General features: G+C 45.1%; 1 protein-coding gene and 1 long non-coding RNA gene across 3 annotated transcripts; one reads left to right on the top strand and one right to left on the bottom strand.

Moving 5' to 3' along the window:
* Nucleotides 1–15,784: 15,784 nt before the first annotated feature.
* Nucleotides 15,785–21,103, bottom strand: LOC307021845 (uncharacterized protein). 2 transcript variants are annotated; one of them, XM_079654330.1, is made up of 6 exons: nucleotides 20,616–21,103; nucleotides 17,179–17,263; nucleotides 16,904–17,013; nucleotides 16,740–16,818; nucleotides 16,533–16,607; nucleotides 15,785–16,237 (listed from the first exon to the last, which is right to left on the bottom strand). In XM_079654330.1, the coding sequence occupies exons 1-3, from the start codon at nucleotides 20,832–20,834 to the stop codon at nucleotides 17,009–17,011; spliced, it is 309 nt and encodes a 102-aa protein (XP_079510456.1). In that variant the 5' UTR covers nucleotides 20,835–21,103; the 3' UTR covers nucleotides 15,785–16,237; nucleotides 16,533–16,607; nucleotides 16,740–16,818; nucleotides 16,904–17,008. The 2 variants fall into 2 exon arrangements, with proteins under 2 accessions (XP_079510456.1, XP_079510457.1); XM_079654331.1 differs by having other exon boundaries at nucleotides 16,909–17,013.
* Nucleotides 21,104–21,473: 370 nt separating this feature from the next.
* LOC307022979 lies at nucleotides 21,474–46,818 on the top strand. The gene is made up of 4 exons (XR_013803538.1): nucleotides 21,474–21,646; nucleotides 22,300–22,379; nucleotides 22,928–26,176; nucleotides 43,901–46,818. It is a non-coding gene; the product is annotated as an uncharacterized lncRNA (long non-coding RNA).
* The last annotated feature ends 25,271 nt before the right edge of the window (nucleotides 46,819–72,089 follow it).

Genomic DNA, 72,089 nt, shown 5'->3' with positions numbered 1-72,089 from the left:
ACTGCAAATTGATGTAGGTTAGGTTTATCAGAATTGAAAAATGTCTTCAGATTTGTGTTCGACACGCCAAAATACATTTGAACACTCCTCTCGATCGATCTCCAAAAAAGAAATAGTATGGCCCGCCCTAATACACCAACGCAGTTTTTAAAGATATGCATTTTTCAACACAGAATCATTTACGAAATTACATCATATCCAATAATTTAACGAGTCAGAAAATGCTATCTGTTCATTGTAGTTATTGTTTATTGAATTAGATTACCATGAGCTCAACATAATTATGTAGAGTACAAGTCCACAGCCAAGAAAATGTTATTTGCATATCATTTTATTTATGAATATGGAATTATGGAATTCTAACACTGGAGTTTGTTATTATTTACAATAACTTGATCATTCTGCTTCAGTTTGTGGGCAACAGCCAGTTTATGGTAGCAGCACGTTAACAGCTTCATCCTCTGAACGTGTGTACTGTCTGTTCAAAAAACTGCAGGAACCCAGAACACAGACAAAAAACACAACCCCCTTCACATCTCTACTATTGCAACGGGTCCCCGATATGACCACAGTAGCAGTGATGATACCTGTATTAAGCGCCTTGCAGATCGCTTCTCTGATTGTTTTATTGCACAACAAAATCATCTATATTAACTTTCTGTTCTATGCATTTCAGTTCATTAACATTCCTTAATTAACACTTCACTTTCCTGACATAGTCAGTTACCGATTTCTGTGATAAACACATATTTCAATTGAATTTCACATTCAGTAGACATTTCTTGTACCTTAAATACATTTTTCCACAGTATTAAATACTACTCTTCTAAAAACTTAAAAGTAGCATAGTAGCCCTTTTAAACTTTCATGTCAAGCATTAACGGCAAGTCACTAAAATGCATAAACTGGAGAATAATTATGTTACAAGTATCAAAGAAAACATATCTAAGTGTAACAAACATTGACTTCTCCTCCTGCCTGTCTGTGAAGTTCCACTACGAACTTCTCAACTACATCGACCTACCTGTCATGGCCATCCATGGCAAGCAGAAGCAGACCAAACGTACAACCACCTTCTTCTCTTTCATCATGCCAATGTCCACACAGCGTTTGAGCCGGCACCTGGTGCGTGTGGCGCAGCGGGCTAGAGCGTTGGTGTTGGGATCAGGGGAGCACAGGTTCAAACCCCACTGCAGTCAGCATGTCGTTGTGTCCCTGAGACACTTCACCCCAAATTGCTCCTGTGGGGATTGCCCACAGTATTGAGTATGTAAGTCGCTTTGGAGAAAAGCATCTAACAAGTCATGTAATGTAACCTGGCTTGGTTGAAAGCCCACTCACTTTGTGTGTGTGTGTGTGTGTGTGTGTGTGTGTGTGTGTGTGTGTGTGTGTGTGTGTGTGTGTGTGTGTGTGTGTGTGTGTGTGTGTGTGTGTGTGTGTGTGTGTGTGTGTGTGTGTGTGTGTGTGTGGCCACAAGGGAGTGTGGGAGTTCATACAGACAATCCTGCTGATCTGGAGGGGAAAACCTCCATGTCCCTGAAAACAAACATCAAAGGCTCCTTAGCGTCAAGGTCTTCTCTCTCCAGTGCCACCATAAAGGCCTCCTTCTTCATTAATTGCAGTGACAATTTAGTTTATTCTGACATTTGTGTGTATGAGTTAATCTTTACCTATGATATCTGGTTGCAGAAGGGACTGCAATAGCCTGGATGTTGGTCATCAGAGTAGATGCCTTGTAATTCTCCTCTTTTACCTGTCCCAACATATCCTATGAAGAGAGAAAGAACATATTGTAATTGAATCACACTAAATATATAATGACACATAAACAATATTATCCAGAATAAGAAGTCTACTTGGTTTGCAGTTTTTGTAAGGCTCCAAGCATCCACGGCAGGTGTCAATGGTGTACATGACGTTGAAATCCTGCTTGTATGACGCAGAGAACCAACTCCATGTAGCAACACCTGTGTAAAACAAGCCACATTTCAACAGAGCCAGTACAAATATGCAGAGACACCACAGCTGTTGTATACTGCTGCACCTTCACTGAATCACTTACTCTCAAGCCAGCGCCCCTCTTCTGAAAGATGTTGTGGACATTGTGTCTCTGAAGGTGGTACACACTAGAGTGAGTGATGAGTACGCTTTGTCACCTTCCTGGAGAACCGCTTCCATCAGAATGTCCGAAAGAAGACAGTTTGGCAGCTGTGAAGTATTGGTCAGACTAGTGTGATATATTTATTTTAATGTCACCTTATATATTCGTGTGTGTTAAATTTGAAGGGACAAAGTACATTTTTCCTCTCAAATATAGAGAGGCCTTTTCATATATTCCTGAAACAAATGTCCCATTTTTAGTATAACCGGACTTCTGCCTTGAGTGAAAAGATTACCCTTAAGTATTCTTCAGAAAGTCCTGTTGCAATTTCCAGATATAAAAAGAGGCTCCTTGAGTCTTTTTGTTAATTATCAATAGATTGTGCAATTAACAGGGGAATTCCCAGATACATTTTCAGATAATGCAGTTAAAATCTTGTTAAAATTAATGATTAATTTCCTGTAGGCCAGGGGTGGGGAACCTGCGGCCCCCGGGCCGTATACGGCCCGCGAGACAATTTGGTACGGCCCTCGAGGTAATTTATAAACACACGCAAAAAAGAAAAAATTAAAGAAATCTAGACTGCAAAAGAATTAAACAAGTGAGTGCCTGTTTTTCCTGGCCAAGGTCAGGGTCCTTGAACACAACTCGAGCCTAAGGTGTCATCACGTGGTATATGTCTCGTCTGACAGGGTTGTAGTGCTGACGGAGAGCACCAGAACGTCGCTCCAGCACTTCCAGAAATTGCAGTACCCATAAGGAGCCGTACACATGCCGCAGTTTTTTCGTGGCTGTGTCTTTAGTTGTAAGCCCAGTGGCGATCTGTTCATCTGTCATGCTGATCATACAGTCAATAACTTTGTTGTTATTAGCATCTGGTTAGCTAGCTATGCTAACGAATATAAGAAGCTTTTTATCCAACCAGTGAGGTAAAGGCACATCTTTATATGATCATTATAGTTATAAAAAAACAAGAGAATAAAGTAAACAGGTATAAAATACTATATGACAGTACAACAAAGTTGTTATTAATAAACAAGAATACAGTTTGAAAGGCTAGTGATTTGTAAAATATCCATAAAGACAAAGAAATCTGCTTACAGTTCTGTTTCATAATGGATGTTGAGAGATGTATCCATAGATCTCCTAATGTTGCTCTCTAAGTGCACCAGATTGATGCTTTTAACTTCAACATTTAAAAAATAATCTTCCCGGGGGAGCATGCCCCCAGACCCCCCTAGAAGAGGCTAGGTCCCCCCCCCCAGGTAAATCATTTCCACCTGAATAGGAAACTAAATACATTTGCACACATTTTGTGTCCAAATCTTTCTGTTTTGGTGGTCATGCCACACCGTGCACAGCATGAAAGAAAGGCGAAATGAATGGGCTGTGATTTTAGTATTTTTAAGCAGAGGTCAATCATCTGTACGGCCCTCGGAGGATGTTGAAAAAATTGAAATGGCCCTTGAGAGGAAAAAGGTTCCCCACCCCTGTTGTAGACCCATAAAGGGGCTTTGAGAATTAGGTCACACAGTTAACGAGACCATAGTCCTTTTGTTCTCATTTTTATTATGTATTCATTTCAGTAAAACGGACTTGGAGGTGAAAGGAAGTTCACAGAAGCCCTTAGGCTACAAGAACGATTAACTTCTGTTAAGGGTGAAAATGCGTGTGCGTGAAAGACGTTTAGGGAAGAAGTCTGTCTATTGCAGTACATATATGTGATTATTGCTGAACCATATCTGTGTTGGTGTTTTATTAGATTTCTCTTTTTATTCTTTCATGTGTGGGTACTAAATGGCTACAAACATTGTGGAGAAATTAGCTTAAACATGTTTTATTACTCTGTATGAAAAAGGAGCAGTTGTGGATGACAGGAGACAATCTCCCTCAGATACAGCATGTCAAATATCAGGGAAATCTACAGATCTTAAAAATATATGTGTGTGGTTAATTACTTTGTATCAATAATAAGCAGTCTGTGTAAAATAAGCTGGAAATATGCAATGTGAAACCTTTGATTTGAAGTAAATATGTGAACAATAGCTCAAGTGGCTGGAAAGGCTGCAGGACAAATTGGTCTGTGTTCTCTATACTGGGCCTGTGTAAAGTTTGACTATTTGAAAAGCATCTCTGGGACTGCTTGAGAGCAAAGGTCATGTTTTCCTCGTTATTATTTGATATGAAGGTAATTTACATGTATTACGTATATTTAGCCAACTATAACAACTATATCTTAAAACATATTTTTAACTTGTGTGTGGTAACCTTAGGGGGAAAGGTGGCCAAAGACAGGGAACCATATAGAAGAATGTGTGTGTGCTGGCTGCAAGATGTGAGATAAGATAAACAAACTTGTTATTTGGAGCAGGTTCGTGCTGGACACAGAAGGTATCCTTTCTTCATCAAACTGAAGAGACACTTTTGTTTTCCGGGTCTCCGAGCTGGCTCGCGCTGATTGGGTACGACAGGCCATGTGTTGGTCTCTCCCAATGGGAGACCCCTCTGGGGGAAGCATGCACACAGCTCCTCCTATGTTTTTAGTATGATAGCCTGTGTTTTCTCTAAGTTCGGCCTCTTCTTCCTCATGTTGTCCAAGGGGTAAGACCTCTCCCAGCGAGATGAACTAGAGCCGGAGTAATCCGGATTACTTCGTGATTGAGGTTCTATTTGTATTGTATATTTTACCATTAAAGCAGATTATCTTTTAACCCTTATCCTGGTGCTTTGACTTTTCCTTCTTTTAAAACAAACTCATAGAGGAACGCGCGGAGCAGAGGTTCTGCTCCAGCACTAGATCAAACATATTTAACAACACATTGACTAGACTGTTGCCAGCACAATCGAAATACCAAGATTCTTTGGGCTTCAGGTAGCGAAAATACACATTTTTAATATTAATGGTGAATATATCACACACATTTTTCTTATGTTTTGTTATTCTTCCCCTTGAGGTAAAAAACAGCTATCAAAAATGTAAAAAAAAGCAGTGAGACATAATAGTTGGAATTTCTGCCGTGATCACAGGTCGTTTTTTAAACAAAAAACACTTACTGCTTCACTGAAAATATATTACCTCCAATATGAAGCACATGTCTGACTTTTGAAACTGGACGTTTGAAGGAAAATATAAGGTGTGGGTCAAGTAATTGTTTAATTACATGTGTATACAATTATCAATATTGATATGTATGCATGTGTTGAATAATCTGGATTTTTACATTTGTTTATCACAAACAGGAGTGTGCCTAGGGGTGCTATTGGCCTCATGCTCACCTCATGTTCTGTCTTTCCTTTCTTTGGGACCCTGTACACTGGCTCCAGTGCCCCTTTGAGCAGCTCTCTGGCTTCATTGGTCCAGTAAGAAAACCTCTGTCCGTGGCTATAAAAATCACATAATATCAGGATGAAAATGTAAATCAGTGTCAAAGAAACTGTTGTCTATAAAGTAACATTTAAAGGTATGATTTACCCTTCAATCTGGTACTGTTCCATCAGCATAATGCACCACCATTTCCGGATCTGTGCTATGTCCCGCTAAAAGAAAATGTAACAATAATAAAGTTGAAAATGAATGGAACCTCATAATTTGTCTACTCAATGTTAGCCCCCTTATTCCCCCTGAAATACTAACTCAGAGGAGAAATACTGACCTCGTTAAACCAAAGTGGAGCATCTGTGCTGAAGTTGAGTGCATACTGTGAAAGGAAAATATCTGTGAAGTTATGAGTTTCAAAAATTAACAAAACCCCTTAAAAAGAGAGGAATTTACCATCAGTATGAAGACACCACAGTCATTGCCCGTGGTTTGGTGAGGCAAACCCTGTAAGAATTCGGAATATAACAGTGATGTGCATGGTCAAAGGGAAAATAAAGACATGTGAAAGCAGGTGTATGAGATGGTGGAGAAATGTACCTTGACGTCTCTGCCAAACTTTACTGTCCATTGACCTGGAGTAATGCGGTCACTGTCAAAAGAAATTATAAGACATGGGAATTGATTTGGTGAAGGAACGCTATACTCAATATAATTCATGTTTTTGGATTTCCTTACATTTAACTATTGCATGCCTTAAAAGAGGAAAGTTATGGAAGCCACTGAACGGGGCTAAAATAAAACAAACTAAAATACGTTTACCAGCCTCTGAACAAAGCTGAACTTGAAAACAACCTTTGAACAAGGCGCCTTTTATAACAAAATGAACATTATAATTCATAGCATCCTGTTGCAGACTTTTTTTTTTGGTTCCACTAAGGACACACAAGACTTTGTGGAAATGGAGATATATTATAAATGAATTTGGTCAGATGCAGACCCCTGATCTACAAGATGGTTACTGCAGTATTAGAATACTATAAACTATTTAGAATCTCCATACAAGCCACAGAACGGGGCTGGGTAATCATGTTACAAAAACCTAAAGATGTCCTTGTAGGAACTGTCACCGAAGCCATCTGGCTTAAGAGGGTCGAGCAAATATAACTCTCTCTTTGCTGGCTTGATCACCTGTCAACCATTGACAAAACAGCTGAAATTAGACATAATCCAACACCAGAAGAAAACCACACAGCACAACTTGTGTTCATTTTGTACCAGCTGGTGAGATCATTTGGAAGAGACTCACGCAAAGCAAATAGTGATCTGCCTCTCCTTGCTGCCGACTCCAGCCAGCGTTGAAAACCATGTCCTTGGTGGCCAATTGGTCAGCCTAGCATCTTAAACAAGGGATTTTAAGTTGCTGTATATCAATGTCAAGCAACATAGAAGGTCTCAAGCAAAAGGAACTTACTGGAAAACTGGCCAACGCGTCAGCTGTTTTGGACTTCCAGGTAGGAACCACATACATGTCCATAATGTATATATTTTTGCCCTATATTGATAGTTTTCCAAAAAAAATGAAATCTTCATAGAAGTATGTTCAACAACAAGAGAAGACCACACTTCACGAGATTGGAGTTTCAACACAAAACAGCTATTTAGAAAATATGTGTTATTCAAAAGAAAAAAGCTGGCCAATGATGTCTGTTGAAAACCGTACATGTCTTTGGTTGGCTTCTTGTACCGTCTTCAGGCATGTGTTTCCAATCTGAAACAGTAACAACAGTAAATTACTTGTGCCAATTATTTGAGACAAGATAAAGCTGGCAGGAAAGCTCTAGTATACCTACATTTGACTCCATGCACTGAGGAAGACCCAGGCTCCAAAAGTCCTCTCTGGTCAGGCACACATCCCCTTCCTTCACAATGACCTCTGCTCCAGGCCTATCGTGGTCTAGCACATAGCTGAGCTGCAAATAACAGATTGCAAAACATACTTCAAGCCAATAGAAAAATAAACAGTATTATTTAAGGACCACACATGAAGTATACCTAAAATGTGTCCTTGTATCGATCATCAAAATACCTCTCAACGTAGGCCTGATAAAGGGCTTCAGCTGAGACACATTCACACCCTGTCTCAGCTGAGCTCCTGTTGAGCCCAACAGGGTTGCCACACCCTTGTTGGTGATTGAGGAAGCCACACAAGGCCCAAACCAGTTGCACTCCAGTTTTCCACCTTTTCGGCCCTCCTTCCTCTTAGCTCTTAGGGACCTTATCTCCAACGTTAATCAGGAAAGATTTCACATTTTTTCCCTTGCGTTTTTCATAAGAGATTTGTTGTCTCTGTTGTGCTATTTGGATGTTCTGGTAAATCTGAGAAAGACATGTAACAGTTATCATTTACAGTCCTTAACATACGCTTGCATTTTTTAGGAGTTATTATGTTTTAAATGTTGCCATTTTATTCTCACCTTCGAGTGCAAATCTGCAATGGTTGCAGCCTTTGCCTCAAGCTGCTGTTCTGCCTCATCAACAGGCACCAAAACAGAGGTATCATCCCCGTCATTGAGTGTAGCATTTATAACACCCGGGACGCGAGGGTGCCTCCCAAACTCGGCAAAATAGAGCGTGCACTTGGTTGACCTCTGAAAACATAAAAAATCCTTTTAGTATCTCTGTTGAGTATTGTTTCCATCTGCATTTGTTACAACATTGTACCTGCTTTGAGGTGTTAATGCTCACAACAATGCCCCTCAGGTGTAAATCCCAGTCATTCTGGTCCTCTCCGCAGTACTTTGCAAGTGCTTTTTTGATGGTTTGGTTTGTGCGCTCATCTTGGCCATTGCACTGGGGATGGTACGCTGAAGTGATGCAGTGTTTTACACCCAGTGCATCGAAAACACCACGGTTGACCTGCAGATGGTTTATTGTACACCAATTTCCCTGAATAATCGTATTACATTGTTACACATAACACATACACTGTATTAGATAGATTATTGTACCTCATTGACAAATTCCGTCCTTGGTCAGTAATGATCTTCTCGACAACCCCGAAATCGAGAAGAATATTTACGATATTTTTTGAGACCTCAGCAGCTGTTTTGTGGTAGAGCGTTTTTGCTATCACCCACTTCGTGAATAGATCGGTCGCTGTTAGAATGTATCTGCAGTATAAAATGCAGAATGTTGTAAATACATATAGAATCACTGTCAATTATTTCCTTTCTTTTTAAACCAGATTCTTCACGTTTAGAACCTTTAAAAGGAAGTTACACATGCTTCAGCCCAACATGATAGTACCTTTTGCCCTTAACATTGGTGGGAAGTGGGCCAATGAGATCCACACCAAGGACAGTCCATGCCTCGGGAACATGAATCGGATGCTGTACGGGTGCAACCGTTTTAATGGCCTCTTGTTGCTGGTAGCGGGGACACTCATTAACCTTAGCAAATATCATACATTTTCAATCAGCAAAACAAAAAACTTTAGGTATAAAAATGATAGGACAGAGAAAACTTTCAGAGGAGAGAGAATTAAACTGTTCAAGTTCTGAAATATTTTTTTAGACAGCTCTGATGAAGGTCAAACTGTCTCACTCTGTTTCAATGTACACATACAACACATATCTGTAGATCAATAATCAGTCAGTCAAAAACTCCCACCCATTTATTCACGGCCTCCCGCATAGTGTACCAGTGGTAAGTTGCCAAAACCTTCTCGGTGGTCCGCCTTCTCCCTGCATGACCTCCGGGACCCAGGTTATCGTGGCACTCCTTCAGGACATCGATAACCTGGACTCCCGGTATACCCTAGTCAGCGCCCCTAGTTACACCAATAAGCGTGCGATTACCGTACAGCCGATCACAACGTGTGACGTCATTGGTAAGTGACGGACCCCGAACACATATGGTAGCCCGAGCACATATAGAACTGACAGCGGCATGAGATTCCTAAAAAAAAATATTTACGATATTTTTTGAGACCTCAGCAGCTGTTTTGTGGTAGAGCGTTTTTGCTATCACCCACTTTGTGAATAGATCAGTCGCTGTTAGAATGTATCTGCAATATAAAATGCAGAATGTTGTAAATACATACAGAATCACTGTCAATTATTTCCTTTCTTTTTAAACCAGATTCTTCACGTTTAGAACCTTTAAAAGGAAGTTACACATGCTTCAGCCCAACATGATAGTACCTTTTGCCCTTAACATTGGTGGGAAGTGGGCCAATGAGATCCACACCAAGGACAGTCCATGCCTCGGGAACATGAATCGGATGCTGTACGGGTGCAACCGTTTTAATGGCCTCTTGTTGCTGGTAGCGGGGACACTCATTAACCTTAGCAAATATCATACATTTTCAATCAGCAAAACAAAAAACTTTAGGTATAAAAATGATAGGACAGAGAAAACTTTCAGAGGAGACAGAATTAAACTGTTCAAGTTCTGAAATATTTTTTTAGACAGCTCTGATGAAGGTCAAACTGTCTCACTCTGTTTCAATGTACACATACAACACATATCTGTAGATCAATAATCAGTCAGTCAAAAACTCCCAGCCATTTATTCACGGCCTCCCGCATAGTGTACCAGTGGTAAGTTGCCAAAACCTTCTCGGTGGTCCGCCTTCTCCCTGCATGACCTCCGGGACCCAGGTTATCGTGGCACTCCTTCAGGACATCGATAACTTGGACTCCCGGTATACCCTAGTCAGCGCCCCTAGTTACACCAATCAGCGTGCGATTACCGTACAGCCAATCACAACGTGTGACGTCATTGGTAAGCGATGGACCCCGAACACATATGGTAGCCCGAGCACATATAGAACTGACAGCGGCACGAGATTCCTAAAAAAAAAGGTCACATTCACTGCCATGGACGCTGCCTGTGATATACGGCCTGTTTCACTGCAGCCTAAAGAATGCGAGGGGTGATCCAGGAAGACTACCGTTGAACTGTTGGTGCCTCCTTCTGTAGCGCGTTAAATTGAAGTTAAAGGTGGGATAGGTAAGTTTGAGAAACCGGCTCGAGATACACTTTTTGTTACATTCCATGTAATGCTCTTAACATCACGATTGAAATGAATATCTTAAGTGCTTTGACAAAAAATCCATAAAAAAATATCATCTGTGGAAGCCGTAGTACTGTAAAAAGCACGACCAATCCTATTAGCCGGCCCGGCTAAAATAACTGGATGGCCGACCTGCCTGTTAAAGTCAACAGATATTGTTCTAAACTGTATTCTGAACTTGTGGACTATTATAAAAGTACCCTCTCCTTCTGTCTCAATGAACTGGCCCCCACAAAACTAAAAATGTCTCTTTTATACACTCCGCCCCCTGGTATACCCCCGAACTCCGCCAAATGAAATCAAGGAAACGTCAACTTGAACTCCAACACAAGAAAACCACACTAACAGTCCATCTTCAAATCTACAAAGACTATCTCCAGCAGTACAGTAATGCACTCAAAGCAGCCCGGTCTAATTACTACTCACAACTCATTCAGTCTGGCTCCAGCAACCCCAAGCGTCTGTTCTCCACCATCAGCAAACTTCTCAAACCCTGTGACAACGCCACCTCGTCCTTCACCACCGAACAGTGCGACTCCTTCCTTTCGTTTTTCCAAACCAAAATCAGCAACATTTACAGCAATCTGACACCCTCATCAGCACCCCCCACCTCCTGTCCTGGCACCCCCCCCTTCACCTCACAGCCCCTATCCCACTTCTCCCATGTGACCCCCATGCAACTGTCCCACTTCATGACTGGAATTAACTCCACCTGCACACTTGACCCAATGCCCTCCAAATTTGTTAAAGAGAGCCTCCCTGCCATCTCCCAGCTCATCGCCACCATCATTAACTCCTCCCTCAGATCTGGATCAGTTCCCCCCTCTCTCAAACTGGCTGCTGTCACACCCATTCTCAAAAGACCTGGACTCACACCTGACATCATGTCCAACTTCCGGCCCATCTCAAATCTCCCCTTTCTGTCAAAAATACTTGAACGTGTCATTGCCTCACAACTAAAATCCCACCTCAGCTCCAATGACCTCTTTGAGCCATTTCAATCCGGTTTCCGATCAAAACACAGCACAAAAACAGCTCTTCTGAAAATCACAAACGACCTCCTCCTCTCCTCTGACTCCGGCAACCTGAACATCCTCATCCTCCTCGACCTCACCGCAGCATTCGACACCATCAACCACACCATCCTGCTGTCCCTCCTCGAATCATCACTCAACATCACTGACACAGCACTCTCCTGGCTGAAATCCTACCTCACCGACAGACATCAGTTTATCAACATCAACAACTGCACCTCCTCCCACTCCCAAGGCGTCCCCCAGGGTTCGGTGCTTGGCCCCCTCCTCTTCATCCTTTACATGCTCCCCCTTGGCAAAATAATTCGTCGCCACAACCTTCAATTTCACTGCTACGCCGATGACATCCAACTTTATATCTCAACAAAAAACATCACCCCCACAACACACTCCACTCTCACCAACTGTCTCTCAGAAATAAAAGCATGGATGCAAACAAACTATCTCCAACTGAAGAGTGCCAAATCAGACATAATCATAATCGGCCCCCCATCCCGTATCAAAGACATCCAGAATGTCAACTTCACCATTGACAGCCACACTCTATCTCCCCCCCCCTCACATCCGCAACCTCGGAGTCATTTTCGACAGTCAGCTCAAATTCAACCACCACATAAATCACATCAACAGGACCGCCTTTTTCCACCTCAAAAACATTGCCTGTCTCCGCCCATCACTCTTCTCCTCTGCTGCTGAAACCCTGATTCATGCATTCATCACTTCACAAATCGACTACTGCAATAACATCCTCTATGGCATACCATCCAACCTCCTCAATAAACTCCAACATATCCAGAACTCTGCTGCCCGCCTCCTCACCCACACCCGCTCCCGAGACCACATCACTCCCATCCTCCAGAACCTCCACTGGCTCCCCGTCCGTCAAAGAATCCACTTCAAAGTCCTCCTCATTACTTACAAAGCCCTCAACAACCAGGCCCCCCCCCTACCTCACAGACCTGCTGCACCACCACCACACCCCTTCCCGCTGCCTCCGCTCATCAGAAGCCAACCTCCTATCCATCCCCACCTGCACCAATCACCGGACCTGGGGGGACAGAGCCTTCTCCGTCGCTGCCCCTTCCCTCTGGAACTCACTCCCACAACCCATCAGAGACTGCACCGACCTCACCACCTTCAAAAAACTCACAAAAACTCACCTCTTCAATCTGGCTTTTCATGTGTGATTGTTTTTGTATTATTTGACTTTAACTTTAACTATATATTTATTTGTTGTTCCTTTCTTCTCTTTTCTTTTTTCTTCACTATTATCTGTAAAGCGTCTTTGAGCACCTGTAAAAGCGCCAACAAATTACATCTATTATTATTATTTTTATTATTATTATATTATTAAAGTGAACATATATTATTTGGGACTGTTTTCAAGTAATCCTATGTAGGCCTATATAACCTTCTCACTTACACTCACTGACCCAGATACCAGCACACACACATATTCTTTTCAAGGTTCTTTCTGGGGCCAATATAATCTCAGACACCAATGTATCTGTGTACAATGTTTGATTGTCTGGGAAAGAATAGTTTGTGTGAAATATTCCTTGGGAAAGTAAAGGAGACAATTCAGGTGCAAGATAAAGATTGACTCTGTCCTTGTTTACTTCCGAAGCTCTCACGCTCTGTTCAGAAGTAAAATACGTTTTCCCAGAACTCTGATTCGCTGTATTGGGCCCGACCAGAAGTGAATCCAACCAGTAAGAACACCTAGGGGAGTGAGCAACCAACACAACTCCTCCCCACGGACTCTCTGATTCGCTTAGGAGTGAAATTGACCAATTAGAGATTTGGGGGGGGGGGGGCGGAGCAACCGACACAACTCTGCCCCCAAATATGTCTATGTGTACTGATGTTTATTCATGCACGATGCCCCCTGTTTCTGACTGGCTGGTCCCGATATCTGTATCGCACGGCAGTAGAGCTGGGAGTCCAGAGTACTCCGTAACTTGTATTGTTGTTTTTTACAATTAAAACAGATTATTGTTTAACCCTTATCCTGGTGCTTTGAGTTCCTTCTTTTGTGAACCAGCTCATCAAGGGACAGCGTGAAGCAGAGGTGGTGCTCTAACACTGTCAGTCTTCCATCTGTGCACAAACTTATCTCGTGCCCGCATTGTTCATGTGCGCGTTCGTGTGTATTGGAGGAGGGGCTCTGTAAGTGGCACATTTTTTCCGGTTGTGTATTTTCAAATTCTAGCGCACTCAAGGTGGTTTCTCCAAAATTACTTACCCCACCTTTAAGGCATAATCTTTGTTTCCAATTTCTTTCTGTACTTACAGTTATGTGTGTTCGCTAACATAATTGACATGTCTGTTAAACAGCACCACGTTGAAGTTAGACGGAAGCCGTCCTCCCGCCTGATGGAGCTTCTGGAAGAGTCTGCAGAAGAGCTGATTAAAGAGAACCAGGTAAATGTTCTGCTTGATTTGTGTCATAATGTGTCTTCTGTTCTGTTTGTACATGAAAAGCCCTATTCTCTAAAGGTAAGTACATCTTGCCATTATGTGAAAAACCTCTTCAGTCTCCAGTTTTTAAGTTAACATTTAGATACAAGTATATTGGAATCTAATTTTACTGTATAATATTTATATATATTTTCAAACTTATATATAATATAATATATATAATATTCTGATTCAAAATGGGTTTTTCAGGAGAATTCATAGTTTGAGCTTGTAGAAGCCAATTATTTAATCAGGTTTACTTCCTGTTGGGAACAAAGCAAACATTTAATAAACTGAGCTTCCTTACTTGTAGTCATAGTTTGACTGTAACAAATAAGAGTTCATATCAATTCCCATATCCACACTGTAGCTACTGCATATGATAATAAAGCCCTTTGAACCTTTTGAAGCTTACCCCATCCCCTCTGCTTAAAAAGAACATGTAAAATCAATGGCTACTTAAATACTAAATTAAATAGCTAACTCAAACCGATCAGTCTTAGTAAATTCACAGAAAACTGAGTACAGTATGTTAAAACTGATTTACATGTTTTGACAGAATGGAGGCAAAGATATCGTGGTAAAAGGACTATGCTGAGTGTCGTGAAGCTCCATGTCCCCCATGAAGTGCAGCAAAAGAAGATGCCACACCTCCCAACGTGTCCATCTCCATCGAGGGTTCGACGGTGCTTGATGAGGGTGAACGCCTGCCTTCTGCTCACGGACATCATCCATGCAATGAACTTAAGTAACACGCCAAAGTTCTGTCGTTTGCAAACATCTTTCTTAAACTTAATTTCCTCAAGATTTCTCTTGAAAGTCCACATGTTTGCAGAAGCAGTGGTGGAATGTTGAGGTACTTGAGAATGTTCTTTTCGTTGCACTTTATACTCCACCACAAATCAAAGGGAAATATTGTACATTGTGCTTCACTGTCTTATATAGAGTTTATAAAGTATAAGGTTCTTTTTTTTAATTTCCAAAAAATGTAAATATTGTCAGAAATCCTTGAGCTATTACGTTCTCAAGGGTTACTACAATTACTACAGGGTACTTTTTACATGTAATACTCAAACAGCTAATTATACTTTAACTTAAGTAACATTTTCATTACCAGACTTTCAAATAAAGAGACATGTAATCATTTACAAAACATCACCATGTTTTTATTTAACAAAATAATGTTGTTTAATTCACGTAGGTGTAAGTACAAAACCATCGCTATGTTTTTTCATCAGGAAATGCAGCCCGGCTCAAACAAACGATTTTCAATCATCATCCTCACGATCATTTCATGTATCATATTTTTGCGAATTGAAATGAATGCACTAATACATGTAGTTTTATCCACGTGAGTTTACAACAACAAAAATAATCGCTTTGTTTTTATATCACATCCGACTGGAGGAAAATGCAGCACGGCTCTCACTACCTAATCCTAATCCCACGGGCAAACAATAATATGTACAGTGTTAATAGTTTATTGTATTATTAGTGTCTAATATTACTGCTATAACAATCACACATTGAGTTGTTAAAATTAGACCGTTTTTTTTTTTTAAACAGTCTGAATGAAACGGCAGCTCTCAGGCAGGGGTGGACTGGGACAAAAATTCAGCCCTGGCATTTTCTGTCCAGACCAGCCCACTACATTTTCAGCGGACACTACATAGAAGTCCACTAAACTTGCGGCATCTTCTCTCATGCATACTACAAAGGAGAGTCATATTCCTTGATAGCAGTTAACAAATAAAGCACTTAACTATGAACTCAAGGACTAAAATTGACAGCTATATCAATCAACCTTTATTCATTATAGTGTCAAATCACAACAGAAGTTATGTCATGACTAGGGGTGGGACGAGACTAACGGGAAGAACCCTTATGCTACCCTTTCAGTTTTTAGTCTGTGACTGTGAAAATCTTTTGGTGTAAGCCCAGTATTAGTTAAAACCAGACTCGGACAATAATACTCTGACAAATACTCTGACAAATAATCTAAATAGAAACATATTACAGACAGTAGCAGCATTAGAGCTGAAACTCACTCACTCATTATGAAACCATAAATAGAGAATTGGAAAAATATATATATATATATACTGTAGCTGTGTGAAAAGTCTAAGACATGGGTTACAGGTCTGAATAGATATGCATTCTCATATACGTGTATGTGCACAAGTATGTATTGCTCTATACTTCCTCGTCCGCAGCCAGCCAGCTCCACTCCTCACCAAATTCGTGACCTGCAAGAAACAGCAAACAGAACTTGTACTCAGTATCTGTGCACTGACAAATATATGTAGCCATGTAGCCTTTTTGTGACGTAGTGACACTTAGTGAACAAATGTATCCGTCATGAAGGATGACTTAAGTCTCAAAAGAGCCCTAAGGCCTACCTGCATAACTGTTAATTGAACTTAAAAGATATGCAGATGTTTGAAATTAAAACCATCAATATGAAAATCTTCAGCCAGGAAATAATCATAATCAAACCTTTTGTTTCAATCTGAGACAAAACAAGTTGCATAATAAACTCACAAAGTCAAGACGAAGCTCTCAGATATGATGGATGACTAAAGCATCATAGAAGAACTTCTAGCAGGTCAGGAAAACCTGTTTGACAGGAGATAATGGTAGCAGAGAATATAAAGAGACATTTATGAATTACCAATTGTCATTTTATCACACATATAGTATGTTTCTTCACATAAACCTTTAAACATACACATATTGCATTCCTCTCACCACATGAAATAAGCTCAGGAACCTAAAAGTGGCCCATTTAATGATGGAGCCTTAGGCTCTCATATATAGGGTGGTCCACCTAAAAGAGAGATGGAAACATTATTAAGTCTCATCATCACAAATCAAGTATGAATTAATATAACATTATAAGACACATGACATACTCAACAAATCATAGACTTCTCAAAAAGTGGTGAAGTGGTAAGGGAGCGAATCCTCGAACATGGACGGAGGGGGAACAACTCCTCAAGCTCTCACATGTCAAGTGGTCAACCTGAGAGGGAATCGGATACATTATTAAGTCTGAAAAATAAATAAAATGTTTTCCTCTGTCCTGCACCTAGAGTTGAAAACTTTTGGGATGTGCGTTTCTTTCAAAACTTTTTTAAATGATGAAGTATGAATTTATACAACATTAAAAAATACATGATAAACTTACCAAATTCTAACAATGGTCCCAAATGAGAGAACAAGTCCACATATAGAACAGAGGGAGAACGACTCCTCAAATATATCAGAACAACCTGTAATGGAGAATAATTGATAATTTAGTGTACATGATCACACCATTAAGGATCAATACATAAGCACAATACAACTTCTGAAAAGCATCATTAAAATGACAAATAATTAATTACTACATCCATAATGTGTGATGTGTGATAATAACAATAATATTAAATATTTCTCGCCTTATCAGTGGAGCAGCTTTTTAAGCAGCTCACTCTTCTCTGCAAGTCTGTCTATCACAGAGTCAGAGTCCAAGGACATGAGGATGTCTTTCTCTGTGGCCATCAACATAAATGCCTCCAATTTATCAGATGAGAGGGTGCTTCTGAGTCTGTTTTTAATAAACTTCAAAATTGAAAATGTGCGCTCACAAGCCACCTGTGTGAGGGATAATGTAAGCAGGTATTTATAAGCAAGGCCTAGGACAGGGTATGCATCTGTTAGCATGTTGAAACGGCGAAGTATCTGGTAGCAGCACAGAGGGCATTCTTTGCAGGAGCAACAGCTTATGGGAGTTATCTCAACCTCTTCTGTGTTGTCCTCCTCACCACCTGATCCATCTTCTACTGTTCTTGCTTTGTACTCTGCCAATGGGGATGCCTTCAGCCTGTTCCACTGGAGTGCAAAGCTTTTCAACTCGTCCTGCATATTTTCCTTGGTTGCCCTGCTGTCAAATCCTTGCAAGCACTTGCTTAAGTCTTGAAGGGCAGACTGGGGAAGAGCACTGGTGCAGAGCTGAGGGAAGTTTCTGGGATCCAGACATGCCAAGTCAGCATATAGATTGCCGTGTGTTAAAAAGCGCCTATGAATGGCTTCAATTGCTGTGTCCATGATCCGGTTATGCACATTCACCTCATAGGATTTTTCTGCATCATCCAGGGTCTCATCCTGAGCCATCTCTCCAGGCAAGACTTTCTTCATCCTCCTCCTCTTTTGTGGCAGTGTGGCCTCCACTTCAATGTCCGTGTCATCTCTCTCTTGGATTTCTGTGTTTGTCTAGTTGACAAATGTGTCTGCTGCTTTTTTTACAGATTCAAAATCTCTTCCCAAGCTTTTCAGCGTATCCTGTGTCGATGCCACCATTCTGTGAGCAGAGAGGATGTCCAATCCTGCCGTCTGAAGGTATTTAGACAATGGAGAGGTATGTTCAAATATGCGGAGGAAGATTTGAGCCATCAAGATCGTCTCATACTTGAGCAATGACTCTGCATATCCTCTGGCCATGACACATGGTTTCACTGTTGCCTGTTTCTGTATAGCTGATAATATCAACAGCACATCAACGTACAGAACCATCTTCCGGTTTTCCAAAGGAGCCAAACACCTTCTTCAGGGCCTCATGCTTGGCCCACCAGCGTGTCTCGCCAATAGGAGCAAGGCGTCTACGTCTCTTGTTTCGGCCTGACTCTTCCCACACATTCATCCTTTTATATGACTCTTTGATGAATACCGCAATGCCATTGAGGAGCGCAAACAGGGACCCACTCTCAATAACAATCTGGGTTGTGTTTGCAAGCACCAGATTTAGTACATGTGCGTAGCAACATACAGTACATGCACCTGGTTTGGAGATTGTGCAGACAATAGTGAGGAGAATCCTTTGTATTGGCCTTGCATGTTTGATGCCCCATCAGTCGCATTTTCAATGCACATGGTCTTGCTGAGGCCCATTTTGTCCAGAACTTCTGACAGCATGTTGACAAAGGCCTGTCCAGTGGATGAACTGCACTTCAGCACTGCAACAAGCCTCTCATGAACAACATCAGTAACATACCTCATAATTATAGAGCATTGATCCTGAGAGGTGATGTCCTGTGTTGTGTCCAGCTGCACTGAAAATATTACTGCTTTCTTGATATCACTGGAGATGTTTTTTTGAATGAGATGGTGAATTGCATCTATCAATGAGTTGACTGTGGTTTTGGAGAGTAAAGTTACAAGGGAGCCTCTGCCTCTCGTGCCACCAGACAAATGCAACCATTTTTCGCTGTTCTCAATGCAGCTGTTCCAGGGGTGCTCTTTTAAACAGAAATCATACTTCCCCAGTAGAAGTATGAGTTCCAAGAAATTACCATGATCAACTGTGTGGTCTTCCAGAGTATATGCTGCCTCATTTTCTGACCTCCTGTATGCAAGCCCCCTCTTCCCAAGACCCTTGATGACATCTACGATGCGCTCCAAAACCTGGCGTCTCTTTCTGACCTGCTCTCTGTGCGCCAACATCTGACTGCCACCAAACACACTGCTGATATCAGCACTGGCGGATTTCAAGAGGTAAGCTTCAGCACAGTTTCTGTGTCCACTGCTTCTCTCATGCTCCTCTGTGCGCTGGTGTATATGCCTCCAATCTGACATTCCACTGATGAACAGACTGCTATCAGTTCTCTTACCGAATGCCATGCAGATGAAACAATACAGCATGTGACGCTCTGGACAGTATGTCAGCCACCTTCTACTGGTGCCGTCTCTGCTACAGAACACTTTCTGCACCACTGGATTGCTACTTTTTTGCTGAGGATGGTAATTTAAAAATGACTGGAGATTTCTCTGATCAGGTTGTGAAAAAAAATATGTTATTTGACTGGCACACTCATAGCTCTCAACAGCTGTTTCCCTCTCAGGTGATCCTGTCTTTGGGCTGACACACTCCTCACTCTCTACAGCCAAACCACAGAATAATGTACAAGATAAAAGATTGTTCATATTGAACGAAACGTTCGCAAGCGTAACAACACTAGTGGCTTTGCCATGTTTTCATTATGACACTTAGTGTTTTCCAATGCAAAAAAGTCAGATCTTTGTGACAATACCTGAAAATGCTCAAGACAGCACTATACACAGCCATTTGAAAACTACAGTAAAAGTAACACATTTACAAAGAAATTAAAGTTACACACAAATTATGAAATAGTTATCACTTCAGTAAACAATAAATGAATTGAAAGATTACAATAAATTCAATGGCAAATATTGCAAATTAATCTAATTATTTCCTATAGGTTTACTTATATTTTTTGCTAAAATTCAAAGTATCTCATCTGTGTTTACAATACAGCTTGATTCCGCCGCTTCATCTCTACTTACAGCTCGTTGGTCCATGTGAACGTTTACTTTTGCTATGGCTACAAGAAACCGCTGACGTTAGCAGCTCTTAGCTAGCCTAGCTAAATCATCTGAACAATAAAAACCCATAATATCACAATTCGGCATATTTAAACAAAATCAACCACAACTACCAACATTCACAGCCCTTCAACTCTGGGTTAATATGTTGTCACAAGTAGGACTATGCAGTTAAGTTTTCAACTTTTTTTTTGGACATGTCTCAAAAATGTAGCCTAGCCAGCCCAGGCTAACGTTACTTACCATGTATTCCTCCACTCGCTCGTCTCCCGGCGCAGCAGCACCTGCTGGGGCGGTGACCACGGCACCAAATAGGTCCGTCAATTTAGAATATTTAGCAGCCTCCACCTCCAGAGACTTCAGCTTTTTAAGTTGCAGTTTTTCAGCGCCACCCGGGCGTTTCTTCTGCTTATCCATTTTCAGCGCAGCAGCAGCCCGTCCCGCGACTCCCACCCATGCCATGAGGTCCCGCCCCACCCTGGTTTGTGTTGTGATTGACAGCACTGTCAGGGCTCTCTGAGCCTGTCAGCCCATGATTGATTGACAATGACAAACAATAGACCAATAATATGTGTCGATGCTGGCAACACACTGCTAGCCCTCTGTAGCCAATTGGCCGGCCCAATTGGAGGGAATTTAGAGGGGAAAAAAAGAAAAGAAAAAACATTGCGTTCCGGCCCACATTGGGTCAACGGCCCACCGGGACGATGCCCGGTATGCCAGATGGCCAGTCCACCCCTGCTCTCAGGTGATCAGGTGTGTGTTTACCAGTGTTGGGACCAAGCGGCAAACTCTGTGGAAGAGCCGGGACGCCAATACGGAAGTGGCACACACTGCAGTTCATATATTGGCCGATAGGGACTGACTGTAGAAAGGAGCAATTTCCATAGACCCCCATGTGAAAATGCCCAACTTTACAGCAGAAAAAAACATGTTTCTACCCATGGATGCAATAAATATTATTATGAATATAGTTAGATTCCACCTTCGTGATTATGGATCTGTGAGTGAATTGTTTTCTAACACGACCCTTTTATTTATATTAGGTCTTAAAGTTTTTGCATAAATTAGGGCGTGGTCACATTGTGTGACGGCTCTGTGAAGTGACTGCTGCTGTTAGCTGCTCTGTGAAGCTACAGGCACTCTGCCTGTTCAGCTAATCCAGGGAACACGACTTGTCCCCGGCCGTGTTGGTTTGTTCTTCATGCTTATATATCGGACTATTGTGACTCGCTCTGCAGTTGAAACAGACGGTGCAAGAATGCGGTTTTGCGGTAAGTTAAATTTGAGTATGTGTTATGTGTTAACGATTTTAATCAGCTACGTAATTAATGTTACGGCTTGGGTTAGCGTGTAAGCGAGTGGTAGCTACAATGGTGCTAACGATGCTAATAGTAGCCTCCAAGTTAAAATCATAGACTATATTTATAAAGGTTAAAACAAAATAGACAAGTGTTAAGTGGGATAATACTGTAGCCTACAACAAACGGCTTCTGTTTGAGGTTGATAAAATAAGGTCATCCTTGTAACTTAGAGAGATGATTATTAGGTAGGAACTGTATGCATTGCTAAGGTTAATTTAAATTGGATATGCTCAAGTATGTAGACAAGCTAATGTCGAAGTAGGGTATGTGAAATCAACCTCACAACAAGATGTGTGTATATTACAATTATTAATGTCGTATTTCAAGATGATTACTTAGATATTAGAATATGGTTGGTTGAGCTGGAGTTCATTATTGAGCTTACACGTTGACGTCAGTCATATCTGAACAATGAACCCAAACCTTGTTGTTTTTATTAATTGCATTACCAAATTGGTATCAAATAAACAGCAAGCATTGGTAACACAACTTCCAAAGTTACATTAAAATCATTTATATTGTTTGTACACAGGGTACTTTACAAATATATCTGTTTGTTTAAGGTGTCCAGGTGATGCAGACAGGCTGGACCAGAGAGTGAGAGACAGAACTGGACTCCTCACAGCAGTGAACTTCAGCACAGGTACAAATACTATTTTTTTCATACTGTACAAAGAATCAAGAAAGTATTGACTTTAATACACTGATATACATTCCATTAAACAATACTAGATCACCTACAAACCAGTGAAGTTGAGGGTTTTTTCTATGCAAAAACTTACATTTAGATGTTAACAATTAATATGATTTTGTCAGCTTTCTAATTTAATGTATAAAAGACAAAGATATTTAACACATAGTGAGAACTGCTACTATTTATCTCTCAATATTGTCTGTAAAAAACGTGATTATTCTTTCAGTGAGACAACAGAGCAAGCTTCTACAGTTGCACCACGTTTTGATAACAGTTAAATATTATTTTGATTATAAAATATATTTCAATGTTGATGAACTTCATACTTTTCATTCATAATCTGATTGTCTTTGTAGCTCACTGTTGAAATAAAAAAAAAACATTACAATTACAAAATAATTATATCTACAGCCCCTAAACACACAAACACACCGCTTTCATAAATAACACACTTATTCTGCAATAATATGTTTTATGTTTCCTGTAATTTTTGTTAGGAAAGGACATGCCTGAAAGACACGAAATGTTCTCCTTCTCTGAGAGTCAAGAATAACATCCAAGAGGAACATTAAATGCTGATGCTATGAGATTTTAAGACCAGTTCACTACTTTTATTGTAAAAACAGTCAGCTGATCGAATGCACCTATTTCCACATCTACACTCCATCAGCTGATTATTTCTAATTGCCTCGCTTTATGAGCTTCACATCACTTGTGCCTTGTACCGTAGAGTTTGCAACGTCACAAATAAATGGGGCCAATTTTCAGTAAGAATAATGGACAAAAGGAAGGCAAATACAAATACAATTTATTGAAATGTGAACCAAAACTTAATCAAACATGTTTTAAATAAAAAGCACATATGGACAGAAGGTGTACAACTATTAAAGTAAACACATTTAGTCAAATAAAGTGACAGACTAGGCCTGTGCAGTTGGTATCAGCTTTGCCCAGCATGGGCTCCTCCATCAGGCCTGGTCCTCCTCATTGAGGAAAGACCCTTAGTCCTCTCCAAACCAACAGACAGGACGTCCATCACACGGAGGTTTCTCCCTGAAGTCTCTGCAGCTCTCTGGACACCACGCTGTCTCAATCCGTCCACACTGAATATGAGAGGGGGAAAATGAAAATAACAAATGCTTTAGACAATAAGAAACATAAAGTTGACTGTTGAGTTGCTCAATTTTTTTAGATTGTCAATACTATTACTGTATAACTAATATATCAGGTTAAGAGGCACCTTCAAAGAAAGATTTGTCTTTAAATACATGTTGTCTTTTGAATTGTTTGTCTAAAGTCAAGGATCTAGAACTGGTACTTAGTTTTAATGATACAGTCTGGTTATTATGCTGTTTGGAGGAGGCCTCACAGGTAAGAGCACTAACTAGCTACCATCACATGTACCTTAGCTTGACTTAAATGTATTAAACGTATAATTAAGTGATATCAAAATATAAATAACTAATGTCATGCAAACATATTAATATTTGCTCAATTCCAGTGTTGAATCTAGCACAATTGCATACAAACGTTAAGGGATTTTAAGATTCTGAAGTATTATGCTAAAAACTCAATAACTTAGATTATTATTTATAGTTTTGCTGAATAGTTTCATGTCCGCTTACCTTAGAAACGTAAAATGCCACGGCAGTGTGCAGATGGGGAGCATGTTAGTTTAGCTTGGTAGCTTCAGCTAGCTCTGGAGCTTGCAGCTCGGTGGCAGGAGGTCTCTTTGCCCTTATTTGGAGCAGGCGGGAGTTGAACTCTGACGTCACTGTCGAGCCGTTAGTGGCCGACTCCGCCTACTAAGGGCTTCTCGGCAACTCTGCAGAATCCTATGGGTGACGTCACGGATCCTACGTCCATTTATATATACAGTCTATGGTTGGGACTAACGTGTTACAAACTAACGCACACAACTACCTTTTGCGGTAACTAATAACGTTACTATTTAACTATTCCCAGGGGCGCCGCCAGGGATTTTGGGCCCCATGAAAATATATCACATTGGGCCCCACCACAGCAAAGGCCACTTTGTTTATAAATTAACTCGAGGGCCGTACCAAATGGTCTAGCGGTCCGTATACGGCCCGGGGGTCGGAGGTTCCCCACCCCTGCTTTAATATAATAACATTAGTATTAATATCATAACCAAAATGTCGGTGATTAACATTTTGTTTACCTAATACAGACTGATCACTCAACGCTTCAAACTTTCCATCATCCAAATAGACTAAAAGCAGTTTTTTGTTTATGTAGATCAGTGGCTATGTGGGAAAATACTGTGTTTGAAATGTATAATTAAAATTAGATGTTAGCTTTTTGTTTTGATATATATATTTTGTATTCCAGTCTCCCTTCAGATATGTTACACTAAGTGGCATTCAACACAATGCTGCTCACCTCCTTCAGTTGGGAGAAAAGCTGGTTCAGGTTCAGCATTATGGGGGGACAGGGCTGCTGAGCATAGAGATGGATCTGTTGGTCCTGGCACCAGGGGGAGGGACAACTGATTTAGTATGAATAGGCGCTAAAAATGTGCCTGCATTTATTAAAGGTAGGTAGGTAAGAATGGAGAAACCAGCTCGAGTGCGCTATAATCTGAAAGTACACAACCAAAACAAAATCTGCCCCTTCCTTCAGACTTCATTACAGAGCCCCTCCTCCAACACACACAAACACACACATGACCAATGAGGGCACGAGAAGTTTGTGTAAGTTTGTGCACAGTTGGATGGCTGACAGGCAGGTAGGCCATCCAATTATTTTAGACGGGCCGGCTCAGATGATTGGTCGTGCTTTTTACAGCGCCACAGCTTCCACAGATGACATTTTTGTATGTATTTATTGTCAAAGCATATATATATATTGTTATCGGGATGTTAAGAGCATTCCATGGAATATAAAAAAAAGTGTTTCTGAAGTGAATTACCTACCCTACCTTTAAATGTCTAAAAGAGCAGTGAAATGAAAAACCACTGAATTGTCTGTAAAGATATTAACAGTAGCCTACTTAATGTCAGCTTAGTAAAAAAAAAAACATTAGCTAACAGAATAATTTCCACCACTCATGGACCACACCTTTTCTTGTGAAAAACTGGGTGACATACTGTCGCCCTTTAGTCCCTCTCTCTTGTCTTTGTCTCCTTTCTCTTCTTTTCTTAGAGTCTGACTTTTTGAGTCGTTGAGACATGGTACAACACACGTAGGTAGGCTAAGTACTAGCGTCCCTCCTCACATGTTTTCACTCTCTGCAAGTGCCTGTGCCGCACCGCGTTTGGAGGCAGGACCAAACCATTGCATGTAAATAGAAGGGGGTGTATAGAGACTTTGGATAATTAACTTTTGGAAGAAAATAAGTTAAATGAATCGTAAGTTTACTGAGTACTTTATCAATATAACGTTATATTAATGTTAATTATTGAGGATTGATGAAAGGTGACTTACATTTTTTTTTCTTAATGTTCCAAACATTTTGGGGCCCTCGTCAGTCACGGGCCCTTATAATCGTCCTAACTTTTCACCCCCTTACGGTGCCCCTGACTATTCCCATTAAGTAACGCCATTATAGTTACTGTGATTTAAATGGGTGCATTACTGTGTTACATTATGTTTTCCAACTGAACCGAATCTCCCTGCGGATGTAATTTACAGGCGAATACAGCGATGTCCTCTCACAGTACCATGGAAAAGTGAAAGTGACCAGAGAGGATTGATGATTGGTTAACGCGGGGTAACATTTCAAGGTAAGCCAATCAGAGACAGAGTTGGGCGGGTCTTGCCTTATGGGGAAAATACACAGACACACAAACACTTGCTAAGGCTAACACACACACATACACGGCAACGCCCACCACCAGCACACACTATGGCAGATGCAAGTATCAGCGAGAGCAGCAGCGCATTTACAACTTGGAGATATAACCACTATTTTCAATTTGTGGGGATAAAGGACGCACAAAATATTACGGTCAAATGTAAACTGTGTGCAGGACAGAAAGCATTGTCCACATCGAATAACAGCAATGCCGATCTCCTGAAGTCACCAAAGACTCCACCGTCTCAACCACCGGCATTGACCCAGATGGAGCAACACCATCTAAACCAGTGGTTCCCAACCTGGGGGTCGCCAAAGATCGCAGGGGGGGCGCCAGACCTCAGATGATTTGAGGCCTAATATCATATTTAGAATTTAAAAAATGTACATATAATTTTTTTTTACATATCTTTTTTTTTACATAATGTAACGCAATACATGATTCGCGCTAAAAGCCTTGTCTACATTACAATAAAATATAGAAATTAATTGATTAACTAAAATTAAAATTCAAAAGATTCATCTCATACTCCTCTGATTGGCGCCAACATTGACGTTACTGTGTCAGCTTTCATAATAATAACAGTTTGCTGCGCTTGCTAGCTAGCGACCGACTTCATAAGGTGAATATTTTTGTCTAAAAATGTCTGAAAAATGTAAAGGAGATGACAGCTCATCTGCAATCAAAAAGAAAATGAGGACCTACCTAGAGAGCTATCTTAACTTCAGTTTCATGGAGGGAACGGACAAAACCCGCCCAGAGTGTGTGATATGCAGAGAGAAGCTAGCCAACGAAAGCATGAAACCCAGCAAAATGAAGAGACACCAATAGACCATGCACCCAGAAACAGTCGGGCGTGATCGGGACTTTTTCATAAAGAAACAACACCTTGCAAAGGCAAACAAGCCAATGGATATTAGAACAGCGTTTGTTAGGGCTGGCAGCGAGGCCTCTTTTGAATGTGCACTTTTAATAGCAAAGGCAAAGAAACCGCACAACATTGGCGAGCAGCTCATTAAGCCAGCTTGCATTAAGATGCCTGAGAAACTGTGCGGCCCGCAGGTCGCGGAGAAGCTAAAAACTGTACCACTGTCAAACAATACGGTGAAAGACATAATTGAGAAGATGGCAAGTAACTGCGAGCTGCAGCTGCTCGAAAAGCTTGGAAGGGACCATTTGCCATACAACTTGATGAAACCACGACTGTAGCAGACGAGGCTGTGCTGATCGTTTATGTGCAATATATCGATGGGATAGATTTGAAGCAGGACATTCTTATGTCAGTCAACCTTACCAATACCACCCGGGGTGAGGACATTTTTACTGCAGTGGATTCTTACCTCTCATCCCACAAGCTTTCCTATGAAAATGTAGTTGCATGTTGCACAGATGGAGCTGCCTCTATGATGGGGAAAAACAAGGGATTTAACACTCGCTTGAAAGAAAAGGCCCCACACTGCACAATATTTCACTGTGTGATACATCGCCAGGCCCTGAAACTGTCAGAAGACCTCAGCGAAACACTTTCAACTGTTATTAAAATAGTCAATTTCATCAAAGGTCGCCCCACCAACAAGCGTCTATTCGCAGACTTGTGCGAGGATGAAGCGCACCAAACCCTCCTCCTGCACACCGAGGTGCACTGGCTCTCACGCGGCCGAGTGCTGGCACGCTTTGTAGAACTGAAGGAAAAAATTGAAGAGTTTCTACAAACTCGTAACCGCGCACTGTCAGAGCAAGTGACTGAGTCATTCTGGATTAAAACAGCATACCTGGCCGACATCTTCAGTCTCTACAATGAAACAAACAAGCGTCTGCAAGGCGTGGAGTCCAACATTCTCCAATGATGCATTTGTGCGCAAACTGGAGTACAGGGTCGGGAAAATGGAGAGGGGGGAGCTGCAACAGTTTCCACTACTGCTGAAACAATCCCAAAACAATCCTGAAACGGTGCCTGTGCCTGTATGTCGCGAGTTCATCCGCCATATGAACGCACTGCAAACGGAAATGCAATCACGGTTCGCTGACATAGACGAGTATGTCTCAAAGGAATTGTGGGTTTTAGATCCCTTTATTGCCAAAGTTGAGGATGTGGAATACCTGGATTGCGAAGATGAGCTCACCGACATCCAAGCCTACTCGCTGTCAAAGAAATACTTCCAGGAAAAAGGATTAAAAAAGTTTTGGATTCTCAAAGGACCAAGCCTCGCTCCAAAGATCACACTGCATGCCACGACCAGGATTATACTCCCATTCAGTACGACATATCTATCAGAAACAGCCTTCAGCGCACTTGTTGCCATCAAAACAAAAGCACGCAACACACTGGACGTTCACAACGACTTTAGACTGGCTGTCACTCACATTACACCGGACATTCCATCCCTGGCTGCTGCAAGCCCAAGGTTTACATTAATGAACCTACTTGAACCTCGTCTTCTCTTTGCTACCTGTTCCATGGCAGACAAGCATTTGATTTACCTGCTTAATATGCCAGTTTTTCATTTTTGTTTTATACAGGCCTATGCAACCATATTACCATTTATTTATTAGACATAGTATATTCTTTTGAAGTGTCCTGTTCTTCGACATTTGAAATAAATATGATGCATACATTTGCAAGTTAGTAGCTAATAAAAGAATACAAAGACAGAAATGTATCATTTTTTCTTTAATATAAATGTTTCTTCTGCGCGTAAAGTGTCGGTTTCAGTTGGATTATTTGTCACAGTTGCTCCGATCAGATCGGTCTCCTCCATTTTGTAGATTATTTACGATTTTTTAATCCACATAAACACATCGCCAAAATCCGGCTTACTATGAGCATGTGTTTTAACAGTTGAATCCCTTTGTGAATTGTTTCCACTTGCGCCGTCCTTTAATTTCTTGATACAGCGGGCATCCAAATTCATTAATCCTGAGTCCAATAACCAACAAAGTCACTCCAATAGTGCTCCTTAATTACGCTTTCATCCTCCTTTAATGAAATACTTCACATTCATCCAGTTTGTGACAGTAGTTGTAGCATTTTTGAGACTTTAAACTGTAATTACCGCTGTTGCCGTGTGTGTGTGTGTGTGTGTGTGTGGGGGGGGTGTAACCGCTGTTACCAGGCACGGCTGTCACTACCCGATCTGCCCCCCTGCCCGATCTGTACTGCGCATGTGCGAGATGGTCCGCCATACTGGACAACTACATACGGCAACTGTAATAGGACACTTCACACAGTGGCGTTTGGCAAAGCAGAAAAAGAACACAAAAAAACCGGGAGAGATGAGTTAGTGTTATGACAACGTGACTTCACTATTATTTAACAACTCTTTTTATTGGGTTCTTTTATTTGGGGTTAAGTACATTGTCAGAATAAGTGAGACATAGATTTAACTTCTGTTAGACAGCTATATGCCATACATTTTTGCATACATTCACAGTAAATATTTATTCAGTATGATAACTGCCAAACAGAAGTTAAATCCATTTTCTTTTTGTGCTTTGCCAAACGCCACTGTGTCAAGTGTCTTAGTTGGGTTGCCATACGGAGTTGTCCAGAATGGCAGACCATCTCGCACATGCACAGTACAGATCGGGCAGGGGGGCAGATCGGCAACAGCGATAATTAAAGTTTCAAAGTTTTGGGGGGTCGCAAATTCCAACAGGAGTCATTTGGGGGGGCCCTGAGTGAAAAAGGTTGGGAACCCCTGATCTAAACAACCAAAAAACCAATTTTTTTAAATCGCCACATGTCACCCAGAGTCAACTAAACAGATTGATTGCTGAAAATAGTTTGTTTGTCTTCAGTGTCAGTCTGACCGTTTATTATTTATGTAATTGTTACTGCCAAAAGAGTGTAGTTCTTGTTTAATTGTTATTCTGCCAAAATAGTGTAGTTGTTGTTAATGTGTACACTGTGGTGATTGACATTATTCAACCACGGATCTATGGGTTGGGGTATTGTTCTGCACGGACATTTGAGTGAGCCGGACTTCCTGTTTCTGCCGGTCTTCGCTTCCCGGGCTTGAAGTGTTTAAATGTGTTTGGAGATGCTTAATAAAAGTATAGCTTGTACCTTTGATACCCCGCCTCCGACTCCCGTCTCTCGGCACTACAATATACAAAATAGGAGGAAAGTAGAAGGTCAATGATAGAAATATAGAATAGAAAATATCAAGAAGATACTGTAAATGGTATCTATAATAATAATAATAATAATAATAATACATGGGACTTGTATAGCGCTTTTAAAGAAACTCAAAGACGCTTTGACAGAGAATAAAAAAACAAACAAAAAAACAAAAACAAAGAAATACAAAAAGAAATAAACAAAACAAAACATAGGGGGGCGGGGTGGTCATTGGTTGAATGCAGTGTTGAACAGGTGGGTTTTGAGTGATGTTTTGAATGCTGTGAGGGAGGAAGAATCTCTGATGGATTGGGGTAGTGAGTTCCAGAGGGTGGTTGCAGCAACGGAGAAGGCTCTGTTTAGAACTGAATAAAACTGTTTAGTGCCGGATGTACAAAGATATTAATAGGAGGATGTGCAAAACAGACAAACTAATTAGGCTTTATTTAAACATTAAATAATACTTTAGGTTAAGGTCTTCTTTTACATGTAAGCAAAAAGCTTTTGGGGTATCTATATTAAGCCTGACAAAGTACTTAACGTTTAATATATTGCATGGTTTGTTTTGGTACTTGACAATCAACTTTCCTGCAATGTTAACTATGTTGAAGCACTTATTTTAACCGATATTATACATATTTATTATACTCTTATAAGATGTATGTAGATAGAATAAGAAATGTGCAGAATATGACAGTTTAATGGTGAAGGTACACACATATTGATAGATCTCTTGTTGAGGAACCTATGACCCAAGTTTGTCATCATTGCATAACTACAGTTAGTTGTGTATATGATATTTCAATAAACCTTTGAAAATCTTGAAATCTTGAAAGGGATGTGCAAAATAGCCATTATATACCTTTTTTGATGAACAATTAGAGAATAACGAGTAATGAATATGTTTTATAGGGATCTGCAGATACATTTGTTGTCTTCTCAAGCACCCACTACCAAATATCTCGCCTGATTGTTGGCACTTGACAATCACCTTCACTGAATTTTACTCAGGTGTAAATAAAGTCTGATTTAAGGGTTGTTTATATTTCACATCATTAATCCAAATCTGTAAAGTAACTAAAATAAATGTAGTAAAAATACCAGGTTAACCTTAAAGAAAGCCCTCAGGATTATAAAAGACCCCCATCACCCCAGCTACAAACTGTTCTGTCTGCTGCTGTCTGGCAGGCGGTACCGCAGCATCCGGACTAAAACCACCAGACTTAGGGACAGCTTCATTCCACAGGCGATAAGACTATTAAACACCTGAACTTTGAAACAAAACATTCATCTGGCTGCTACTTAGAAATTATGTGTCTAATATATCATATTCCAATCACTTGTATATAGACTCTTATTGCACTATTTAACTTTTGACTATTTTCTTTTGGAATTTACTTGCACTATCTTTTCTGTGTATCTATTTTATTGTGTTGCACTGTTGGTGGAGCATGTGACCTAATAGAGGGGGAGGGGGGGGGAGGACACGTTCGAGTCTTGATTTGGATAGTGTGCCGTCGATGGGTTTCATTCCATTTTCAAAGTGCTGTTTGACGCATGTAAACTTCACGCACTGCCACTCCAACATCCAATCACAGAGCTTGAGAACTAATCACTGGGTTTGTCAAACAGAGCACATGGTGTAGTCCTAAACGATAGCTGGTGATTCTGGGTAGTGTAGTGTCTTCTGCCATCCTTTACTCCGAAAAAATATTTGTTTCTCCGAATCGAAGGGGAAAAATACAAAAGCATTGCACACAATATAAACCAATCAATGTTGTGTAATCAACAAGGATAATCTGGTGTTTTTTAGTCAATGAGTAGTGCAGATATCACTGTAAAATCAATCGACAGTAAGGGGAATACTTACTTCCGGGTGTAAAATTATCCGTTATCCAATGGGAATGGACGCTCACATTGCCTTTAAGGGCAGCCTACACAAACGAATGCCGCGCTTCCATGAGCGACAAATCCCGCCGCATACATTGCAATCAGTTGAAATCTATTTGCGTCCCTTTATGAAGCTGAAGGAGCCTAGGAGCGTCCCAACTGCACGCCTCGGGGACCCTGACCAAGCGTCGCTCCTGGAAGTTTATGGAGTGTGTTGCGCGAAGCAGAGAGCCGCCTTCAGGGATGTGAAAGGCATGCTAAGAGGCTGTGATGGTGTCAAGTACGGACGGTGGTATCTCTCGGTTTTGCGGATCACAACGGCCGATGGAAAGCGACACAGTTTCACAGACCCGGGGGAGGCGAAGGACTTTGTTTTGAGGAACGTGGCTAAACAGAGCGGCTAAGATGCTTGGTAAGCTGGCTGACGGACTAATGCAGCTATAACAGGCGGCGCCGGATAGCAACGTTGACTTATTCACTTGTACGTATATGGGGCTGTGGGCTAGGGCCTGCTACGAACGTTTGTGGTTTTTCTTATTATTGTGTAATTTAAGCCAGCTCGCACTGCTCACACTAGCCCACATGATAACACAGTCAGTTGGCTTGTGGCCCGCTAGTTCAAGCAACTGCTCTCCTATTCTCCTGGGGAGGTTCACGTTTTTCTTGCTTTACTTTTCATTCAACAACCAATACTGGATGTTTGCATATATTGTCATAACTGGTTAATAAGTACTTTACTTTTACTGAGACCATGTTATGAATGTTCAACTTGGAGGTTTTTCTATATCTATTAGCATAAGGTTTATCTAAAGCTATTGATGGTTCTGGCGGGGCTTGATCTCGCCAGGTAAGCTGTCCACGTCGAGGTGCGAGTGTTATCGGGGGCGGGTAGCAGTCCCTCAGTTGGGGAGGGACCAGCTCTTTATTGTGAATGTTGTTTCAACCATTTCAATTACATATGGACCTTCTATTTTAGGTTCTCAATGGTGTTTATGTTCTAATTGCTGTGTGTTTTATTTCAGTTTTTTTAAAGTGAACCATCCCCCCTTTCCCCCCCTTCCTCTCCCTCACCCTTCTGACAGGGGGCTAGATTACTGTCTAAGGTCCCACAATAATAATAATAATACATTTTATTTGTATTGCACTTTACATTTGAAACAAACCTCAAAGTGCTACAGTACATAATAAAAAAAAGATAAAGAAAACCATTTGCAAGAGTCAAAATGTATAAACAGGTTAAAAAACAAGTTTAAAAACAAGTTTTAAAAAAAAGGAGAGGCAGGGTTATTAAAACCGGCTTAAAAAGCTAACCAAATGCTTTGTTAAAATGGTAGGTTTTTAGTGCTCTCTTAAAAGTGTTCACAGGTTGAGGAGCTCTGAGATGGTCTGGGAGTGAGTTCCACAGCCGGGGGGCAGCTGCACAGAAAGATCGATCTCCCATAGTGCGGAGGTTGGTGTGCCGTTCCTTCAGCTTGTTAGTATTTCCCGAGCGGAGGCTGCGGGTGGTGGTTTGTGGTTCAATCAATTCCTTGAGGTAGGGGGGGGCATTTCCGTGGATACACTGGTGTGTTAACAGGGTGATTTTGAATTCGGTCCGGGAGGTGATGGGAAGCCAGTGCAGTGATTTGAGAATGGGGGTGATGTGCTCGTATTTGCGCACTCTCGTCAGGATCCTAGCAGCGCTGTTCTGTACGTATTGGAGCTTTTGAAGGCTCTTGCTAGGGATCCCGACGAGAAGTGCATTACAGTAGTCCAACCTGGAGGAGACAAGGAAGAGTGAGGGTGGGGGCGGAGTTTAGCTATATTTCTAAGGTGGAAGAAGGATGTTTTGCAGAGGTGTTTGATGTGGGTCTCATAGTTGAGGCAGGGGTCCATTTTGACGCCCAGGTTGGTGACAACTGATGAGAGGGGAAGGTCCTGGTCGGAGAAGGTGATGCTTGTTATGGGGGATGATTTAACCTGGTGTGGGGTGCCGATGAGAATGGCCTCGGTTTTGGAGCTGTTGAGTTGCAGAAAGTTTTGTTTCATCCACGCCTTTATCTCCTCCAGGCAGATGCTGATTGTGGACGAAGGTGATGGTGACGGGGATGACAGTGGGACTGCAGAGCGGGGGGGACAGGGGGGGTCCATTTTTATGTAGAGCTGTGTGTCATCAGCATAGCAATGGAATGATAGTCCATGCCTGCTGATGACACGGCCGAGGGGGAGCGAATACAGGGTGAATAGGGTGGGGCCAAGCACGGATCCTTGGGGTACACCACAAGTGACGGGTTGGGTGGGGGAATGAGCACCTCCCATGGAGACACACTGAGTCCTTCCGGTCAGGTAAGACCGGAACCAGTCCAGGGAGGTGTCACAGAGTCCGATGGTGGAGTGGAGACGATTGAGGAGGATGGTGTGATCAACAGTGTCAAAAGCTGCAGTGAGGTCCAGGAGGATGAGGAGGGAGGGGGAGCCATTGTCAGAAGCAGTGAGGATGTCGTTGGTGACCCTGACCAGTGCTGTTTCAGTACTGTGAGCGGAGCGGAAACCAGACTGGAATTTTTCGGAGATGTTGTTGTTGTTGAGGTGGTGTTGCAGTTGGGTGGCGACTATTTTTTCCAACACTTTGGAGAGGAATGGTAGGTTAGAGATGGGCCTGTAATTTGCGAGAACGTCCGGGTCTAAGGTAGGTTTTTTGAGGAGGGGAGTGATAATGGCCGTTTTTAGAGCTGATGGAACGTGACCGGACTGTAGAGAATGGTTTATTGCTTTGGTGATCAGGGGGCTTATGGCTTGGATGTGTAATTTGACCAGGGCTGTGGGAAAGGGGTCCAGGGTGCATGTGGAAGGCTTCATCCGGCGGATGGTGTCCTCAACCTCTTGCTGCGTGGTGGGAAAAAAGCAGCAGAGAGGCTGGGAGGCCCCAGACTGTGGGATGGCAGTTGGAGCAGATGGAGTGGGGGGGCCGGAGAGGGAGGAACGGATAGTGTCAACTTTGGTTTTGAAGAAGACCATGAAGTTGTTGCACTGTTCTGCAGTGATGGCTCTGTTTGAGGGGGGTTGAGGTTTTAGGAAGTGATTTATGGTTGAGAAAAGCTGTTTTGAGTTGCCAGGACTGTTATTGATGATGTTTGAGTAGAAGTTGGACTGAGCGTCTCTGAGGGACTTAGTGTAGGCCTTTTGGTGTTCCCTGTAGGCCATTTTATGAACCGTGAGCCCTGAGGTCTTGAGCCGCCGTTCCAGGACACGCCCAGCAGCCTTCATTTTCCGCAGCTCGCTGGTGAACCATGGAGCTGAGCGTGAGAATGTGACTGTTCTTGATTTTATTGGGGCGTGAATGTCAAGGAGCCTGCTCAGGGATTGGTTGTAGTAGTCCACCGATTAATTTGCTGATGAATGGGTTGCAGAGGCGAGATGATGGAGGTCCAAGGTCAAGGTGTCCGGGTTGATGTGTTTGAAGTTTCTGAAGTGGATTTCACGCTTGGGTTTGGTGTGGGAGGGTGGAAATGACAGCTCCATGGAAATGACCTTGTGGTCGGACACGCCCATTTCGTAAACTAGTATGTTACTAACCGGGGCTGAGTCAGTGATAACTAGGTCTAATGTGTGCCCCTTTATATGTGTGGGGACATGGATGTGTTGTGAGAGGTTAAGGCAGTCCAGTAGTTGTAAAAACTCAGATGCAAAAGGGGAGGAGGGGTTGTCTACGTGGATGTTCACGTCACCGAGAATTAGGATGTTGGGGGATGTAGTGCAGAGTGATGTGAGGAGGTCGTGTATTTCCGAGATGAAAACTGAATTTGGTTTCAGTTTGGGTGGGCGGTAGATGAGTAGTATTGTAAGATTGAAAGGTGGTTTACATTTGACTGTAAGGCATTCAAATGAGGATGGTGGGGGGAGGGGGAGAGATGTTAGTTCCAGCTCATTTTTGTGAAAAATGGCTAAGCCACCACCCACCCGCCCAGTGCTGCGTGCTTTTTGAATATAGCTATAGCCGGGAAGACAGGCTTTATTCAAAGTTGAATAAACCTCAGGTGGCTGCCAGGTCTCTGTGAGGCACATGAGGTCTAAGTCCTTGTCCAGTATGTGTTCATTTATGAGTGATGATTTAAGTGTGAGGGATTGTGTGTTGAAAAGTTCCAGTTTAACTGTTGGTGAAATAATGAATCTCTGTAGTGGTCGTAGTACACGGAGATCCACTCCTCGTTTTCCATGTAGATCCATTCCACATTTTCCATTGAAATACACTCCATGTTTTCCATGCAGCTGCCTGGTCTGCAGCACTCTCGCGGTGTTTCCAGTGTTACATACCAGAGGAGCGTCAGAGCTCTGATGACACGTCACAGTAGCGACGGTGCGAACAGCTGTGTGGAAGGAAGGAATATGGTGGCCGGGCAGCAGGTAAACAAACTGACGGCGGGTGCTTCTGTGGATGTAGCGTGGTCGGCGAAGGAGTCCAAGTTTTTTGATGAATGAAACACAGGCTGGGATGGTGTGTTTATTTAGTTCCAGCAGGCGCGAGATGGAATATTGCTGCATCATGCCGGTCAGGATGTAAGTCCTGTACAGTTTTAGCCGTTTGCTAGGCTAACCGGCGCGCTGGGGGCTGCTGGCTGGCAGCCGGCTGGCTGTGGAGAGTAGTGCGGTCCCAGGCAACGGAGGCCTAACCGCTCCGGGGCTGAGGGGCAGCCCGGGATAGAATCTCGCACAGTAGCGCTGGAGAGAGCCAACGTGATCCAAGGCTCAGGACAGGAATGGAGGAGTGGAACGGTAGCTTCGCTGCAGCGATCAGCCGCTTGTTGGTATGGCTGTGGATGATGCGGTCCCAGGCGACAAAGGCCTAACCGCGCCGGGGCTGAGGAGCCCGGGATGAATCCTCGCAGCAGCGCTGGACAGGGACAAAACGTCCACACAAAGTGGCTACCGAACCGTCACTAATCCGCCACCAGTTGATGTAATGGACGGGCAGGTAAGCAAAACCAACCGCACACAGACTCGTAGAAACTCTCAAAAGGTCTCTGACAAAGCTATGGTAATAAGTAAATACAATCTAAAATTGAATGTAAAACTAGTCTTAAACTAGCCCTAGACTAGCTCCGTTGGAGAAGCGGCGAACAACCAGCGCCAGCGTCCTCTCCTATAGGCGTTCAATGACCCAGGCAAACAGGGCACTGAGTGTGGGTAAGGTGGCAACTACTTTTGTTAGCTGGAATGTTAGAGGTCTCAATCATCCAGTAAAGCGCAGCAAAGTGCTTTCCCACCTCCAGAAGCTAAAGGCATACATTGTTTATCTCCAGGAAACTCATTTACGTACTTCTGATCACTCTAGACTCAAGCGGGGTGGTTTCTCTCACATTTTCTACTCCAAAAGCAACACCAAATATAGGGGTGCAGCGATCCTGATACGTAGGCATGTGCAGTTTGTGGAATCTAAAGTAATTGCAGATACAAATGGCCGCTATATCATAGTGCAAGGTCAATTGTACAACACACCTATTGTGCTTACATGTCTCTATGCTCCCAACTCAGATGATGCCGATTTCTTTAGCAATTTCTTCTCTCTGCTCCCTGATTTGAACTCCCATCACCTAATTTTGGGGGAAGACTTTAACTGTGCCCTCAATCACACTCTGGACCGCTCCACGGTCTCCTCTAGACCACTGTCAAACTCAGCTCGAGTGGTGAACTTCTTTGTTGAAGAATACAGGATGGTGGACCCATGGCGATTTAAGAACCCAACATCTAAACAATTTTCATTTTTTTCTGCAGCCCAGCAGTCATTCCCCAGAATAGATTACTTCATTTTAGATAAAAAAGTTACTTTATGTGCTTGAGTCCAGTTGTAACAACCGGTCACATAAACACCGGTAGTCACTCACGGTAACGCCCACCCAGCCATTGATTCGCTGTTGGTTGGTGCCTCCATTTCCTTTTCCCCCTATTTAGTTAGACGGAGCAGGAAGGGGAAGGTGTGTGCAGCAAGAGGGATCGTCGGAGCAACAAGCTCATCTGTTTAGAAACCAGCAGTTAGGTCGTTTAAAGTTTGTGTTACCGTTTGTCTGATCCACCATCCACCGTCAACATACCCTTCTGTCGCTTTACGATCATTGTTTACAAAACTGAAAGGAGCCGGTCATCTCCCAACCACCTTAAAAACCAGGACTGGATTTTCAAAACCAACTGGATTGCTAAAAATGACTGACATTCTCCCGTGGTAAATTGACTGTTTTATTTATTTTGAAGAAAGCCCGAAGTGGAACGTTTTGGATTTAAAATTGAACTGTGGGAAGACGAATTGTTTGATTGTTTGTGGGGTATTCAAAAATACACTTGCTATTTGTGATTAGAATTTTGAGTTGTGTCCTTTCTTATATTTTCTAATGTCATTCAATGTTGGGTGTTTGCAGTTAGATGTATACACCTTTGTGCAGACTTACTAAAACTGACTGACTAGCCAAATCTGAAACGTCAGGAGAGAGACCTGACTGGCACCCCAAAGAACCTAAATAAGTAAACTGTCACATAAAAAATGGCACCCGGATGGGACCGAAGAAGAAATATCGTTGAATGACAAAGATAAAAGAAAATAATTAAATAAAGAAACCCACCCCTGTGGCTAGTAGACCTATACACCTTGTTTATTTTTATTTTTGGGAAAAAGAGAACAAAGGACAACAAAATGGCTGCTGATTCAGAATCCTTGTTGTGGGAAATGGAAGGAGAATTTGTGGTGTCCCCTACATCAAATACAGTACCTTCTCACGAGTCTCCTCCCACAACATATTCACTGTTGGACATCGACCTCACTTGATTCTCAGAGTTGGTTAATCCCTTAACTCCTCAAACTGCTGTAAAAGACGACATCAATGGAAATGGAGGACCTCAACCTGTAACTTCTGCCTTAGAGGAAAATAATTCTGACTCAACAGCAGCTTCAGAAAATGATTGAGGACCAACATCACCATCGCCAGGAGCTAAAGGATAACATGGAACAAATGACAAACAAAATCACAACTCATAATGAACAAGTAAACAAAGCCCTGACAGGCCTATTTCATGAAAAACAACAAGAAGACAACTATAGATACATTGTCAGAAGAAATGACGGCAGCCAAAGTTAGCACCACCTTTGGCCATGTGAGTGTTAAAACCCACTCTGTGGTTTTACAGGAAGATAAGCCCCTGCCCATTCCAAACCGCCCCAGATTACAATCCACCGTACAGCCTGGACTGTCAGAGAACAATTGTGGGTCACCTGGGGGGTCTACCATTCATGAGGAAGTAAAGAGGAGGTTCATGGGAAAGAGTCCTGTTAAACTTCAATTTCCATCCTTTGGGAAACTGAATGATACACCTGACCCTCTCCGATATCTGGAAAGGTGTGATGATTTCCTGGCTCTAAATCCGCTCACGGATGAGGAGCTTATTGCCACCCTGCGTAATGTGCTTCACGGGACTGCAAGAGATTGGTGGAATGTTGGCCGCCATAAAATTCACACTTGGAGAGAATTCCATGACCAGTTCCGTGCTGCCTTCCTGTCAGAGGACTATGAGGAAGAACTGGCAGAGAGGGTGAGCAATAGAGTTCAGGGAGAGGGTGAAAGCGTCAGAGAATTTGCCTACATGTACCAGTCATTATGCAAGCGCTGGAAACCAAATATTGATGAAGAGGAGATCATAAAGTTGATTTTGAAAAAGATCAACCCCCAACTGGCCAGTCAGCTGAGAAGTAGCAGAGTCATCTCTGTTGATGGACTTGTTCACCTTGGTCAGCAACTGGAGAAGGACCGGGAGAACCAGATGCAATATGAACAAAGAAAGAATTTGCTAAGTAAAACACCTCAGCATGTTGCCTCTAAATCTGCTACTATGCCTCCTAACAGAGAAAACCCTGTCCGACCAAGCCAACCTAATCACAACCGACCCCCTCAAGTGTTCTGTTGGCGCTGTAAGGGAAGTCATGCCCCAGATTCCTGCCCGCAGTGGAACTCTAACAGGGCTGCTTCTCAGAAAACCCCATATCAACAACCAAAAACTCCCCATGATGGCCGTGATACACTTGGTTTCTTGACCTTGGGAGATGCTAGGAGTTGATCTCATGGGACCCTTCCCAAGTAGCTCTAGTGGTAACCTCTATCTCATTGTCTTTGTGGACTACTACACCAGATGGGTTGAGATGTTTCCACTTCGTAAAGCAACAGCAGAGGCAGTATCCCAGATATTAACAAAGGAGATTCTGACTCGCTGGGGTGTACCGACCTTCATCCTCTCGGACCAAGGTCCCCAGTTTGTTTCAGCTGTTTTTGGAGAAACATGCAGGTGGTGGAACTGGGACTCCCAACTGGAATGGGAGGCCATGAGGGTTTATCTTCGTGGGCAAATAATATCATATTCAATCAGTATTAGCAGAAAAAAGACAAAGCGAATGACAGAACTTGTTAAATCGGATCAGGGACATTGATAGAATACACTCAACAAAGCCCTCTGCTGAACTGTATAAGGAACGCATTACAGTGCAGGTGGAATATGACTCTGGCATCCACCTACATAGAGGAACTTCATCTGAGATCTCGGCAGACCCATTATGTACATGGGGAGCGGGCCAGTAAATTACTCTCCCATCAACTAAGGCAGTCGGCTGCAGACAGTTTAATTGCGGAAATTGGAACGGTAAATGGGGACACCATTTCAGATCAAAGGGGCATTAATGATCAATTTAAGAGTTTCTATGAATATCTTTATTCATCAGAAGTCTCGGATGACTCTCTGACAACTAACTTTCTAAAGGACCTTAAGCTTCCAAGACTTGATCCTGACGGTGTCTCGGCTTTAGAGGGGGACATTTCTAATGAGGAGATAAATCGCGCTATCAAAAGTATGAAAAGTGGAAAAGCCCCGGGACCGGACGGATTCCCTATCGAATTCTATAAAAAATGTGCCGGCAAACTGACGCCTGTGCTGAGCAAAGTATATGCAGAGGCACTCCAGCAGGGTTCACTGCCCCCCACATTAGCTCAGGTGGTGATAACAGTCATCCTTAAAAAGGGCAAAGATCCAGCGAAATGCAACTCTTACAGACCAGTAAGTCTAGTTTGTTGTGATAACAAAATGCTCTCCAAAGCTTTGGCTCTGCGCCTTGAGACTGTTCTGCATAGAATCATCCACCCGGACCAAACAGGGTTTGTAAAAGGCCGACAGTCTTTTGGGAATCTTCGGCGCCTATATAATATAATTTACTCAAATCCAGGACTCTCTCCAGAGGCCCTCATCTCTCTAGACAAACTCAAAGCCTTTGATCACATTGAATTTGACTACCTATTTGCAACTCTTGCTAAATTTGGCTTCGGACCATGCTTTATCTCCTGGATAAAGGTCCTCTACTCTGCACCTCAGGCAGCAGTTCGCACTAATAATATAATTTCAAAATACTTCAGGCTTCAACGGGGCACAAGGCAGGGATGCCCCCTGTCCCCCCTCTTGTTTGATATAGCCATAGAACCGTTAGCAGCTGCTCTCAGGAATCGGTCAAATTTTACAGGCATTGAACGGGGAGGCTGTACGCATAAGCTGTCTTTGTATGCGGACCATGTTTTACTGTACTGCTCCGACCCGCTTAGGTCCATTCCGGCTGCACTCGATGTAATCACCTCTTTCGGCAAGGCTTCTGGGTATAAGATCAATATGACCAAGAGTGTACTCTTCCCCATCAATGAGACTGCGGCCAAGCTTTCATTTAGCGAACTCCCCTTTAAAGTGGCCATTGACTCTTTCACCTGGGAGTGTGTGTGACACAGGACTTTAAAACCCTGTTTAAAAATAACCTGCAACCAGCTCTGGACAAGGTTAATGAGGACCTAAAGCGCTGGGTGTCGCTCCCTATTTTGTTGGCGGGCAGGGTGAACACCATTAAAATGGTTATTATGCCACGTATGCTGTATTATTTTCAGTTTATTCCTGTTTTTGTCCCTAAAAAGTTTTTTAAAGACTTGGACAAATATATTTCCACTTTTATCTGGAATTAGAAAATTCCCCGTCTGCGTAAGGCGCGTCCCAGAAGCGGCTCGGCGCAGCGCTTCTCTAAAATTAGGATGAATCCTATTTTTGCCGCGGCGCAGCCGTAACGTAAGGTCAGGCAGGCAGCCCCCCCCTCGCAGGAAGTGGAAAGGTGAGCATCCGGGCCAGGCCCATCCCCCACATATACTAATTTAGCAGACCCCCCTCCTTCATCACAACACCTCCACTACGATATGCACAATGGACGATGAGGTTTTCATCATGGAAGTGGAAAAACACACTATTTTATATGATGTAACCAATGCTTACACCAAGGACAACATCAGAAAGGACAAGGCCTGGTTTTTAGTTGCTGCAGTTTGTGGAGTGGAAGGTAACAACTACATATTAATGTTTTAAAGTGAATTAATACCCGAATCAAACCCGAATCAATAACAAAACTGCGAGCCTGCACGCACGACGCTACGCTTCTGAAACGCGTCCGGTGGGTTATGGCGCTAGACCAAAACCGCGGCGCAGCCGTGACGCGGCGCAGCCGTGATGCGGTGTAGCGCGGCGCAGACGGACCCAGTGGAAAATGGGATTCAGCTGGTCGTAACTCTACGTCTGACGTAGAACCGAAGGTTAAGACCAAACTAAATGTATGACTCGCGCACCACTTAGACTTAAGCCCTGTATGCGTTGCGCCCGGTTGTAACTTTTACGCCTAGTATGGAGCAGGCTTAAATCGGAAAGACAGACTAGTATCCATAGTAACGCAAAACAGGCAAGAAGGATATTAACGATGGTAGGGCGTCTTGTTTACAGGTTTAACAATGAAAGGGCATTAAGAAGAGAAAGAGTCGTCCGTGATCGAACAACCCCACAGGACATCTATTCAGACAGTGAACTGATGGAGAGGTTTCGTTTTGGCAGACAAGCCCTTTTTATTTAATCGAGGAGATCTCCCCTCAACTCCAGCATGGATCAGACCGAAACGCTGCGCTCTCCCCAACCTTGCAGGTGCTGATTGCGCTCAGATTCTACGTGAACGGGGCCTTTCAAAATACTGTGGGAAACATGATTAATGTTCATCGCACAACTGCATGTCGGGCTATAAGACAAGTTTCATTGGCCCTCCAGCGCAAGAACAAGAAGAAGCAGCGAAATCCAGGCAATATTTTTTGTTAAAATCAGGTATACCTGGTATTATTGGATGCATCGACGGTACTCATGTTCGTATTCAGGCCCCCAATGAACATGAGTATTTGTATGTTAATAGAAAGGGTTACCATTCTATAAATATTCAAATTGTGTGCAACTTGGACATGGGCATTGTCGACCTCGTTGCAAGATGGCCTAGGTCAACCCATGATGCTCGCATCCTGAGAGAGAGCAACGGGAATTTGAGGCAGGGAGAGTGAATGGTCTTCTTCTCGGAGACAGTGGATACCCTCTGAAGTGATGGCTAATGACACCTGTCATCGCAGAGAGAACTGCGCAAGAGCGCCACTATAACGAGAAGCATACACAAACGAGGAACATTGTAGAGCGCTGCATTGGAGTGCTCAAACGTAGGTTAGTAAGTCATTTTTATAATATATAAAAGGCCAGCCTTTTAATGTAGCCTGGATATAGGCTAAATTGTTTTTTGCTTTTTTTTGTAGGTTTCACTGCCTCCACAGTGAAATGCGAATGCACCCTGAGCGCGTCTGCGTGATCACTGCTGCCACTGCGGTGCTGCACAACATCTGTGTAAAAAAGAGAATCCCCCTTCCGATGCAAGGAGAATTGGTACTGGAGGCGGATGAGAACCCTGTGGCTCCTGCCGGCATCCGTGAAGATATCGGTGGACGACTTACCCGCAATCATATAATAAACAACCTATAGACCTATATATTTGTAATATGAATGCTGTTTTTTTGCAATTGCATTTCAATAAGCTCCCTTTTTGACCACATATTTTCATTAGGCCTATTTTATTCAAAGAACACACACAAGAACATTAAATAACAAAATTTTTGGAGAACTATTAACATGAAATTGAGATAAAAAACAAGTACAACATGATTACAGAGTGGTGAACACATTGTATTCTTCAGTGATTAGTAGCTGATTCTTAAGAATGATTATTTGGAGTCTCAATTTCTCCTTCTCCAGCTCAATTTTTTCGTGTTCCGCTCTCAATTTGACGGTCTCCACCTCCACACGAACAATTTCTTTCTCCGTCAGTTCCCGCTGTAGCTCTGACAAATCCCTCTTTCTTTTTCGGGGTGTGGCCATTTGGGATTCCCCTTGAGTCATCGCTGACGCTGTGGGTGTGGGAATTCCCTCTTCTCTGCGGTCCTCTGAGTCTGTAAAATGGCAAGTTACTGTCAGTTACTGTCAGTTATTGTCAGTTGCTATCAACTGCCGCGATTGCTAATTGTTATCTTGCTCGCCGTGACGTCTCACGGGGGTAATGTTTATATAGATAATGTAGGGTGATGTTACTCTATTAATGACTTACCACTAGTGACAGCTTACACGTCTGCGTCAACCTCTTCAAATGTTGAGGTTGACGGCTCTGAGCTGTCGATCCCATTCAACCCGGTGAAAGTGGAGGAATCCTCTCCAAAAATAGCTATAATGATTTCGCTGTATGGAGAGGTTTTTGGAGCAGGGCCTCCGCCGGTCGGAGGGTTTTTGAGAACCGATGCATCCTTTTTTGACTCTGGATAGTAGGTCCTTCCACTTTTTCCTACACTCTTCCACCGTCCGTATCCCTCCATCACCCAAGTCATTTATCGCACCAGTGATTGACTTCCAGGCTGCGAGTTTGTGTTTGTTTGTCATTTGTAAGTTATTAAATTTGGCAGTTAGCGAGTTTTTATGCTCTGCATATATTTCAATTAATGTTTTAATCTCTCTATCAGTAAACTAGTTTTTTCTCTTCTTTCCGTTATCCATATTCGTTATTCAATTCTTAGATGCTCTGAATCGAGGAGTTTGAGTGTTAAATTATATAGACGTTTGTTGCTTGGCAACAATTACTGTTTTGCGTGTATTCACGTGGACGCGCATCTTAAGACCAGGCGCAGCTACGCCCGAGACTAGTCAGGCTTGGTGCACTCGGCGTAAATTTGAATCACTAAGTCGGACGTAGCTAAGCCCGACGTTAGAGTTAAGCCCTACTTTTTTACGCCCAGCTGGTGCACTCCACTCCTGAGGGGTAATCAGCGACACGCTTAACACACCCAGATTATTTGCCGCTACTGCCATCTGTGCTCCGAGACGGAATATTTTGTCAAAATACTTAAAACCCGAGGTCACCGAGCCTTCGCAGCAGCTGGCCCCAGGCTCTGGAACACTCTGCTCCTCCATGTGACGTCGGCCGAGACACTAGGGTTTTTTAAATCCTCACTAAAAACAAACTTCTTCTCCCTGGCCTTCTAGTCAGAGCGGAGCATGACACCTGACTATTCCCTGTGTTTTTGTTTTTTATATTTCTGTTGTAAATTATTATCTTTTATTGTGATTGTAGTAATGTGTTTTTATTACATGTACAGCACTTTGGCTCGACCAAAAATCGCTTTTAAATGTGCTATATAAATAAAACTTGATTTGATAATTCATCACATTTTTAACATGGAAGTCAATGGAGAAATCTTCAGACTTCAACAATCTTCATGCAACTTCAACTGCTAACTGCTTCTTCTTCAACTGCTAACTGCTCCTTCATACTTTCACTCAGAAAACATTCCAACTTTAAAATGTTACACATCTTTCTGAGATTATTCATGTAACACAACTTTTAAATCTGATTCGTACTCTTAGAGATATTAAACATTGTTCAGACCTTGGTAAAGAGGCCTTCTTCAGATGTTAGAGTGCGTGATGTCACAGCTAGAGTGGAGGACAGATTTAATTTTTTCTTCATATTTTCTTTTAAACCTGCCATAATTCCCAAACCATACATTCCTGAGACATAATTTTTCATGACAAATGTAGGAAAACATCTCGTACTGTTGACAGTTCTGCCTTGTCATACCTGACCTCCCTTACCTCTATTAAGCTTACCATTGATAAAAAGATGCTAAATTGGCTGTGAATGGAAAGGATGTATGTTTCCTTCTTTGTTGTTTCAGGCATATGAAACCAGGCATGTGAAACTAGATAGAACTTTTGACCTATACACACTAAAACATTTTAGATGGTGCAATAAAAGCGTAAAAGTTCCAGCTATCATTCTAGAAAGGCGCTTGTGGTTTTTGACACCTTGAGAGCGTTTACAGCGGGTATGAAGACAATGAAGCACAGGATGCAGGCGGCCTATGCACAGTTTGAAATCAACTTCCTGGGCCAGCGAATCGTAGGGACAAGCTGCCCTTATTTGTCTCTGTTGATAAATGAAGTCTCTGTTAATGAATTAAAGTGTAAAGTTTGCATATTTGAAATGTTTAAAGAAAATTATTTGATTGTGTTCTGCTTTCATGAAAATGTTCATATTCCCTCTCTTTGAAATTACATATAAGTACTATAAGTTTGTATGTTTAATTTTTAAACCTCACATTTTTTAATGTTCAATAATTAAAAGTTGAACAGACCTGCAACACTAACCAGGCTTCTTGTGATTCTGTTTATTTGTACCTTACTTTGACATCCGCTGTTATTGATCATTGTGGAGAGCAGGCAGACGTTTTGTTTTGTATTATCGCAGCTATCGGATGGAATCAATACATGGGCTGCACAGGTTGTCATATCCGACTATCACAAGTCAAATTATAATGAAAAATACACCGTTAAAATGTGCCTGTAGAAAACGGCTTATGCCACAATAGGATAGCAACAAGTAGTCAAGTTATAGTCAGCTTAGCTTCGGTTGCTATGCTAACATTACCCATTTTATACCAGAGAAGCTTTCATAACAGCGTTGTGATGCCAAACAGCTTCAATTCAGACTGACAAACATTCACTTATGGGGAATTGGGGACCGCATCACAGTCTTGAGAGGGGTCTCACTACCGGACGCTTCTACGGACCGCATGACAGTCTTCACCGGGGTCTTGCTTCCGGAGGCTTCTGGGGAACGCATCACAGACTTGAGAGGGGTCTCACTACCGGAGGCTTCTACGGACCGCATGACAGTCTTCACCGGGGTCTCACTACCGGAGGCTTCTGGGGACCGCATCACAGACTTGAGAGGGGTCTCACTACCGGAGGCTTCTACGGACCGCATGACAGTCTTCACCGGGGTCTTGCTTCCGGAGGCTTCTGGGGACCGCATCACAGTCTTGAGAGGGGTCTCACTACCGGACGCTTCTATGGAACGCATGACAGTCTTCACCGGGGTCTTGCTTCCGGAGGCTTCTGGGGAACGCATCACTGACTTGAGAGGGGTCTCACTAGCGGAGGCTTCTACGAACCGCATGACAGTCTTCACCTGGGTCTCACTACCGGAGGCTTCTGGGGATCGCATCACAGACTTGAGAGGGGTCTCACTACCGGAGGCTTCTACGGACCGCATGACAGTCTTCACCGGGGTCTTGCTTCCGGAGGCTTCTGGGGACCGCATCACAGACTTGAGAGGGGTCTCACTACCGGAGGCTTCTATGGACCGCATGCCTCTTTCCTCCAGGTTCCACACTGCATGTTTGTGCTTAAGGTGCTTATTCAAAGCCAGATAGCAGAGTCTGCACACCGGGCATTCGGACCACATCCTTCCTAAAACACACAAAATGAATTTTATTTAAATGGTTTTCTGTTTCTCCGTTTATATGCGTTAGCTAACCGGTGATTGCAACCATGGGTCTGATGCTTCAATGCAGGGAACACGGACCAAGGGGAGGACTTGGGTTACCACCTGGTTAAAATGGTCCCACTTCCGCACCAACGCGGGGCTGGTGATGGGTCCGATACATTGATTGTTTTTTGTTTCATGGTTCTGCCACAAGCTCACAAGACAGTTTTGGGTACGAAAACATGGGGATAACAGTACCTCCGGGCGCTCCATCCCGCTGCGGCGAAGGCCTTGCACCCGCCCACGGAGGAGGCAGGGGAGTCAGGTACCCGGAGACGCACGGTGGACGGCCAGGGCGAGACCGACACACCGCACTGGAGTCAGAGTTCCGAGTTTTTCGAGCCAGGTCCCGGTGAAACGCAGTACGGAGCACCCGGCAGGAACCTCCAGCAGACCCCCCCGCGCGGTTCCCTCGTCCCTCGGAAGAGGCGGAGAGGTGGGTGTTTTTCATCTGCTGGCAAACTGCGGGGGAGAACGTGCTGCTCGGGAGCCAGGCTCAGAGTTAGTGGCAGTGAGAGCCCGTGCACCTGCCTTTTACAGCAGGCACGCGCTGGTATCGGGGTGGGGAGAGAAGGTAGAAGCAGAGGCTGCAGAAACAGCCAGAGCCTTCCCCTCTAACACACCCCTCATTTGGTGCATTGAACCCCTCGCACCTGCCCCCGGAGGAGTCAGGTAACCGGAGGCGCACGGTGGACGGCCAGGGCGAGACCGCCACACCGCACTGGAGTCAGAGTTCCGAGTTTTTCAAGCCAGGTCCCGGTGAAACGCAGTACGGAGCACCCGGCAGGAACATCCAGCAGACCCCCCCGCGCGGTTCCCTCATCCCTCGGAAGAGGGGGAGAGGTGGGTGTTTTTCATCTGCTGGCGAACTGCCGGGGAGAACGTGCTGCTCGGGAGCCAGGCTCAGAGTTAGTGGCAGTGAGAGCCCGTGCACCTGCCTTCGCCGCAGCGGGGGGAGGAGGCATTGAATCCCTCGCACCTGCCCCCGGAGGAGGCAGGGGAATCAGTTACCCGGAGGGCGCACGGTGGATGGCCAGGGCGAGGCCGCCACACCGCACTGGAGTCAGGGTTCCGAGTTTTTCGAGCCAGGTCCCGGTGAAACGTAGTACGGAGCACCCGGCAGGAGCCTCCAGCAGACCCCCCCGCGCGGTTCCCTCGTCCCTCGGAAGAGGCGGAGAGGTGGGTGTTTTTCATCTGCTGGCGGACTGCCGGGGAGAACGTGCTGCTCGGGAGCCAGGCTCAGAGTTAGTGGCAGTGAGAGCCCGTGCACCTGCCTTTTACAGCAGGCACGCGCTGGTATCGGGGTGGGGAGAGAAGGTAGAAGCAGAGGCTGCAGAAACAGCCAAAGCCTTCCCCTCGAACACACCCCTCATTCGGTTCATAAGCACTGGGCAGAGTCCCCTGTCAACTCTCCTTATATTCCTCCGGAGACCAGTTGGGACATTGCAGCATCCCACTTCTCCTGGTACACCATATCATTAAATGAGCTACGTAATGCCCTGCAAAATCACATTTGGTTTATTTCCAAAAAGCCTGGAAAAAACACATATCCGTCATGTCCTGTAAAATATCATTCTTTGTTTATTTCCATCCTTCAGGCAAATACACATATCTTTGTCCGCTCCAGGAGCACAGTCGAACCCGCAGTTTGGAGGAACCGACCGCCAAGCACCGGAACCTGGACCCGGGGAGGAGGCCCACCGATGGCGGGTCAGATTTGCTGATACCGCAGCTGGCTGGACACTGGCCGTAGAAGAACACCCGGGCGGGACCAGGCAAGTCCCTCTTTGCAGACAAGCATATATGCGCTCCGGCATTTGCCGCATATCTTTGTCCGCTCCAGGAGCAGAGTCAAACCCGCAGTTTGGATGAACCGACCGCCAAGCACCGGAACCTGGACCCGGGGAGGAGGCCCTCCGATAGCGGGTCAAATTTGCTGATACCGAAGCTGGCTGGACACTAGCCGTAGAGGAAACCCCGGGCGGTACCAGGCATTTCCTTCTTTGCAGACAAGCATATATGTGGTTGTTACGCAGGATCAAACAGGTAGCCTGTGATGAAGTAGGGTCCTGTGCCCGGAGCAAGGCCAATTGCTGAATGCCGCAGCCGACTAAGGCCGCTATGCAACAGTGGAGGTTTAGAGAAACAGGTGTTTGTCTTGCATTCCGCGGCGAAGTGGGGAGGTGGAACTTCCACCCCGCTACGGAACCCGTGGTGGGACCCCTGAGTCCGACGGTTCGTCTTGGAAACGCTTCATATCGGTCGGCCCGGGAGGTAAGAGACACGCAGGGTAACGGACATGCAGGGTTACCCCCACGCAGCCCACGCAGCACACGGAGGAGGCAGGGGAGTCAGGTAACCGGAGGCGCACGGCCGCCATACCGCACTGGAGTCAGGGTTTCGAGTTTTTCGAGCCAGGTCCCGGTGAAACGCAGGACTCCAGCAGGAGCCTCCAGCAGACTCCCCCGACGGTTCCCTCGTCCCTCCCGGCCATCAGAGTCGAACCCGCAGTTCGGAGGAACCGACCGCCAGAGCACCGGCACGAGGCCGGGCCGGCAGAGGCCCTCCGATGGTGGGTCGCATTTGCCATTCGATCAGTGAGAAATCAGAAGAGGAAGGGAAAAAAAAGACTAACTTCACTTTTTGGAGTTCCATAAAAAAATGGGTGAAAATGAAAAAATGTATTCGAAAATAGTGCCTCATAAGGCGGGTAGAGTCCCCTGACAACTCCCCTCGCATTCCTCCACACTCTGAAAAAGTCTGAGTTGTTTTTTTGGAGAACCATAAAAAAGGGCTAAAAGTGTTAAAATGTATCCAAAAATAGTGCCCCATGAGGCGGGTAGAGTCCACTGACAACTCCCCTCGCATTCCTCCACACTCTGAAAAAGTCTGAGTTGTTTTTTTGGAGAACCATAAAAAAGAGCTAAAAGTGTTAAAATGTATCCAAAATTGTGCCTCATAAGGCGGGTAGAGTCCCCTGACAACTCCCCTCGCATTCCTCCACACTCTGAAAAAGTCAGAGTTATTTTTTGGAGAACCATCAAAAATGGCTAAAATTGTTAAAGTGTATCCAAAAATAGTGCCTCATGAGGCGGGTAGAGTCCCCTGACAACTCCCCTTGCATTCTTCCACACTCAGAAAAAGTCTGAGTTATTTTTTGGAGAACCATAAAAAAGGGCTAAAAGTATTCAAATGTATCCGAAAATAGTGCCTCATGAGGCGTGTAGAGTCCCCTGGCAACTCCCCTTGCCTTCCTCCGGAGCCCAGTTCAAAAACTTAAAGTTTGGTAAGAACCATGCCGGGGGGTCTCCGGGCAACACAATGTATCCGAGCCAGAGTGCACATACAGCGGATGAATTCCTCCATGAAGTTACAGAGCCGTTTTTTTTCTGAGTCCTCTCAAAAACCGGGTTTCCGATTTCGTGCAGACAGTAGCTTGAAAAACATGAACGTTTTTTTAGGACGGAGAAGGGGAAGTTTGGATTCCCCTCTCCGTTGTAAATTGCAACGGGGGGGTGGAAAAGTGATCGGGGCTTCGGCCCGAAGCGCCGAAGGGTTGAGCCCCTTCTCCGTTGGCACTCAGTCATTTTTTGGAGAATCTTTCAAAACTTCATTTTTGATTATTTTAAGATATAATTGACCATTTTCTTTCATCTTTTTTTCTTTCCACGGGTGGAGGCCTATGGCAGGACGCCTATGAGCTCCCAAATATAGCCTGGAACCTCCGGGATTTGTGGGATAAGCTCCATAAACTGACAAAGTCATCCAAATATGTCACTTTTATAGCCCAAAGATATATAATGCAAATACATTAAAATAGTAAAAGGTACAGTTGTGCTCCGCATTACCCGGAATTTGATTTATATAGCCCCGAAAAAATGATTAAAAATCATTTTCGTGGGAAAAAGTGTTAAAACGCCTGATTAAAGCATATGCAGGACCCCAGTGAGCTCCAGACTATGTGCATTGTGTCAGTTGGCCATTAGATTGATAACATCCATCATTTGAACGCAAAGGCCAGGATTAAAATTCATATTTAGGGGGAAAACGCTGGCTCTGTCCGTTTCGTTAACAAACTGATAGAAAAGCCTGATTAAAGCATCATGCAGGAACCCAGTAAGCTCCAGACTATGTGCATTGTGTTAAGGGACCCTGTGAGTGATAGCACCCATCATTTAAACGCAAAGGCCACGATTAAACATCACTTTTAGGGGGAAAACGCTGGCTCTGTCTGTTTCGTTAACAAACTGATAGGCAAATGGACGGAAATGCGTCCGTTTCGTTAACAAACTGATAGGCAAATGGACAAAAGGGTGAAAATGGCCGAGCCGCTGCTCCAGGCTGTGTGCATTGTGTCGGGGGGCCATGTGAATGATAACATCCATAATTTGAAGGCAAAGGCCACGATTAAAAGTCATTTTTAGGGGGAAAACGGGGGGTCCGTCCGTTTCGTTATCAAACTGATAGGCAAATGGACAAGCGGGTGAAAACGGCCGAGTCGCTGCTCCAGGCTGTGTGCATTGTGTCGGGGGGCCATGTGAGTGATAGCACCCATCATTTAAACGCAAAGGCCACGATTAAACATCACTTTTAGGGGGAAAACAGTGGGTTTGTCTGTTTCGTTAACAAACTGATGGACAAGCCTGATTAAAGCATCACACAGGACCCCAGTGAGCTCCAGACTATGTGCATTGTGTTAAGGGACCCTGTGAGTGATAGCACCCATCATTTAAACGCAAAGGCCGCGATTAAAAATCACTTTTAGGGGGAAAACGCTGGCTCGGTCCGTTTCGTTAACAAACTGATAGGCAAATGGACAAAAGGGTGAAAACGGCCGAGCCGCTGCTCCAGGCTTTGTGCATTGTGTTAGGGGGCCATGTGAATGATAAAATCCATCATTTGAACGCAAAGGCCACGATTAAACATCACTTTTAGCGGGAAAACGCCGGCTCTGTCCGTTTCGTTAACAAACTGATAGGCAAATGGACGGAAATGCGTCCGTTTCGTTGACAAACTGATAGGCAAATGGACAAGCGGGTGAAAACGGCCGAGTCGCTGCTCCGGGCTGTGTTCATTGTGTTAGGGGGCCATGTGAATGATAACATCCATCATTTGAACGCAAAGGCCACGATTAAACATCACTTTTAGCGGGAAAACGCCGGCTCTGTCCGTTTCGTTAACAAACTGATAGGCAAATGGACGGAAATGCGTCCGTTTCGTTGACAAACTGATAGGCAAATGGACAAGCGGGTGAAAACGGCCGAGTCGCTGCTCCGGGCTGTGTTCATTGTGTTAGGGGGCCATGTGAATGATAACATCCATCATTTGAACGCAAAGGCCACGATTAAACATCACTTTTAGGGGGAAAATGCCGGCTCTGTCCGTTTCGTTAACAAACTGATAGGCAAATGGACGGAAATGCGTCCGTTTCGTTAACAAACTGATAGGCAAATCGACAAGCGGGTGAAAACGGCCAAGTCGCTGCTCCAGGCTGTGTGCATTGTGTTAGGGAACCCTATGAATGGTGTACATGAGTGTATACATGTTTTAAATAGTAGGATACCTCCAGGGCGCATCACCACATTTTAAAAGCCAGGGAAGGTGCATGGATCCTGGGTAAACATTGATTAAGTGTTTTTAAATGTGTGGAACAGTGTTTTGTCACTTTCAAAACTCTCCTGTCATTGACCGGAGAAATTGGGTCGATGTTGTATTCAATCTGGCCATTAATATTCCAGTGAGACAAAGTAGGTACATTGACCGGAGTGATCCAATGTTAATTTTGTCCAAAAACCGGAGCATTCCCTAGCCTACCCCTATTTAGAGGCAATGGACGTCCACTCTCGGGAGACGACCGACAGTGGTGCGGTTAGCCAAAGTGACAGACCTAATTTTACCCCTATTTACAGGCAATGGACGTCCACTCTCGGGAGAGAGAACTCCAGCATGTGTCCCTGAAATGGAGACTCTGTTTATTTCACTCATCCAGGACAGAGACCGGGGAAATCTCCTCTCTGTGGCCCCTCCAAGACCCACAAAGGACGGACTAAAGACCTCCAGCATGTGTCCCTGAAATGGGGACTCTGTTTATTTCACACTTCCAGGAGAGACGACGGGTAAATCCCCTCTCTTTGCCGGCTCACAGAGCCCTGAAGGACGGACTAGAGACCTCCAGCATGTGTCCCTGAAATGTGGACTCAGGTTATTTCACACATCCAGGTCAGAGACCGGGGAAATCACCTCTCTGTGGCCCCTCCAAGACCCCCAAAGGACGGACCACAGACCTCCAGCATGTGTCCCTGACATGGGCACCTCCATAACCTTGCACACCGTGAGTCCCCGGACCCCCGGACTTAAGCACTCCCCCACGGACTAAACCCAGATGATCACACCCTACAGAACCTCATGCCCCTGGTAACCCTAAAAGGGGGGTGGATTTTGCGGTGCTTTACCGTCCGCCCATCGGCATCCATATTTGGCCTTATTCACGGGACCACCACCCCTTCTGTGGAGGATATTCTCATGCTCCTGGTAACCCTTTAAATAGTCTGATACTATCAGGGCTCATCACTGCACTTTACAAGCCAGAAATCATGTTTAAATGGTCAGGAAAACGTCTGGAAGAGAGTTTTAGCCTGTCATTTTGCACGATATCATTTAACATTGAACCTCTCCTGGAAATGCACAGAATATGTCAATTTTAAGGAAGAGGGTCCATGTTAAATGATATAGTTCAAAATGACAGGCTATAACCCAAGAACAAGTTTTTGAAAGATGGGGAAAAGTTGTTTAAAATAGTCGGAAAAGTGTTTTTAAACGTCTGGAAGAGAGTTGTAGCCTGTAATTTTGCACGATATCATTTAACATTGAACATCTCCTGGAAATGCACAGAATATGTCCATTTCCAGGAGAGATTCCATGTTAAATGATATCGTGCAAAATGACAGGCTATAACCCAAGAACAAGTTTTTGAAAGACGGGGAAAAGTTGTTTAAAATAGTCGGAAAAGTGTTTTAAACGTATGGAAGAGCGTTTTAGCCTGTCATTTTGCAGGATATAATTTAACATGTAACCTCTCCCGGAAATGCACATAATCTTTTCATTTTCAGGAGAGGGTCAATGTTAAATGATATCCTGCAAAAATGACAGGCTAAAACACCCAGGGATACGTGTTTGAAAGGCGGGGAAAAGTTGTTTAAAATAGTCTGATACCTCCAGGGTGCACCGCATTTTACAAGCCAGGGAAGGTGTCTGAATCCTGGGTAAACATTGTTTAAATAGTCTGACACCTGGCACTGTATTTGCCCCTGGGAACCTTCAAGGTTATATTCATGTTTTATTATTTATTTAATAATCACATGATTTTTACAAAAACAGTATACACAGTATACATATATACAATCATAATAATATAACAATATACATAATAAAAACATGAAAAGTGGTGAAAATGAGAAAATGTATCCGAAAATAGTGCCTCATAATGCGGGCATGTGGACAGTAGTCAGAGACTCACAGGCACACACACATGCAGAGATCCAGGGGGCGGAGCACATGGCTTTTTTTACCCAGAAATAAGTCTCTGAGAGGCGGGGAGACTCAGAGGACAGGCTGCGTCACCTCACTTTGTAACCCAGGAAAAGAGCAGGAATTCTGGCTGCGTGAGTGGTAAAAGCGCATTAAGCTGTTTTAATCCGACAGCCGCTGATGCGCACGGAAGTCTGGCCGTTTGGTTAACATTTGAATGGCCAAATGGGCGGAAATCCATCCGTTTCGTTAAAACGCCGGCCTGGAGCCTGTGCAGGACCCCAGTGAGAGCTCCAGACTGTGTGCACTGTGTTAGGGAACCATATGAACGGTGTACATTAGTGTTAAAAGTGCATTCATCTGTTTTAATCCGACAGCCGCAGAGGTGCTGACGGAAAGCAGGCGGAACAAATGGATTATTTTAACCAGGAATAAATGTTTGCAAGGCGGGGAAAGTGTTCCTTCAGCCCCTCCATAACGGTAATAATGATTAGAAATGATTTCCAGGGCAGAAAGCGGTTTTTAAATGTGAAAAAAATATTTTAAACTGTTTAAAAAGCACAAAGTGATTTGAGTGCAGTTCTCATGTGTCCCCACAGGAGGACGCATCATCCCAGGGAGCACAGTACATTAATAGTAAAAAATACAACAAAAACCGGGCAAATCAATGGATTTAAAGTGCAGGGAAGCTCCGCACCACACACAGGTACATTCCTAAATCCCCACCATGGTGACCACGGTGATTTAAACTAGTTTCTGCGGGGGAAAGAGTGCTGAAAATCGGATTAAACCCTGCTCACAGTGTGGTAAAAGTCAGATTGTTTCAGAGACCCATAGTAATGCAGGGTCGGGCCGGGTCAGTGCTTGGATGGGAGACCGCCTGGGAATACCCGGTGCTGTAAGCTTTTTTTAAATGCAGCTACATGCATGGTGACAAGGTACGGTTTATACCCTAAAATAGCATGCTAAGCGTGGGTGGATTAGTTTCAAAGCATGCACACTCTGCTCATGTCAGTCTTCCATCAAATAGACCGGGGAAAACACCTCTCTTTAGCCCCTCACAGACCCCCGAAGCAGCTCCAGCACGGCTCCCTCACATGCACACTCTGCTCATGTCAGACTTACATTAAAATAGACCGGGGAAAACACCTCTCTTTAGCCACTCACAGACCACCAAAGGACGGACTAAGCAGCTCCAGCATTGCTCCCTCACATGCACACTCTGCTCATGTCAGTCTTCCATCAAATAGACCGGGGAAAACACCTCTCTTTAGCCCCTCACAGACCCCCGAAGCAGCTCCAGCACGGCTCCCTCACATGCACACTCTGCTCATGTCAGACTTCCATTAAAATAGACCGGGAAAAACACCTCTCTTTAGCCCCTCACAGACCACCAAATGACGGACTAAGCAGCTCCAGCACGGCTCCCTCACATGCACACTCTGCTTATGTCAGACTTCCATTGAAATAGACCGGGAAAAACACCTCTCTTTAGCCCCTCACAGAGCCCCAAAGGACGGACTAAGCAGCTCCAGCATGGCTCCCTCACATGCACACTCTGCTAATGTCAGACTTCCATTAAAATAGACCGGGAAAAACACCTCTCTTGGGCACCTCACAGAGCCCCAAAGGACGACCTGATGACCTCCAGCCTCTCTCCCTCACATGGAGCTCAGGTTATTTCATACTTCCAGGAGAGGGACCGGGAAAACTACCTCTCTCTAGCCCCTCACAGAGCCCCAAAGGACGGACTGAGGACCTCCGGCAACAGTGGCACTTCCATAACCTCGTGCACCGTGAGTCCCCGGGCCCCCGGACTTAAGCACTCCCCCACGGACTAAACCCAGATGATCACACCCTACAGAACCTCATGCCCCTGGTAACCCTAAAGGGGGTGGATTTTGCGGTGCTTTACCGTCCGCACATCGGCATCCATATTCGGCCTTCTTCATGACACCACCACCCCTTCTGTGGAGGATATTCTCATGCTCCTGGTAACCCTTTAAATAGTCTGATACTGTCAGGGCTCATCACCACACTTTACAAGCCAGAAATAATGTTTAAATGGTCGGAAAAGTGTTTTTAAACGTCTGGAAGACAGTTGTAGCCTGTAATTTTGCACGATATCATTTAACATTGAACATCTCCTGGAAATGCACAGAATATGTCCATTTCCAGGAGAGATTCCATGTTAAATGATATCGTGCAAAATGACAGGCTATAACCCAGGAACAAGTGTTTGAAAGGCGGGGAAAAGTTGTTTAAAATAGTCGGAAAAGTGTTTTTAAACGTATGGAAGAGCGTTTTAGCCTGTCATTTTGCAGGATATAATTTAACATGTAACCTCTCCCGGAAATGCACAGAATCTGTTCATTTTAAGGAGAGGGTCAATGTTAAATGATATCCTGCAAAATGACAGGCTAAAACACCCAGGGATACGTGTTTGAAAGGCAGGGAAAAGTTGTTTAAAATAGTCTGATACGTCCAGGGCCTATCACCGCATTTTACAAGCCAGGGAAGGTGTCTTAATCATTGGTACACATTGTTTAAATAGTCTGATACCTGGCACTGTATTTGCCCCTGGGAACCTTCAAGGTTATACTAATGTTTTATTATTTATTTAATTATCACACCATTTTTACAAAAACAGTATACAAAATAAAGATAATAACAACATGATTACAACATGATTAACAGGGGCCTGGGGGCCATATTAGCCGTCTAACTTGTACGGTGCACCGGGGAAAAAAGGTTGAGTCCACAGCCCCTTTCCCCTCATCGGGAGTATCAATCGGTCCTGAAGAAGAGGTATCGCTGCTCTCCGCCCCTGAGTCCTCTTCGGAGGTAGCTGACGGTGGTAGACCTCCTTCTGATGATGATGCTGCTGCAGCTGCTGCCGCCCTGAACATGGAGCGGATCTTCAATGCCTCCTTTATTCCAGGCGTATTTGCGTAGAACCGGTCTGCAGTGCTTACGTCGTGACACATAAACCTAGCGAGAATCGACCTGCTTTCTGGATCTTGGTGATGCTTGATATTGTCAGCCAGGGCAGTGCGCAAGATGGTGAAGGTGACGGCTGTTTCTAGCCCAGCATCAGCCCAAGCCCTCTTCAAGTGAGCGTTCAGGTTCTTGGAAGCGTGCTTCCCCGTTGTGAAAAGGAAGAATTCCCTCTGAGGACCCAACAAGCCCTCTTTTATCCCCATCCACCGCATGACCCAGCTAAACTCCTTTATTGTAAGCACCAGCTGTGCTTCACCAAATGTCTTGGCAGTCTTGTGATCCTGCACGTGGATGATGTAGCCCTCAGCAGTGCCCCTTCTGTCCGCCTCAAAGACCTCCGTGTTGGTCATGTTTGCGTACACACCCGGACGATGGCCATACAGGAGGCTCCAATGGAGGGTTAGATAGCCATATAGCAGGTACTAGGTGATTGAGGTCGGATTGCTAGCCCTCAGGTCAAGGAGATCAGGGATGCGCTTCTCAGCGGCCGCCATGGCGGCGAGAAGCTCCGCCTGGCTCGGCAGACGATCCAGCTTGTCCCTCTTCAACTTAAACCGGTGGACAGTGACAGACTTTTTCAAATTGTTAATGTTGGCTTTCACCTCTCTGATGATGTGGGTCATATCAGACTGGGTGAGCCTGCACCCCCGGAGCTTTGAAGCTGACAAGTACCTCAGGAAATTGTTCACAGTCTTCAGGAACAACAGCGATGTTGTGACTGCCCGGCCTGACTCTGAAATATACTCGCTCCAGCCACGGACCCTCTTTGTGTCTTTTAGAAACAGCCAGTCTGACAGCCGGTCAACACCATGGGCCATGAATACTAGGAAGTTATTTATCCGGCTGACATTGGACATACAATTCTCTTTCCATTTTACTGTCGGTGCGAGACCCTCACAATGACCTCTGTATGTCTGAATGTACGTCTCCATGCTTTTAGGCAACGTGATTTCACGCATGGTATTCCCCCGTCCCTTCCCAGTGGACCAGTGATTTTGGGGAGAGGGAGTCCTTAGCCAGATTAGCTTTCAGCTTATTGGAGACAGAAGCACGGGTCTTCTGGCATACAGGGGTCTCACTACAGGAGGCTTCTACGAACCGCATGACAGTCTTCACCGGGGTCTTGCTTCCGGAGGCGCACGGTGGACGGCCAGGGCGAGACCGCCACACCGCACTGGAGTCAGGGTTCCGGGTTTTTCGAGCCAGGTCCCGGTGAAACGCAGTACGGAGCACCCGGCAGGAGCCTCCAGCAGACCCCCCCGCGCGGTTCCCTCGTCCCTCGGAAGAGGCGGAGAGGTGGGTGTTTTTCATCTGCTGGCAGACTGTCGGGAAGAACGTGCTGCTCGGGAGCCAGGCTAAGAGTTAGTGGCAGTGAGAGCCCGTGCACCTGCCTTTTACAGCAGGCACGTGCTGGTATCGGGGTGGGGAGAGAAGGTAGAAGCAGAGGCTGCAGAAACAACCAGAGCCTTCCCCTCTAACACACCCCTCATTTGGTTCATGAGCACTGGGCAGAGTCCCCTGTCAACTCTCCTTATATTCCTCCGGAGACAAGTTGGGACATGGCAGCATCCCACTTCGCCTGGTACACCATATCGTTAAATGAGTTCAGTAATGTACTGCACAACATCACATGGGTAAATGAGCTACGTAATGCACTGCAAAATCAGATTTGGTTTATTTCCAAAAAGCCTGGAAAAAAACATATCCGTCATATCCTGTAAAATATCATTCTATGTTTATTTCCATCCTTCAGGCAAATACACATATCTTTGTCCGCTCCAGGAGCACCCGCAGTTTGGATGAACCGACCGCCAAGCACCGGAAGCTGGACCCGGGGAGGAGGCCCTCCGATTGCGGGTCAAATTTGCTGATACCGCAGCTGGCTGGACACTAGCCGTAGAAGAACACCCAGGCGGGACCAGGCATGTCCCTCTTTGCAGACAAGCATATATGCGCTCCGGCATTCGCCGCATATCTTTGTCCGCCCCAGGAGCAGAGTCAAACCCGCAGTTTGGATGAACCGACCGCCAGAGCACCGGCACGAGGCCGGGCCGGCGGAGGCCTTCCGATGGTTGGTCGCGTTTGCCATTCGATCAATGTCTCTGCAGACAAGCATATATGTGGTTGGTACGCAGGATCAAACAGGTAGTGTGATGAAGTAGAGTCCTGTGCCCGGAGCAAGGCCAATTGCTGAATGCCGCAGCCAACTAAGGCCGCTATGCTACAGTGGAGGATGAGAGAAACAGGTGTTTGTCTTGCATTCCACGGCGAAGTGGGGAGGTGGAACTTCCACCCCGCTACGGAACCCGTGGTGGGACCCCTGAGCCAGACGGTTCGTCTTGGAAACGCGGTCCCAGTGAAACGCAGGACTCCAGCAGGATCCTCCAGCAGGAGCCTCCAGATGACCCCCCCAACGTTTCCCTCGTCCCTCCCGGCCATCAGAGTCGAACCCGCAGTTCGGAGGAACCGACCGCCAGAGCACCGGCACGAGGCCGGGCCGGCGGAGGCCCTCCGATGGCGAAGGGGAAGTCTGGATTCCCCTCTCCGTTGTAAATTGCAACGGGGGGGGGGGGGGAAGAATTCGGGGCTTCGTCCCGAAGCGCCGAAGGGTTGAGCATCGGAGCCCCTTCTTCTGAGCCCCTTCTCCCTTGTAATTTCAAAACTTCATTTTTTGATTATATTAACATATAATTGACCGTTTTCTTTCATTTTTTTTTCTTTCCACGGGTGGGGGCTTATGGCAGTTCGCCTATGAGCTCCCAAATTCGGCCCGGATCCTCCGGGATTTGTGGGATAAGCTCCATAAACTGACAAAGTCATCCAAATATGTCACTTTTATAGCCCAAAGATATATAATGCAAATACATTAAAATAGTAAAAGGTACAATTGTGCTCCGCATTACCCGGAATTTGATTTATATAGCCCCGAAAAAATAATTAAATATCATTTTCGTAGGGAAAAGTGTTAAAACGCCTGATTAAAGCATATGCGGGACCCCAGTGAGCTCCAGACTATGTGCATTGTGTCAGGGACCCTGTGAATGATAGAACCCATCATTTAAATGCAAAAACCACCATTAAAAGTAACTTCTAGGGGGAAAACGCAGGTTCTGTCCATTTCGTTAACAAACTGATAGGCAAATGGACAAGCGGGTGAAAACGGCCGAAACGCTGCTCCAGGCTGTGTGCATTGTGTTAGGGAACCCTATGAAGGGTGTACATGAGTGTATACATGTTTTAAATAGTAGGATACCTCCAGGGCGCATCACCACATTTTACAAGCCAGGGAAGGTGCATGGATCCTGGATAAACATTGATTAAGTGTTTTTAAATGTGTGGAACAGTGTTTTGTCACTTTCAAAACTCTCCTGTCATTGACCGGAGAAATTGGGTCGATGTTGTATTCAATCTCGCCATTAATATTCCAGTGAGACGAAGTACGTACATTGACCGGAGTGATCCCATGTTAATTTTGTCCAAAAACCGGAGCATTCCCTACCCCTATTTAGAGGCAATGGACGTCCACTCTCGGGAGACTTCCGAGAGTGGTGCGGTTACCCAAAGTGACAGACCTAATTTTCCCCAGTGAGCTCCAGACTATGTGGATTGTGTTAAGGAACCAAATGGACGGAAATCCGTCCGTTTCGTTAACATTTGAATAGCCAAATGGACAAGCAGGTAAAAACCGCCGAGTCGCTGCTCTCAGGGCCTCAGACTCACAGGCGCACACACACATGCAGTGATCCAGGAGCAAGAATCCAGGGCACATGAGTGTTAAAAGTGCATTAAAATGTTTTAATCCGACAGCCGCAGGTGCCGACGGAAAGTAGGCGGAAACAAATGGATTATTTTACCCAGGAATAAATGTTTGCAAGGCGGGGAAAGTGTTCCTGCAGGCCCTCCATCACGGTAATAATGATTAGAAATTATTTCCAGGGCAGAAAGCGGTTTTTAAAAGTGAAAAAAACTATTTAAAACTGTTTAAAAAGCACAAAGTGATTTGAGTGCAGTTCTCATGTGTCCCCACAGGAGGGCACGTCATCCCAGGGAGCACAGTGCATTAACAGTGAAAAATACAACAAAAACAGGGCAATCAATGCAAATTGCAGGGAAGCTCCGCACCACACACAGCTACATTCCTAAATCCCCACCATAGTGACCACGGTGATTTAAACTAGTTTCTGCGGGGGAAAGAGTGATCAAAATCGGATTAAACCCTGCTAACAGTGTGGTAAAAGTCTGATTGTTTCAGAGACCCATAGTAATGATACGATGGACCATTTGCATCCAAAATTATCCATTTAAAAGTCATGTGTAGGGGGGAAAAGTGCAGAGAGAAGCCTGAAAATGCCTCTCCAGGACCCCGGGGAGCTCCTAGGTGCTGGAGAGGGTGAGACATGTGGCACACAGGCAGGCCTGGGGGACCCCTGCAGAGCCCACAGCTGCTGGGCATCGACATTGGAAGTGGGCAGTCCGCCTTTCAGCACCCACACTCGGCCCTGGGACCTACAGAACCTCTCTGAACCCAGCTACAAGAAGCCACTATCCCTCCAAACTCTTTGCTTACGGCCATACCACCCTGATCCGCTGAGAGCGCAGAGTGCATGAGCAGAGTGAGCGGCGGAGAATAACGGGAGAGAAAACGTAATAAAATTGGACGTTTTATTTTGGTTTTCATTGGGTAAACTTCTCCCCCAACAGCATTGCTGTCTGGGGGGGCCCATACTGTGCTTAGAAGATGGCCAGAGCGGCGGGATTATCGAGCGAGAAAGCCGTGCATTATGGAATGTTTGACGGTGACAGCAGGAATGCGGAAGTGGGGGAGGTGGACAGAGCAACGGCAGAGAAAAAGGAGAAGCAGTGGAAATGGAGGTGGAAAGTGATGAGATGAAGGAGAAGACAATAAAGGAGAAGATAGTGGAGGGAGGAGAGGATGAAAGAGAAAGAAATGAAGGTTTAAAAACCGGAGGGAAGCCCCCCCCCCCACTACAGCGCCGGTGTTCCGGATTAACTTGTTTCCCGATCAACTTGTTTCAGTGGGGTGCGTGGCTTTCGACTGAAATACACATTTCGATCGCTTTCTTCTGTCGTTTCCATACATCTTTTAGTATATTTGGCTTCTTAGGAACACGTTGATGCACATCCAGTACCAGTGCGTGAGGTTGTAATTACGATGGCGATATCCGGACGCGAACAGCGAGGACTACAACAAGGCAAACGAGTTGCTCAAATAAATCATTTAAACCAGCTATTGTTTCCAGACTTATTTCGGAATATCGTTGTTAATGTCCAAGTCCATCTGTGTATACCTTCAGACAGCCTCCAAGTGAAGCACACGGTGTTTACTCACAGTTTGAAAGCAGCGTGGAGAAGTCTTCATCTGTGTTAAACTGTGATCCTCCCAGGGAACTGGGACCCGCCCAGGTTAAATTGTGTTACGATTTCTGTGGCTATCTACCAGCGATCATGTTTAATATGAAAGACTACCCACACATGTATCCCTTATACAAACGGTATTGTGCAGCACTCATCCAGATAACATGTGACTGTTACCTCGTTTTGCAAAGATAGCAGCAGAAATGTCATTGGGGATATTTAGACTTTAAAATGCTGCTTGGTCATGAATGTTGGTGTCGGCAAACAATATTACGAATCCTCTATTCAAACATAATATTCAAGGGGGCGCACTCATAACGCGCAGGGCATGATTGATTTTTACTGTTGGGACTCGGGTTTGAGCCCAGCATGAACTTTTTGGTTATTTTCATGTCGACGCACATTGAATATTATGTTTGAATAGAGGATGAATAGAAGATGTATGTAAATGACAGAAGAAAGCGATCAAAATGTGTATTTCAGTTGAAAGCCACGCACCCCACTGAAACAAGTTGATCGGGAACCAAGTTGATCGGGAAACAAGTTCATCCGGAACACCGGCTGCAGCTGCTGCACGGAGCGCGAATGCGGGTGGCGAGAAAAACAAAATAAAGACGGGAGAAGTAAAGGAGACGTTCTCCTTGAAGGAATTCTTTGGAGGGAGAACACAGAGGGAAGCTGAGGAAGCGAGGAGGATGGCCGGAGAAGGAACATCGGGAGAACAGCCGGCGGAGAAGGACGGGAACCCGGAAATGGCTGGCGGAGACGATAGAGCTGACGGAGGAAAAGGAGATTACACGGGCAAAGAAGAGAGAAAAAGAAAAACTGACGGGGGATTCCATGGCAACCCTAACAAGGACTATAACAAGGAAAAGGAGAAGAGAAAACGGGAGAGGAGGAAGGAGAAAAGGAGATGGCGGGTGATTTCTACCTGGAGGAGCTTACACTCAAAGTTCCTGTGGAAGGGGGAGATGTTAAACTTTCAATGATGGATATGCTGGTGGGAATCCAGGAAGTATGTGGGAGAATTATGGGATGTAGGGTGAAGGGTGAGGGAATACAAGGTGACATTAAAGACTCGGGGGGGGGGGGGGGGAGAGAGAGGCTGCTGGAGGGATTGAGGGTGAAGGGTGTCTTAGTGAGTGCACGAAGGCTCCTTGACAATGAGGTCACAGTGTCCTTCATGAACCTGCCGGTGTACATTGGGGACGAGGTTATATTGGGGAGACTGCGGGAGTGGGGAGTGGAGCCGGTTTCAAGGATAATAAGAAGGAGATTACCGGGGACGAATATTGCAGATGGGACCTGCCACCTAAGGGTGGTGTTCAGAGGAGAGGCGCGCTCCCTCCCGTACTCGACTAAATTGGGTGTGGCGGGGGGTGCAGAGTACTTAATTGTCAAGCATGATGGGCAAAGACAAGTGTGCAGGAACTGCCTCAGGCCGGGGCATATCTTTAGGGAGTGTCCTGAGATAACATGTTATAGATGTAAAGGGGAGGGGCATCTGGCGAGGAATTGTGAAATGAGAGGGGGAAGGCGAGAGGAGGAAGAGGAGCAGGCCCCCCCCGGCCGCATAAAGGGTCCCCCCCTTCCCCAGGGGGAGGAGGGGTCAGACCCAGATGAGTATATGGATGCGGATGAGGGGCCAAGTGGGGGGTTGAGCCGGCAGGGGAGGAGCCAGGAGAAGGAAAAACCTTGAAGGCAGATGGGCAGAAGAGCAGGTCGGGAGGTGATGAGAGTGCAGGAAGTGGGGTGGAGGGCGAGAAGCCCCGTGCGCCACCAGCAGGGGAAAAGAGACAGCATGAGGGCAGCAGTGAGGAGGATACAGAGGTAATAGGTGAAAAAGAAGATACGATGGATGGGGGGTGAGGAGAGGAACTGGCTGCTAGGAGGAGGGAAGTAAAAAAGGTGAGGGGGGAGCTGGGAGTAGAAGGAGGAGAAGGTGAAGATGAGAAGATGGTGGGGGGGAACAATGTGGAGGGGGGAGGGGAGGAGGGGGGGGGGTTATGAGGGAAATCAGAGCGAGGACAGCAGCGGGGGGGAAGATAGTGAGGATGAGGATGAGGAGGAGCAGAGACAAAAATAAAAAGATCTCCTGATGGTAAAGAAATGTCAGAGGGAAAGGGAAGAAGACGTTGCAAGGGCTGAGAGGAAGAGGATGGAGAACTTGGAGAGGATAAAGGGCTGGGAGAAGATACGAATAAATATAGGGGTGAGAAATGAAAAGGGAGTTTGGGTGGAAAGTGAGAGGGATGCGTATTATATGAGTCTTATGCGAAGGCCGTATGGGGAGGTGGAGGGGGAAACGGAGGAGGAGTGGGAGAAGGAATGGGAAGAAACAAGGACAAAGGCCATTAGAAAAACGAGGGAAGAAGTGGAGGATGGGAAATGGCATTTAAAGTGGAGGCCCAGATGGAAGGTAGAATGACTCAAATATGGAAATATGTGATGTGATTGTAATGATGGGAATGATATATAAATGTTGATATGCCTGTGTGTGTCATAATCAGGGTGATGGTGGGAATGGTGGTCTGAAGAGGGATGTCTTGTTTATGAACATAAGATGGGTTCTCCATTGCTGGGGTATAAAGCGAAAGAGGGAAATATGTTGTGGCATGTGGATCTAGATTAAGCACTGGGGTCCTCCTTTTTTGGGATTGGTAGTGCAATGTGTGTAAATTATAAAAGTGTCTATTTTTGATAATAAAACAGATTTTTTTTAAAAATCACGCCCGATCTCGTCCGATCTCGGAAGCTAAGCAGGGTCGGGCCGGGTCAGTAATTGGATGGGAGACCACCTGGGAATACCCGGTGCTGTAAGCTTTTTTTAAATACAGGTACATCCATGGTGATAAGATAAGATGTATACCCTAAAATAGCATGCTAAGCGTGGGTGTATTAGTTTCAAAGCATGCACACTCTGCTCATGTCAGACTTCCATGAAATAGACCGGGAAAAGCACCTCTCTGTGGCTGCTCACAGACCCCCGAAGCAGCTCCAGCTCGGCTTCCTAACAAGGGCAAACAGGGTTTTCACACCTCCAGGAGAGGGACCGGGAAAAGCACCTCTCTTTGGCACCTCACAGAGCCCCAAAGGACTGCATAATGACCTCCGGCCTCTCTCCCTCACATGAAGCTCAGGTTATTTCATACCTCCAGGAGAGGGACCGGGAAAACCACGTCTCTGTAGCCCCTCACAGAGCCCCAAAGGACGGACTAAGGACCTCCGGCAACAGTGGCACTTCCATAACCTCGTGCACCGTGAGTCCCCGGGGCCCCAGACTTAAGCATTTCCCCACGGACTAAACCCAGATGATCACACCCTACAGAACCTCATGCCCCTGGTAACCCTAAAGGGGGTGGATTTTGCGGTGCTTTACCGTCCGCACATCGGCATCCATATTCTGCTTTATTCACGGTACCTCACATCACCGCACTTTACAAGCCAGAAATAATGTTTAAATGGTCGGGGAATGTGTTTTTAAACGTCTGGAAGAGAGTTGTAGCCTGTCATTTTGCACAATATAATTTAACATGTAACCTCTCCTGGAAATGCCCAGAATATGTGCATTTCCAGGAGAGGTTACATGTTTAATTATATCGTGCAAAATGACAGGCTATAACCCAGGAATAAGTGTTTGAAAGGCGGAGAAAAGTTGTTTAAAATAGTCTGATACCTCCAGGGCGCATCACCGCATTTTAAAAGCCAGGGAAGGTGTCTGAATCATGGGTAAACATTGTTTAAATAGTCTGATACCTGGCACTGTATTTGCCCCTGGGAACCTTCAAGGTTACACTAATGTTTTATTATTTATTTAATTATCACACAATTTTTACAAAAACAGTATACAAAATATACATAATAAACCTAATAAAAACATGATTAGCAGGGGCCTGGGGGCCATATTAGCCGTCTAACTTGTACGGTGCACCGGGGAAAAAAGGTTGAGTCCACGGCCCCTGTCCCCTCATCAGGAGTATCAACCGGCCCTGAAGAAGAGGTATCGCTGCTCTCCGCCCCTGAGCCCTCTTAGGAGGTAGCTGACGGTGGTAGACCTCCTTCTGATGATGCTGCTGCAGCTGCTGCCGCCCTGAAAATGGAGCGGATCTTCAATCCCTCCTTTATTCCAGGTCTATTCGCGTAGAACCGGTCTGCAGTGCTTATGTCGTGACACATAAACCTAGCGAGAATCGACCTGCTTTCTGGATCTTGGTGATGCTTGATATTGTCAGCCAGGGCAGTGCGCAAGATGGTGAAGGTGACGGCTGTTTCTAGCCCAGCATCATCCCAAGCCCTCTTCAAGTGAGCGTGCAGGTTCTTGGAGGCGTGCTTCCCCGTTGTGAAAAGGAATAATTCACTCTGAGGACCGGACAAGCCCTCTTTAATCCCCATCCACCGCATGACCCAGCTAAACTCCTTTACTTTAAGCACCAGCTGTGCTTCGCCAAATGTCTTGGCAGTCTTGTGATCCTGCACGTGGATGATGTAGCCCTCAGCAGTAACCCTTCTGTCTGCCTCAAAGACCTCCGTGTTGGTCATGTTTGGGGTACACACCCGGACGGTGGCCATACAGGAGGCTCCAATGGAGGGTTAGATAGCCATATAGCAGGTACTGGGTGATTGAGGTCGGATTGCTAGCCATCAGGTCAAGGAGATCAGGGATGCGCTTCTCAGCGGCCGCCATGGCGGCGAGAAGCTCCGCCTGGCTCGGCAGATGATCCAGCTTGTTCCTCTTCACCTTAAACTGGTGGACAGTCACAGACTTTTTCAAGTCGTTCATGTTGGCTGTCACCTCTCTGATGATGTGGGTCATATCAGACTGGGTGAGCCTGCAACCCCGGAGCTTTGACACAGACAAGTACCTCAGGAAATGGTTCACAGTCTTCAGGAACAACAGCGATGTTATGACTGCCCGGCCCGACTTTGAAATATACTCGGTCCAGCCACGGACCCTCTTTTTGTCTTTTAGAAACAGCCAGTCTGACAGCCGGTCAACACCATGGGCCATGAATACTAGGAAGTTCTTTATCCGGCTGACATTGGACATACAATTGTCTTTCCGTTTTACTGTCGGTGCGACACCCTCACAATGACCTCTGTATGTCTGAATGTACGTCTCCATGCTTTTAGGCAACGTGATTTCACGCATGGTATTCCCCCGCCCCTTCCCAGTGCACCAGTGATTTGGGGGAGAGGGCAAGTCCTTAGCCAGATTAGCTTTCAGCTTATTAGAGACAGACGCACGGGTCTTCTGGCACACAAGGGTCTCACTACCGGAGGCTTCTGCGGACCGCATGACAGTCTTCACCGGGGTCTTGAGAGGGATATTGCTGCCGGAGGCTTCTGGGGACTGCATCACAGACTTGGCCGGGGCCTTGAGAGGGGTCTCACTACCGGAGGCTTCTGCGGACAGCATGACAGTCTTCACCGGGGTCTTGAGAGGGGTATTGCTGCCGGAGGCTTCTGGGGACCGCATCACAGACTTGGCCGGTGCCTTGAGAGGGATCTCACTACCGGTGGCTTCTGCAGACCGCATGACAGTCTTCACCGGGGTCTTGAGAGGGGTATTGCTGCCGGAGGCTACTGTCATATACATTCTTTGTCTTCCTCAAGCACAGCAGCAATGGCACTCTGCTTCCTGGGTTTTAGCCCCTCTTTCAGCCTGGAGCACAGGGTCTTCACCTCATCAATGAGGGCATCATTCTGAGCCCTCAATGCCACATTTTCCAGCCTCACCTGCCTGCAGTCCTCTTCGTCACACTCGGTGTGTGGGGAGAAGGGTGGAGGGTGCACCGGGTATTCCTCCTCATCTTCTATATCCAATGATGTAGCCATTCCAATGATGGGATTAGTCTCTTTTTATGTGTTAGCTAACCGGTGATTGCAACCATGGGGAGGCCTTGGGTTACCACCTGGTTAAAATGGTCCCACCTCCGCACCAACGCGGGGCTGATGATGGGTCCGATACAATGATTGTTTTTTGTTTCATGGTTCTGCCACGAGATCACAAGACAGTTTTGGGTACAAAAATGTGGGGATAAAAGTACCTCCGGGCGCTCCATCCCGCTCCGGCCTTTGCCGCAGCGGGGGGAGGAGGCATTGAACCCCTCGCACCTGCCCCCAGAGGAGGCAGGGGAGTCAGGTACCCGGAGGCGCACGGTTGACGGCCAGGGCGAGGCCGCCACACCGCACTGGAGTCAGGGTTCCGAGTTTTTCGAGCCAGGTCCCGGTGAAACGCAGTACGGAGCACCCGGCAGGAGCCTCCAGCAGACCCCCCCGCGCGGTTCCCTCGTCCCTCGGAAGAGGCGGAGAGGTGGGTGTTTTTCATCTGCTGGCGGACTGCCGGGGAGAACGTGCTGCTCGGGAGCCAGGCTCAGAGTTAGTGGCAGTGAGAGCCCGTGCACCTGCCTTCTTTCAGCAGGCACGCGCTGGTATCGGGGTGGGGAGAGAAGGTAGAAGCAGAGGCTTCAGAAACAGCCAGAGCCTTCCCCTCTAACATACCCCTCATTCGGTCCACAAGCACTGGGCAGAGTCCCCTGTCAACTCTCCTTATATTCCTCCGGAGACAAGTTGGGACATGGCAGCATCCCACTTCTCCTGGTACACCATATCGTTAAATGAGCTCAGTAATGTACTACACAAAATCACATACATGGTACACCCGGCAGGAGCCTCCAGGTCTGCTGGCGGACTGTCGGGGATCACGGTACGGAGCACCCGGCAGGAGCCTCCAGGTCTGCTGGCGGACTGTCGGGGAGCACCTCGCGTTCTGAGAACGCTTGATGCACCCGGAAGGAGCCTCCAGGTCTGCTGGCGGACTGTCGGGGAGAACGCTTGGTGCACCCGGCAGGAGACTCCAGGTCTGCTGGCGGACTGTCGGGGAGAACGCTTGGTGCACCCGGCAGGAGACTCCAGGTCTGCTGGCGGACTGTCGGGGAGAATGCGCTGCAATACATGGTACACGGACCAGGGGGATGTATAGGTTTACCACTTACTTAAATGTTCCCACCTCCGCGGGGCTGGTGATGGCAACATTAGGTCCGATGCTTCAATACACTGTCACAAAAGAGGAACACCCGGGCGGGACCAGGCATTTCCCTCTTTGCATACAAGCATATGTGGTTGTTACGCAGGATCAAACAGGTAGCCTCTGATGAAGTAGGGTCGACCCTATATCATGTGAAGCCACCGAGCCGTGGTCCCCGAGGAAACCGGTGCCCGGAGCAATGCCAATTGCTGAATGCCGCAGCCGACTAAGGCCGCTATGCAACAGTGGAGGATTAGAGAAACAGGTGTTTGCCTGGCACTCCGCGGCGAAGTGGGGAGGTGGAACTTCCACCCCGCTGCGGAACCCGTGGTGTGACCCCTGAGTCAGACGGTTCGTCTTGGAAACGCTTCATATCGGTCGGCCCGGGAGGTAAGAGACACGCAGGGTTGCCCCCACGCAGCACACGCAGCACACGGAGGAGGCAGGGGAGTTAAAATGTATCCAAAAATTGTGGCTCATAATCCCATGACAACTCCGCTTGCATTCCTCCAGAGACCAGTTTCCCAAACTCCAAAGTTTGGCAACCATGACAAAGTGTGGTGGCTCCACAAATGGTATCCGAGCCAAACTGCACTTGGAGCAGTATGTATAAAAATAATGTGTCCGATAATAGTCCTCATAATGCGGGTCGACTCCCCTGACAACTGCCCTTGCATTTCTCCACTGTCACAAAGTAAGACTTTTTGGAGAACCGTAGAAATTGCGTAAAAGTGTTAAAATGTATCCGTTGTTAAAATTGTGTCTCATAAACTCAACGTTTGCCCCCTTGCATTCCTCCAGAGTTTGGGAACAACCATGCTGGGGGGTCTCCGGGCAACAAAATGTATCCGAGCCAGAGTACACATGGAGCGGATGAATTCCTCCATGAAGTTACACAGCCGTTTTTTTTTGTGAGTCCTCTCAAAAACTGGGTTTCTGATTTCGTGCAGACAGTTGTTTGGAAAAGATGAATTAATTATTTTGACAGAGAAGGGGGGATCTCAATTCCCCTCTCCGTTGCAAGTTGCAATGGGGGGGTGCAAAAGTCTCCGGGGTTTTGGCCCGAAGCGCCGAAGGGTTGAGCTTAGTTTAGCCCCTCCTCCGTTGGCACTTTGAAAAAAACAAAATGCAAAAACTTCATTTTTGA

The sequence above is a fragment of the Notothenia rossii genome (assembly GCF_949606895.1).
Source record: "Notothenia rossii genome assembly, chromosome: 10".
Classification (NCBI taxonomy): domain Eukaryota; kingdom Metazoa; phylum Chordata; class Actinopteri; order Perciformes; family Nototheniidae; genus Notothenia; species Notothenia rossii.
The sequence above is the reverse complement of the archived record's forward strand: the minus strand, read 5'-3'. Positions and strand labels throughout refer to the sequence as shown.

Bases quoted from the DNA above. Each gene is read 5' to 3' on its own strand.
- LOC307021845 (XM_079654330.1), bottom strand. From the start codon at position 20,834: ATGGCATGGGTGGGAGTCGCGGGACGGGCTGCTGCTGCGCTGAAAATG. The intron at 17,264-20,615 runs GTAAGTAACGTT...TCTCCATTACAG, and splicing joins AGCGAGTGGAGGAATACATG to GTTGTTCTGATATATTTGAG.